Consider the following 53842-nt stretch of genomic DNA (forward strand, 5'->3'; position numbering starts at 1 on the left):
CTTAGAGACCCCTAGCACTTAGAGACCCCTAGCACTTAGAGACCCCTAGCACTTAGAGACCCCTAGCACTTAGAGACCCCTAGCACTTAGAGACCCCTAGCACTTAGAGACCCCTAGCACTTAGAGACCCCTAGCACTTAGAGACCCCTAGCACTTAGAGACCCCTAGCACTTAGAGACCCCTAGCACTTAGAGACCCCCTAGCACTTAGAGACCCCTAGCACTTAGAGACCCCTAGCACTTAGAGACCCCTAGCACTTAGAGACCCCTAGCAACTTAGAGGACCCCTAGCACTTAGAGACCCCTAGCACTTAGAGACCCCTAGCACTTAGAGACCCCTAGCACTTAGAGACCCCCTAGCACTTAGAGACCCCTAGCACTTAGAGACCCCTAGCACTTAGAGACCCCTAGCACTTAGAGACCCCTAGCACTTAGAGACCCCTAGCACTTAGAGACCCTAGCACTTAGAGACCTAGCACTTAGAGACCCCTAGCACTTAGAGACCCCTAGCACTTAGAGACCCCTAGCACTTAGAGACCCTAGCACTTAGAGCCCCTAGCACTTAGAGACCCCTAGCACTTAGAGACCCCTAGCACTTAGAGACCCCTAGCACTTAGAGACCCTAGCCTTAGAGACCCCTAGCACTTAGAGACCCCTAGCACTTAGAGACCCCCTAGCACTTAGAGGACCCCTAGCACTTAGAGACCCCTAGCACTTAGAGACCCCTAGCACTTAGAGACCCCTAGCACTTAGAGACCCCTAGCACTTAGAGACCCCCAACGCCTAACACTTACCCCAACCATAAACCTAACACTTACCCCCAACCATAAACCTAACACTACCCCAACCATAAACCTAACACTTACCCCAACCATAAACCTCAACACCTAACCCCCCTAAAGCACCCTAACCCCCCTAAAGCACCCTAACCCCCCTAAAGCACCCTAACCCCCCTAAAGCACCCTAACCCCCCTAAAGCACCCTAACCCCCTTACTTACCGTTTTTTACTTACCTTTTTGGGATCCCCCTTGGTAAATGTACCTGAAACCCCCCCCTCCCAAAGGCAATAATTAACAACAACCACCAGGGGGCATGATATTTTATTCAGTTGAACCATTATCACCAAGGTGACCTGCAAGAAAAAATTCTGAAACAAAAAACAGGAGATATGAACTTACCTTTAAAACCCATTGCCTGCCATATGCTTACTTCCCAGGGCTTACCACTACGGGGAACAGTCATTTATACTAGATGTATAGTTTCCTATTGTAATACTATAAAGTAATCTAATATTTTCAAAACCAGCACTACAGTAAAAAAAGCACTGCAGGTTTCTGACGATTAAATTAAATATTGTTATCAATCATTATATGAGTTTAAATCACTCACACACCATTACACACAAAAACCCAATATTACAATGCAGCAGAGGGCCATAAAAACATTACATAAGAATAAAGATATAATCATTAAACCGGCAGATAACGATCGCTGAGGCTTTATCTTGGATACACAGCAGTACAAATTAGAAGCACTAAGGCAATTGGAAGAAACTAATTATTACATCCCACTGACAAAATCAAAGCCAAAACATTAAGGGGACATCTATATACCAACCCAGTCTATAACAGAGCAATGTACAATAATTATATTTATCACTACCTACTCCTCGAAAGCTGTAACATTAAATAAGCTTAAAAATTACTTTGAGGACACAACAGTTGCAAAAATTCAGGTTCATCTCCGCCTATCGGTAAAACAAAAATCTTAAGGATATTTTAGTGCATTCCAAATTCAATACTTTTAAAGACAATACCTTAGCACAGGTATGCCCTTATTTTAAACCAATTAACAGCATAAGGCATTGGGATCTCACATTTGTTATTCAGGAAAACATCTCCCTCACTACCTGTAATGTGATCTTTCTGATCCAATGTAACCATTGTCAGGAAAAGTATGTGGGAGAGACGGGCAACAAATTAGTAAACCATTAGTCTTAAACAACACTTGTACACATTTTCCCAGAATACCAAGCTCATTATGGTAGCACAACACTTCCAATAACATGGCCTAAACAATGTAGTAATTTCAGGCTTACTAGCAAATAGTACATGGTCACGCACAAAGGGTCAGAATGGAATACAGGTGGATCCAGCGACTACAGACCTGGACACCTCAAGGGTTTAATATGAGGTACGTGGGGCACACTTGGCGGGGGGTGGCCTCAGGAACCCGCTGGCAACATCAGAAATGGATTCAGTTTGTAGGGGGGATAACTTGTGTAGCATTTATGTATGCAAAGCACGGGGACACTTACTATTATATTGAGGAACCAACACTAATATGTGTGCTGATATTAACATTTCTATCATACCACTAACATCATTTGAGCACTCACCTCTTTGGACCAAGGAAGGCATCCCTGCACCAGGATACAAATTATTATTATTTTTTTTAAATGCAGATACATGAATTGGCACTGCAAGGTTTTTTAGTTTAATGGGGGGATAATACAGCAGATAATCCTGTTAACATATTAGCATCAAAACCGGAAGTGGGAGTAACTCACCCTAGGAATGTCGTCGACACTAGAAACAAAGTTCCTCAGATCAGAGTTGAGTAGAGTAAAGACCACTTCCGGTTATCTCACTGCTGATTTCCTGGAGCTGCTAGATTCCCTCAACCTACAACAACATGTTGATGTCCCCACACATTCCAGGGGTCACACACTTGACTTGGTGTCAAGTGAGGCCAAGCACAGAGCCCTGTGGGACACCACAGGTGACGTTGTGGATGTGAGATTTTGCGCTGCCAAGGGTGACATGTTCGGTTCTGCCAGTTAGGTATGACGTGAACCAGTTATGAACAGTTCCTGAGAGTCCAAGGGTGCATTGCAGGCGGGGAAAGAGGATGTTATGGTCTACTGTGTCAAAAGCAGCTGTCAGGTCAAGGAGGATGAGTATAGAAGGGGAACCAGTATCTGCCGTCATCAAAAGATCATTGGTGACCCTGACCAGGGCTGTTTCTGTGCTATGGCCAGGGCGGAAACCGGACTGAAATTTTTCAAACAGGTTATTCAGTTTGAGGTGATCATGAAGTTGTGCTGCAACTGTTTTTTTCCAGAACTTTAGAGAGGCATGGAAGATTGGAGATGGGCCCATAGTTAGAGAGAACTTCAGAGTCCATGGTGGGTTTTTTCAATAGAGGTCCGATGACAGCAGTTTTTAAAGTAGAAGGAATATGGCCAGTCAGGAGGGATTGGTTTATGATCCTGGTGATGAGTGGAGAGACGGCAGAGATGTTGACCTTTAGCAGGGCTGAAGGGAAAGGGTCCAGGGAACTGGTAGATGGTTTCATTTTCCTGATGACGTTCTCCACCTCTTCCCGTGTGGTAGCAGAGAAGGAGCAAAGTGGCTGGACCTTCTCAGGTAGTAGGTCGACAGTTGGAGGAGGCAAGATATTCGTGATGGAGAGGTATGAACGGATATTAGCAACTTTTTGTCTGAAGAAATTGATGTGCATGTTGCACCTCTGCTGTTGCACTGCTGACAGGTTCAGAGGAGAGAAATTTAAGGTCCAGGGCCAGGGCATCTGCATTGATGGTCTTCAGATTTCTGAAATGGATCTGACGTTTTGGTTTGATATGGGGGGAGAGAAAGGGCAGCTCCATTGACACTACTTTATGGTCCGAGATACCAAGATCATATACCTGTAGATTACTGATGGGGGCGAAGTTTGAAATGACCAAGTCAAGTGTGTGACCCTGGAATGTGTGGGGACATCAACATGTTGTTATAGGTTGAGGGAATCTAGCCACTCTAGGAAATCAGCAGTGAGATAACCGGAAGTGGGCGTAACTCACCCTAGGAATGTCGTCGACACAAGAAACACAGTTACTCAGATCAAAGCTGATGAGTAGAGTAAAGACATAAAACTAGCGTCAAAACAGGCTATGTACAGAAAAAAACTACAATCATGTTAGCATCAAAACAGGAAGTGGGCGTAACACAGCCTAGGAATGTCGTCGACACTAGAAACAAAGTTCCTCAGATCAGAATTGATGAGTAAAGACATAAAACTAGCGTCAAAATAGGCAATGTACAAAAAACTACAATCATGTTGGCATGTTAGCATCAAAACAGGAAGTGGGCGTAACACAGCCTAGGAATGTCGTCGACACTAGAAACAAAGTTCCTCAGATCAGAGTTGATGAGTAAAGACATTAAACTCGCATCAAAACAGGCAATGCACAAAAAAACTACAATCATGTTGGCATATTAGCAACAAAACCGGAAGTGGGCGTAACTCACCCTAGGAATGTCGTCGACACAAGAAACAAAGTTACTCAGATCAAAGCTGATGAGTAGAGTAAAGACATAAAACTAGCGTCAAAACAGGCTATGTACAGAAAAAACTACAATCATGTTAGCATCAAAACAGGAAGTGGGCGTAACACAGCCTAGGAATGTCGTCGACACTAGAAACAAAGTTGCTCAGATCAGAGTTGATGAGTAAAGACATTAAACTAGCGTCAAAACAGGCAATGCACAAAAAAACTACAATCATGTTAGCATATTAGCAACAAAACCGGAAGTGGGCATAACTCACCCTAGGAATGTCGTCGACACTAGAAACAAAGTTCCTCAGATCAGAGTTGATGAGTAGAGTAAAGAAATAAAACTAGCGTCAAAACAGGCTATGTACAAAAAACTACAATCATGCTAGCATATTAGCATCAAAACCAGAAGTCGGCATCTCAGAGCCTAGGAATATCCTAGAGATTAGAAACAAAGTTGCTCAGATCAGAGTTGATGAGTAGAGTGAAGACATAAAACTAGCATCAAAACAGGCAATGTAAAAAAACTACAATCATGCTAGCATATTAGCATCAAAACCAGAAGTCGGCATCTCACAGCCAAGGAATACCGTAGAGATTAGAAACAAAGATCCTCAGATCCATCTTAATAAGTAGAGGCAAGTGAAGAAATTAGCATCAAAACAGGCAATGCACAAAAAAGCTACAATCATGTTAGCATATTAGCATCAAAACCGGAAGTGGGCGTAACTCACCCTAGGAATGTCGTCGACACTAGAAACAAAGTTGCTCAGATCAGAGTTGATGAGTAGAGTGAAGACATAAAACTAGCATCAAAACAGGCAATGTACAGAAAAAACTACAATCATGTTAGCATATTAGCATCAAAACCGGAAGTGGGCGTAACTCACCCTAGGAATGTCGTCGACACTAGAAACAAAGTTGCTCAGATCAGAGTTGATGAGTAGAGTGAAGACATAAAACTAGCATCAAAACAGGCAATGTAAAAAAACTACAATCATGCTAGCATATTAGCATCAAAACCAGAAGTCGGCATCTCACAGCCTAGGAATACCGTACAGATTAGAAACAAAGATCCTCAGATCCATCTTAATAAGTAGAGGCAAGTGAAGAAATTAGCATCAAAACAGGCAATGTACAGAAAAAACTACAATCATGTTAGCATCAAAACAGGAAGTGGGCGTAACACAGCCTAGGAATGTCGTCGACACTAGAAACAAAGTTGCTCAGATAAGAGTTGAGTAGAGTAAAGACCACTTCCGGTTATCTCACTGCTGATTTCCTGGAGCTGCTAGATTCCCTCAACCTACAACAACATGTTGATGTCCCCACACATTCCAGGGGTCACACACTTGACTTGGTGTCAAGTGAGGCCAAGCACAGAGCCCTGTGGGACACCACAGGTGACGTTGTGGATGTGAGATTTTGCGCTGCCAAGGGTGACATGTTCGGTTCTGCCAGTTAGGTATGACGTGAACCAGATATGAACAGTTCCTGAGAGTCCCATGGTGCATTGCAGGCGGTGAAAGAGGATGTTATGGTCTATTGTGTCAAAAGCAGCTGTCAGGTCAAGGAGGATGAGTATAGAAGGGGAACCAGTATCTGCCGTCATCAGAAGATCATTGGTGACCCTGGCCAGGGCGGAAACCGGACTGAAATTTTTCAAACAGGTTACTCAGTTTGAGGTGATCATGAAGTTGTGCTGCAACTGTTTTTTTCCAGAACTTTAGAGAGGCATGGAAGATTGGAGATGGGCCCATAGTTAGAGAGAACTTCAGAGTCCATGGTGGGTTTTTTCAATAGAGGTCCGATGACAGCAGTTTTTAAAGTAGAAGGAATATGGCCAGTCAGGAGGGATTGGTTTATGATCCGGGTGATGAGTGGAGAGACGGCAGAGATGTTGACCTTTAGCAGGGCTGAAGGGAAAGGGTCCAGGGAACTGGTAGATGGTTTCATTTTCCTGATGACGTTCTCCACCTCTTCCCGTGTGGTAGCAGAGAAGGAGCAAAGTGGCTGGACCTTCTCAGGTAGTAGGTCGACAGTTGGAGGAGGCAAGATATTCGTGATGGAGAGGTATGAACGGATATTAGCAACTTTTTGTCTGAAGAAATTGATGTGCATGTTGCACCTCTGCTGTTGCACTGCTGACAGGTTCAGAGGAGAGAAATTTAAGGTCCAGGGCCAGGGCATCTGCATTGATGGTCTTCAGATTTCTGAAATGGATCTGACGTTTTGGTTTGATATGGGGGGGAGAGAAAGGCCAGCTCCATTGACACTACTTTATGGTCCGAGATACCAAGATCATATACCTGTAGATTACTGATGGGGGCGAAGTTTGAAATGACCAAGTCAAGTGTGTGACCCCTGGAATGTGTGGGGACATCAACATGTTGTTGTAGGTTGAGGGAATCTAGCCGCTCCAGGAAATCAGCAGTGAGATAACCGGAAGTGGGCGTAACTCACCCTAGGAATGTCGTCGACACTAGAAACAAAGTTCCTCAGATCAGAGTTGATGAGTAAAGACATAAAACTAGCATCAAAACAGGCAATGTACAAAAAACTACAATCATGCTGGCATATTAGCATCAAAACCAGAAGTCGGCATCTCACAGCCTAGGAATACCCTAGAGATTAGAAACAAAGATCCTCAGATCCATCTTAATAAGTAGAGTAAAGAAATAAAACTAGCGTCAAAACAGGCAAAGTACAGAAAAAACTACAATCATGTTAGCATATTAGCAACAAAACCGGAAGTGGGCGTAACTCACCCTAGGAATGTCGTCGACACTAGAAACAAAGTTCCTCAGATCAGAGTTGATGAGTAGAATCAAGTGAAGAAATTAGCATCAAAATAGGCAATGTACAAAAAAAGCTACAAGCATTTTAGCTATTTCAAAAATTAGCATGCTAGCCTGTTAGTATGTGAAATGCCTTGGCATGCTCAGATCAGGCCGAAACGTTGGATCTAGGGGTATTGCGTATCCTAGATTCAGAATCGGCACGCATCTCAAAACTTAGCATGTTGGCGTCAAAATCGGAAGTGGGCGTATCTCCGCCTAGGAATGTAGTAGAGCCTTGAACCAAATTCCTCAGATCTGTCTTGATGATTGGAGGCAACCGATGAAACCAGCAAATCGCACTATATAGAAAGAGCTAAAACATTTTTTTTCTAATATCTTGGAAACAGAGCGAAATAGAGACTTCCTTCAGACACGTGTACGCATACTGAGAGACCATGCCTGCAATTGAAGAGGTCCCTGGTTTAAGAGTTAGGCAGAGTAGTATCTTTTTTTTGCATGACGTCACCGGCAGATCATTATCTTGAACCCTTAAGGGTGGCTGGTCGGAGGATGGATGGTGGCGCGACACACTGAGCGACCGTGCCTGCGATCAAGGTGGTCCCTGGTTTAAGCCTCAGGCAGAGTAGTATCTGTTATTCAGCCTTGGCAGAATAGTCACAGCACAGACCCTAGAACAACAGCCTTAATGCTAACACACAGAGATAAGTGCTACATGTGTGTGAATCCTTTATTTGGCAAAATAGGGAAAAAAACATATATACGATATACAGAACATACAAGCAGGGGTTGCGAGTGGTGCTGCAGGTTAAGCCTCTGTATCTGTGATCAGAAGGTTGCTGGTTCAAGCACAGCCTTGACAGAATAATCACAGTGCAGATCCTAGAGCAAGGGCCTTAACTCTAACACACAGAGACAGGTGCTACATGTGTGTGAATCGTTTATTTGCCATTTTTGGATAAAAAAGGGGTGGTGGGTGCCTAATCCTCTGTGCTTCTAATCAGGTCAGTGTGCTTGAGCCTGCCCTCAGCAGAATAGTTACAGGGCAGGCCCTCGAGCACACTGCCTGATCTTGCAGTGTGATTGCGCACACACACACACACACACACACACACACACACACACACACACACACCAGGGTCAGTCAGTGCATTCAAGGGCCTGCCCTATAACTATTCTGCTGAGGGCAGGCTTGAAGCACCACCCCCAACCTTCCAATCACAAGCACAGGGACTTCTGAGTGTCCACAGAGCCACTCACCAGTCCCATTAGGCCCTGATCCGAATTTAACTTTTGACTCTCAAACACGTACGGGTCAGATCAGTTTGTGGATCTGTGGCGATTTCTGAACAACTTTTTGCCCAAATCTGGTTCAGACTGGTCAAACTTGCTATGTAGCCCCTCAGAATCTTGGTGCATCAGCTCTGTAATGTCCGTAGTGGATTACTTCTCTGCCTGTCCCAATGTCTTAATTAAGCATTCGATCCACAAGTGCAAATTGCATAAATTATATTAACGGATTATGTACAGGCACATAAACCGTGATTCTTAAATCATTAAATAACTTCGTTATATGATTTTTCTAATTGCTGTAATTAGCACATTACTACACTACAATTAAATAATTACACTATATTAATCTCTAATGTTCTCTCTTTTCATTTTCAGTATTTTGGATCACGGTCACCAAACTGCTCTTTTGTTTTGCGACTGTGCATTGAGACTCCAGGAACTTTAAGAGTATATCTCTCTGGATTTCAGGACAATTGAGGAGACAAAATATTACCTTCTATGAAAGAGTGTTTTTTCCACGACATAAATCCAAACACAGTGTAGCCCATTCAAAACAAGAACCACAGCATAAATGCAATTACTCGCTCTGGTCTTATGTATAATATTTAACCTGGTAGATAGCCTACATATTTATTAACTATCAAAATATAATAAGTCCACCAACGCTGTGGAATACTTTGATAATGATCAATTTTTTTTCACAAAATAATCCAAATCACTTAACATGAATATATAAATATTTTTACAATACACACATTAAAATACTAACAATCATGTGTTGCTAACCCTCTATACTAGTAAATCACTTGAGGTCTTAACCATTTTATTCCATGCTCACCTGAAACACACAAACTTTTTCACATTTCCCTAATGTTTCGTATGCGTTTCATTTATATCTACATATCAATTTCAGCACAAGAATATTATCATTTATACGTTTATGCTTAATTTGGTGCAGAAATGGAGGCGAGCATCTTCTTGCATTAAACACTTATATTTTAACACTTTCAACTCACCTGAAGAAACACAGGTGCACAGATGACAATATAAATATACAAATTTGCCCCATTTTTCTGCTCGCAGTTTTACTGACAAGTTTCTCAAGGTTTTAGTAACAAGTCAGCTTGGCTAATCTCTCGAGCACAATGCCGTTTACCAAGTGTGCGCTCGCAGGTATCATGAAAAGTCATTAGCAGGTGGTGAGTTTAAACACACATTTAAAGGAAAATGACTTTTATGGTAGATGATTAACTTCGGTCTTTACTGCAGTACAGAAGGAGCGATAACTGGTCGATTCACCAAAAAAAGTGCTCATATTCAATGTCTTCGCTGGAAGCATTTTCCCTACAACAAACAATTTGAAACGTCCTCATCAATGCGGGTCAAAGACGCCAAATGTTCAATGCTTGTATGGACCTTGACTCAGCAATTTCCATGCTCAGCTTGCACACTCAAATCAGTTTACATTAGAAACCATACTTCAATATCAGGACATTTCCAATGCTTCAGTTCACATCAATGGGGAGGAAAATATATATAATAAACAGAGAGCCTGCCGCCTGGTGTCTATTAAGCAGTACTGCACTAGCAGGATGACCTCCGATTAGGTGCAGCACTGAATGTTCAAGGACACATATTTTTCAGAGTTGATGTTGTGGCACATGTAAATTCAGCATCCTTCTTCCGTAAAGCTGATCTAACCATCCTCTTGGTCACTGTCCCTCATGGAGATCCATGACTCTAACCCTAACCCCCTCTTCCCCTCATACTAAGGACACCCCTCTCCCCCTAACCCTAAGGGCTTCCCCTTAACCCCCTCTCTCCCTAACCCTAAGGATCCCCCCTCCCTTCCTAACCTTAAGAACCCCCTTAACCCCCTTTCCCACTAACCATAAGGGTCCCTCCCTTCCCCCAAGGGACTCCCCCTACCCCCTCCCCCTCTAACCCTAAAGACCCCCCCTTTATCCCCTCTCCCCCCCTAGTTCTTCCCCTTCTCCCCTAACCCATAGGGACTGAATTTTACCCCCGTCCCCCCTAATCCTAAAGACCCCCCACTTCAAAAGTTCAACTGTAGCCCTATATATAAACCCCCCCCTCAACTTCAACCCCAGACCTACACCTACCTACAGACACCATTCGAGACACCTAGAGTTCCTCACTCTCTCATTTTCATTTGATCTCATTTTAGGGTTTTATTTCATTTTAATTTGATTCCATTTTAATCCTACTCTTACTTATGTTTCTTTAATTTATTTTACTGGATCTATTTATTTATATATGTATTTATCCAGAAGATCTATTTATTGACCCACCTATTTATTTTATAAATTAAATATATCATTTTAATCTTTTTCACAATGGATTTTTATCTGGATACTGGATAAAATGGATTTGCCTGGATACCTTTAGGGTTCTTCATACTTATCACAAGGGTCTCATTGATGAACATTACTCCTACTTACCGCCAATGTCAGCCTCCATCAGACATGGTCTTCAGCTCTGCCGAGAACATCCATATTATATATGGAGGAGATCCTTTAGGGACGCCTCCACCGTTGTCTGGGGATTCCGCCGCTGTCGCAGGGGGTTTCTGGGAGGTACAAATAAATAAACATTTTTTTAAAAGAACACGGGGAGGGGAAACCAGATTGAAACACCATTTGGGTGCCCCACCTCTGCCGGTTTTTATTTTCTTATTTTCATCCATATTTTCTATTCTAGTTTATTTTAGCAGTTTCGGGACAGCACCCAATACATACGTCATTCTCCCCACGGGGCAATGCACCTGAAAAATTATAGATGCAATTTTAAAACCAAGCTTTCGCCGGGGGCAACTTCTCGTCGCCTTTGCCTGGGGGTATGGGCATCTCCGCCAAGGGAACCGAAAACAATAGAAAAGGGAAAAAGTTAAAGGTTTAATGCAGCCAGTGCACTCTGAAAAACAAAGCAATGATGGCTCTGAGGTTGGCTGGAGAGGTGTAGCACTTTATGTTGAAGATGGCAAATACACCAACAACCATTGCTATGCAAAAGGAATAATTTATCTGGGAAAAGTGGAGGGGAAAAACAGGGATTACTGAAGTCTCCGTCCAGTCCTGCGGTAGTGTGGAAGTCAAGATGTTCTCATTCATTTGCCATGTCCCAGACGAAGCTGGCCATCCAGTAGACCAGGGGGCTGACCCCACTGACAGACTGGAGACGCTTAGCCTTTGTGACTTGCTCCTGCATCAGGTGAAGCAGAAAGCTTGCCAGAATCAAAGACATAGCAAAAACCACGTACATAGCTACCACTGCATCCAACAATGTCTTCAGCCTGTGGAAAAGGAATAAAAACATCTAAAGCATCACAGCATAAAACCTCTTCCTATTTAGTGATGTATGAAAATGTTTCGATCTGGCTAGATAAGTAATTCTTCAGTGCAGTCACTCACACAGTGACCTTGGAGTGCTGCTCCATAATAATAATAATAATACATTTTATTTATAATGCCCTTTACATCCCAGGATCTCAAAGGGCTACAAGTTAAAATAAAGAGAGAGACAAAATAAATAGTTTAAAAGTAAACAAATTTAAAACTTCTAAGTGGAGGAACCAAAGGTTTTGTTAAAAAGAAAAGTCTTTAGATGCTTTTTAAAACAGTCAGTGGGTTGTGGTGCCCTCAGGAAGTCAGGGAGGGCATTCCATAGGCGTGGAGCAGCAGCACAGAAAGCCCTATCTCCCATAGTCTTCAGATTGGTTCTTGGTTTGTGGAGGAGGTTGGCCTGCGTAGAACGGAGGGAACGTGTTGCGCGTTGTGGGTTGATAAGTTCTTTGAGGTGGGGGGGGAGGCATGTCCATCGACGCATTGGTGTGTAAGAAGCAAAACCTTATACTCAATCCTGGCGGAGACGGGAAGCCAATGAAGTGAGTGAAGAATGGGAGTGATGTGCTCATGTTTTCGCACTCTCATCAGGATCCTTGCTGCAGAGTTTTGAATGTATTGGAGCCTCTGCAGGCTCTTGCTAGGTATCCCAAAGAGAAGTGCATTACAGTAGTCCAGTCTAGAGGAGATAAAGGCATGGACCAGCTTTTCGGCATCAGATAGGGAGAGAATGGGGCGGAGTTTGGAAACGTTCCGGAGATGGTAGAAGGAGGTCTTACAGAGATGGTTGATATGGGATTCAAAGGTGAGTTGGGGATCCATTTTTACGCCAAGATTTGTGACTGTTGATGAGAGAGAGATATTAGAGCCAGAGAAGATGATACTGGTTATGGGTGATGATTTTATCTGGTGAGGGGTGCCAACCAGAATGGCCTCGGTTTTGGAGCTGTTGAGTTGAAGGAAATTGTAATCCATCCAAACCTTTATCTCCTCCAGACAGACGGTGAGTTGAGATGGGGATGATGGGGATGATGAGAGTGGCGTTGCAGCTGTGGCATTTACATAAAGCTGTGTATCGTCGGCGTAACAGTGAAAGGAAAATCCATGGCGGCTGATGACCTGACCGAGCGGAGAAAGGTAAAGAATGAAGAGCATGGGGCCAAGAACTGACCCCTGGGGAACGCCACAGGAGACTGTGTGTGGCTTTGAGGTGGAGTCACCCATAGCAAGGTACTCTATCCGGTTTGCGAGGTATGATTGAATCCAGCTGAGGGCAATGTCAGTGAGTCCAAAGGTGGAATGTAGTCGATTTAATAAGATGTCATGGTCAACTGTATCAAATGCAGCAGATATGTCCAGGAGAATAAGCAAGGAGGAAGAGCCAGCATCGGATGACATCAGGAGATCATTTGTGACTCTTACAAGTGCCGTTTCTGTACTGTGGTTTGACCGGAAACCAGATTGGAATTTTTCATAGAGGTTGTTGAGTTTCAGGTGGTTATGCAGCTGGATGGCAACTACTTTCTCAATCACTTTGGATATGAATGGGAGATTGGAGATGGGCCTATAATTGGAAAGGACTTCTGGGTCCAGGTTGTGTTTTTTGAGAAGTGGTCTTATAATGGCTTTTTTTAAGACAGAGGGGATATGACCAGTTTGAAGAGAGTTATTTATAACAGAGGTGATAAGGGGACTTAAGATAGTGATATGGGTCTGCACCAGGGAAGTTGGGAAAGGGTCCAAGGCACAGGTGGAGGGTTTCATCTTCCTGATGATGTTTTGCATCTCTTCTGATGAAGCCAGAGAAAAGCAGTTTAAGCGCTGAGAAATAGCACATGTTGAGGAAATGGTTTGGATCTGAGGGCCGGAAAGGGCAGAGCGAATATGTGCAATTTTGGATGTGAAATAATCCATGAAATGGTTGCACTGCTCTGCTGTGGTGCCAGTAAGTGGGAGGAGGGGTTGCGGTTCGAGGAGATGGTTAACAGTGGAGAAAAGCTGTTTGGAATTTCCCGCACTATTTCTGATGGCATCAGAAAAAAAATTTCGACCTTGCCTCTATGAGAGATTTCGAATATTTTTGTTGGTGCTCCCGGTAGGCTTGCTTGTGAACGGTAAGGCCAGATGCTTTATAGCGCCGCTCAAGGACCCGACCTGCTGTCTTCATTTTCCGAAGCCCATCTGTGAACCAGGGCGCTGAGCGTGAGAAGGTCACAGCTCTGGTTTTAACAGGGGCATGGTGGTCCAGAAGGCTACTCAGATGGCTGTTATAGTAGTCCACTGCTTCATCAGCTGATGAAAAATTTGTGGAAAGATGCTGAAGGTCTGCTGCCAGGTGTTCTGGGTTGATGTTTTTGAGGTTCCTAAAGCAGATATTGCGTTCAGGCTTGGTGAGGCTAGAAGGAGATGGCAACTCCATAGAAATTACCTTGTGGTCGGAGACACCTAGGTCATACACCTGCAAGTTGGTGAGAGAAGCAGAGTTTGTGATGACCAGGTCCAAGGTGTGCCCCCTGTTGTGTGTAGGGACATCAACAAGTTGTTTTAAATTAAAGCAGTCGAGCAATTGAAGAAATTCAGCAGCAAGGCGACAAGTGGGGGAGTCAACATGGATGTTCAAATCACCTAAAATGATGACATTGACAGAGGATGTGCAAAAAGTTGTAAGGAGATTAAACATCTCAGAGATGAACGATGAGTTTGGTTTTGGTGGTCGGTAAGTCAGAAGAAATAGCAATAGTGAGGTTAAGAGGTTGGTTGATGGTGGTGATGCCATACTTGTCCAGGCCAGCATTTGAATGCAGATTACTTCTGAGGATGGCATCGTTTACGACATTCATGATGGACACCATGGAATGCCACCCTTTGTTATTGTACCATCCCTATAGTATCAGTGTTTGGGCAACAGTCGAACATCTTGCAATTTCCATTGGACAATATAATTTCTAACAATAATAGGTGATTCTGCAAAGTATGTTAAGGCAGCAGCAATGCTAGCTACTTGACTTAACGTTATATTCTCGTTCAAAGTATTTTAAGAATGGTCCTCTCTCTTGCATAGCAAACTGAGTATTTACACTTCAAAGAAAAGAAGGTAAGTAATTAAAACAAAAAGGGTTAGGGCTGTTGTACTGACTTTACCATAACTTTCATATAATTAAATATTTTAGATTTATGAAATTAGATGCGAGAAAATCCAATTTTTGCCTAATATGAGGCATAGTCAGACTCATAATTTTCAAAAAAAATTTCAATTTGTAAATTTTTTACCAGCTGTGCCCTTAGTTAACCCTCAATTTTAAACCATGACTTTGTATTAGAAATAGCAAAATTACCTGATATTTCTAAATTGTTTGAGATATACCATTTGGAGATTTAGTGCATGATACTATAATTATATAGACACAATTATTTTGTAAAAAAATTCAGTTAAAAAGGTGAATAAGGTTGACAAAAACACTATTTTGCATCTTCACACTGTACAGCTCATACAAGAACCAACCCTTGTGATATTCAGCATGTGCCCCATCTGGATCAAAACATCCTTCATGGTTTTAGGGTTCACATTAAGCACAGGAAGTTGCCCATCAACAGAGATTCCTCCATACCTAAGGAAAAAGACATTGACGGCTTAATAGCAGTTCACTCCTACACTGTGTTCACTGTGTCATTCAGTAGAGGGAGCGTCCGTTCTGCATATGCTCCAGTGTAAGAGTATATAGACTAGCTTACATTTCTAATGGATAGTACTTGAAAAATTACATTGAGATTCTACAGAAAATAATAATTTACCTTTGTTCATTCACCCAGAATTTTATTTTAAAACTGGAAAAAAACATAACAGTGTTAACAAAAAACTGATTACACTGATGGAAAAATACTGTGAATATAGGAATACTATACAATTCGGGGAAAAATGTGAAAAAAAAATCAATTAAAAAGCATTGGATAATAAAAATACCTGGTCCTGATGAGAGTAGGGTAGGTCTTAACTAGGTAATCTGAAATATTTTTGCTTGTGAAATCAAGCAGTACGTCACCAGTGGGTTGAATTCTCTAAAACATTCAGGAAAAAAATACCATAATGAATAAAGTTGCAGAGAGCACAGGACACGAGATGGGACACCCTGCATTGGATGGTAATTAGTCACGGGCAAATGAAGCTTCATAAGCCATTGTCTGTATTTTTGACCTCACTAGAAGGCAGTCTTAGTTAATTTTGAAGCTTGAATTCAGCACTTTTTAAAAATAGAGAGCAAAAACTAGTGGTGTCAGATAATACAGCAAGTGGTTCATGAAGCTTCATTTGGCCATCACTAATGGTGATGCATTACAAGTCATACATACCCATACTATGAGCAATTTAATCATGGCTACATATTTTTGGACATGCTATATGAAACTATGGTACCTAGAGGAACCCTACAGAAACATGCAAACTCTGCACACAGAGACACAATTCAAATCACAAACCCTGGGTATGTACAGCTGCAATGCTACCTACTGTGCTATTGTGCTACCAATAAAGTGAGAAGTAGTATATAATTATGGAGATGCACCAATACTAATGAACTAACTGGGAGTACAACAGCAGAGAGATAGTCGTAAGGAAGGGAAATGTGGATGGGAGTTTTCCTTTTGACTGTATGGTTGCTTGCATTTTTTGACCCCACTAGATGGCGCTCTTGGTTTGCTTTGTGTCATGCTTTGAGCCCTTTTCTGAACAGTGAGCATCATCTTGTGGGGCCAGAAAATACAGCAAATGGTTCATGAAGGTTAATTTGGCCATCACTAGAATACAGTGTATAAATATAGCCTTGTAGCTTATTTTTGTAGTCTTTAATTCGATTCAATTCAATTCAACTTTATGGTGATTACAGTATACAGAGGTACACCTAATGAGAAGTGTCTTGTTACTTCTAGAGCTGATGCAAGAAGTTTAAAAATAGAATAGTAGAACACAACACTGCTTACTGTGAAGTAGTAATTATTGATTGTTCTTATTCTGCCAATAAATTTGTAATGAATTAATGTGTTCCTTGACCAGTTTTCAGCCAAAAATGTATCTCATTAGCTTAAGCAGTGCTGAGGATGACACATAGATGCATCCATCAAAGGCTGCTTGATGATTCCACAGGTCTCCTATTTCAAAGATGTTATGATGGATAATGATTGTGGAGATGGAGGAGAATGTGGGGCTTTGAGGATAAATCCATCTGATATGGGAATCTAAAGCATTGAAACACTAAAAAAATTTGACACAGTTGTACTCCAGGAGAAAAGCACTGACTATAAATCCTTCAGCAATAAGAAACACAGGGAAAGCTACCTTGTCATTCTCTTTATGCGTTTGTATTTACTGCTTTTCTTAAAGGACACACCTGTTATTAATTTCATTGGTCCTCTCCACAGAGTCGATGTCCATGTGGATCTTAAACTTGATGCGAGCTGGCAACTCAGAAGTCCAAGGGGTCATGTCCAGGAAGACAAGTCCAGCCCAGAGCTTGTTCTCTCCCTGCAGGTCCAGGGTTTTGACCGTCATCTGACCCTCAACAGAGAGGCCGACAAACTTGTCCAGGTCCAAGCACTTGAAAAAAAGCATGTGGGGGGGGGGTCACATTTTCTAACCTGGGATGTGTGAGGAATGGGACCCAACACCACACATCAAGAAAGGTTCTTCTGCCAAAGAGTGGCAGTCCTCAAACCTCAGATTCATGCTCCCTGACACCTCAGCAGTGGCCCCCTATTACAGGCAAAGCGTATCTAACAACCCCATTCAAAATACTGTACAATACAGCCCAAAAAGGCCCAAGACCAGGCCTGAAAGCTGACGTGTCATTCCAACATCCGATAAAACACGCGACACGAAAAGCAAAGCATATAATAGATAAACAAGAATGGGCATCACTTGGGTGAATGCGACGATAGACATGTATTTGCATATGTGATCTACATTTTGAGGCAACTCCCGGAAAAACGATCTCTATGGACATAGACTGACAGGCCATACTGTCTGAAGCCTAAACTGTGGAGCTGGTGCAGACTGACAGCTGTGCCTAATTTGGCTCAATCAGATGGGCTTATCTGTCACACTGAAGTACTGTTTAGCCCGACCGGGGACAAAGGCTAAATGAGGAGCAGATCCTACTCGTGCTTTACAATGTTTCTCCATTTACATGCCCTGTGCATTTTCAGACCTTGGCCTCAAAACCAGGAGGCTAAAAAGATGAATTGAGCAGGTGACAGAGAGCTCTGTCTACTCAAAATACCCTAATGTGATGCAATTCAACTCAAAGAAAATGTACCGAGTTCTTTTACACATACACAGACACGCACGCTTACCCGGCCTTCTCAGCGTCACAGAAAATGTTATTCCTCTCCCAACGAAATTGGGATCCTTTAAAATGTTACATTCCCACAACTTATTACTCAAGGGGAAAGTAGAAGGATAATATAAATCCACTAACATTATGTGATTTAATTAGTTACAGCATGGCTATAATGTTTTCCTCCGTTAACTTACAGTAATCTATTGATAGTACAGCTATTGTGTTATTACACAATAGCTGTACTAACGCAATATTACTACAGGCTCCACCTCCAGAACTTTCTCTTGCATCTTCTACTTGATCAACTACTTGATCGCTTTTTTTTTTTTAGAAGAAACCACAATGGGACTAGGGTGACATTTCACCACTCTAATTCAGAAAGGTCAAGCTAAAATCCTTTTGGCAATAGTGCAAGATAAAGACATTTCCTGATCTTTCCACTTCTATCCTGTGCAAAAAGTCATAGTTCATCCATACATTTTCTGATGATTTCTCCTAATCAAAATATAGTAACTAGAAGTCAATCCTGCAAAGCACAAAGCAGAAGGCAAAGCAATGTTCAAGAGGGAATGTCACTGTAAATACAATTACAGTTACAGATGTGCTTTACTTTTAACTATTATTAAACTGCAATTATGATGACTTGTTCAATTAGTAACATTTTCTATGAATGCAATGTCTAAAAGATTCTATAAACATTAGTACACTTTATATACCTCCCTTCTTGGCATAGTTGGCCCAAATAACTTAAAAATTCAGTAAAGATGTAAGACATTGCAGATTAGATTATCATAGACAGACTTAATAGCAGTTGGTAATAAACAATTTGAACATCTAGGTAAGGAAAGCCAGGATTATTCATTCATTCATTTTCTATACCATTTGTCCTGGTATAGAAAAAGTATTGGGTCATGGAGGTCCAGAACCTATCCTGAGACAATGGGCACAAGGCAAGGAATAACCGAGCATGGTCCACCAACCTATTGCAAGGCACATGATTATACACCATAAGTATTATAAGTAAATAATGGATGGGTTCAAGGACAACTGTTGGTCAGTTCCTCCTCGTCCCATATATATGTGAGAAATAAGTATGTAGGTTTTATTAGACCTGTCGTTAAGAAGGATATGCAATGCTTCCATGCAGCACTCACGGTAGACTGTGCAGCAGTAGATGAGCCCATAACAAGACAGAAATGGACCACACAGTCTCAAAAAATACCTACGACAGGACAGCACAATAGACATTTTAGCGTCTCTCTTGATACCTTTTAAATTGTGTGAAAGCGGACTGCATTTCAAGCATTTTTAAAGGGATTAACATAATAGAATTTCAGTCAAAGATCAATTTTGGTAGAAAATTTGTGAAAAGATATCTGATAATCTCTTCTTTCAATCCGGAATGCACTCACAGTATTACAATTGGGTCAACGACAATGGGGTCACCTACTTCCCCTTTTCATCTGTAAGCTCACGACAGCTTACCCTGGATGATGTCACATTCAATACCTTCTACCTGAACTGAACAGCCACAAGCAAAAGTTCAACAATTAAACAGGGCTGATGTTGAGTGCTACTCATATGTGTAACTCAACACCCTGACGTTATCCACTATCTAGCACTCTAATATCAAGGTGTTGAAGCTTTTTTGAAGAGTAACATTACCTGGTGCAACTTCTTGGAGGTGCCCAAGAGCACTTTGCCCCACAATCGCAGATCGGGGCCAGCAGTGTGGTGGTCAAGCACCCTGGGAAGCTGAGTAGGGAAAGAGTTTATGGGTAAGTAAACACATTAACTGCAGGATAAGCCTGAATAAGCCAAATGTCTATTGTTTTAATGCAATCATACAATATGTAACACTTACAGGTAGGTGTACACTACTGGGAGAAATACTATATTGGGGCAATTCCTGTTTGCTTTAAATATTGGAGGCAGGTGTGGAGAGGTGGGGGGGGGCTCCTTAGCCTTTGATACCCATGCATAGGCAGCTCATGGCATCTTTAGACCATGGCATGCTGCATTTATACTGCATAGTCTCACCACCTCACTGGGATTTACATGCTATATTTAATACATAGTATAATAATAACTGTCTTATTTAAAAGAGAAATGAATTAATATGTGGCCTTGGGGGGGCGCTTGCTTAATTATGTAACAATTTTGCAAACATATTAGTTTCATGACAAAAGTCTATTGACAAGCAAATTTTACATTTACAGCATTTGGCAGACGCCCTTAGCCAGAGCGACTTACATGCTTTAAGATTCTACAATGAATTTGTTCGGATACTAACTCAATAAAGACCCAGACTATGAATACTATCTATCTGAATACTCTGTTGGGAAATTTTTTAACCCTAACCCTAATTTTTTTAATAAGGAAAAGAGCCCAGAGTAAGATGCCAGAAGTAATACATCTCCACACATACATTTCCTTTTTAGTATGCGTTATATTTTTTCTGACGGGCTCATTTAGTTCTGTTCTTGCCATTTTCCTTTTAATTGTAATTGTAGTCACTGGCTCCCAAAGGGATACTAAACAAAAATGTCTGGTGTTTCTTGTTACTGTATTGTAAAGGTGTTACTAATTAAAAGTCACCCAATGAGACTGCTTGTAAATTAACTTTTTAACTCAGAAAACTGATACCATCTCCTAAGGCTTTCTGTGCACTGTATACTTCATTAGACTTAAGATGCATTTTAGATTTTAAATAGCTGGAAATCACAGTATCTTCCTTAATAAAAAAAACCTGCATTTATTCCAAATAATAGCTAGTCTTCCACCAGAGAAAAACAAACAAAAATATATACTATTTAAAAAATAAAAAATAAATCAGGAAACATTCTGCGATAGAGAACTCCAAAAATCCACATCCTTCCACTTACATTCGCCCTCCCTTATCACTTCAGATAAAGAGGTAGCAGTACTGAAAACGCAAATTCCCATGCAGGGGCTGTGATTGAAACTGTCCCCCACAGCTGTTTACAACAGGAAAGACCCATGCAGAAAAACATGGGCCTTGACTATGGGGGTGGAGTAAAACTGCTTATCTGTATGGGGCGGAAAAGGCAGAGCTGGCAATCTCTCCAGCCTGATTGGACGTTGACTTATTTTGCTGTTCCGCAGGTCAGCTAATCACACCACTACCCTCCCCACCGCCTCAACAGAAATGACCGTAACGACCACTCGTTAGCAGCGAATTTCAATTAAACCAAAATTAAACATGTGCTCTCCACACACAAGCACAACGTGGTACTGTCCATTTAGTATCAGGGAATGCAAACATATTCTCTTTCCTATTAGCTTTGCATAGGATAAACCACCATTTGCCTATGAACTTATTCCTTGATTTTATTTTTAAATATTACAATTTTTCATGACACTGACAGAATTTCAAACCTCATGACTTCACCCACAAAACAGGGAGAACAAATCCATTTTTAGATGACAATATGTCCTTACATGAAAAAAATATCCCAGTAAACCACATTTTATTATCGACCGTGCCTGCTCTACAGATCGGTAGCTTTGGTTACTGAAACCTTGCATCACTTCCCCGCCCGTCCTCAATATAAAAAACATGGGTGAAAGACCCCAAATCACCCAATGTCCCACTAAAGCATCCATGTTTATTCTGTTAAAATGTAAGCCCTGTAGCTAAGAACTGCTCTTACCGTCATGGTTGTGAGGGCTGGGATTCAAAAGCATCCCCACTGCTCACATTTAGTCAAACATTGAGAAATAAACAGCGCATAATTTCCCTTAAGCATTGAACTTCATGTAAAATAACAAAATATTAAGTTACACCATAAGGCTTATAAAAAAATCTGAGTTTTTTTCTCTGTCATTGTTCTCTCTTGCATGTGTAGCGCCCCCGTCAGCCCTCTATGGGGTTGTACACTGTATTAACACTAACCGGGGGGCCCAGGTTTCGTTTGTCCTCTCCCTTTCTAATGCGCTGCGATCCAATCAGGACCTGTGCTAAACTAGCATATGCATCTATGGGCTCTATGTTCGGTGCAATCTTCTCCGCAATACACAATGACACAGTTAACTTTAAAACATTTACTAAATGACACTAATCGGCACCAAACATAATACATTCAAAAATATTCAAAAAGAACAACAAATATACAAGAACCCTCAGTCCCTCAGGTACCGGTGGCCCTCAAAACACGCGTCAACTCTGCACCCTGTGCTCCCTGACACAAAGAAGTGAGCCTCTGAAACAAACTGGCGTTAGTCCCTAAGATTACTGGAGTCTGATCTGGGGTAATTGGGCCCGGGCAAATCAGTGCCAGAACAGACAATGTCTCTGGAGCACCTGTAAACTCTTTTGGGAACTGAACCTCCACCACCACATAGCCTTTGTATGGATAACTGGCTTCACTAAGGCCCCATATGGCTAAACCAGATACAGGTGGATGGGGACATTAGACAAGTACTGTGCATACCACTTCTCAAAGATAATAGTTACCTGTGACCCACTATCCAACAGTGCTGTACACGGGTGACCATTGATCCTAAGCTGCACTGTAGATATGGGCCCTACTAAACCTTTCCGCACAGAATTTACTGACTTGAACTGTATGGCTTGTTTTTTTACAGAACAATGCAATGCCTCGTTCCCAGATTCTCAGTCACTATTACTATGTTTCTCCCTGGCTCTACGCAGTGAAGCTATCAGTTTAATGACTTCCTTATTTTCTGGATACGTGCACTTCCTAGCTATATGCCCGTTTCCTCCACAACGGTAACAGAAACGGTCAGCCTCTCTCATGCCATATGTCTTGTAAGAAGATGGTGAACTGCCTTCGTTTGAAATCGGTTTGACAGCACTAGCCAAAACTGATTGTCCCCTGACCTCTACTAATGTCCTTACCTTCTGTTTAAGCCTACTAACTCTTCTGCAGTGCAACAACATCTGACCTGTCCTTATCCACAGATAATGGTTCCAAAGGTAAAATTTGTGTCTCCATAGCATCCCTAGTAGCATTAGGATTGCTGCTCATTGCTATTACTTTAGATCAGCCTTTAACTCCTACATCTCAAATCCTGACAACAGAATCCTCTTGAGCTCCAACATTATGAACCCTAACACTTACTCGCTGCCGTGACTTTTCATACTCTCTCTCTTCCAGAATCTCGGTAAGTCAATAAAAGCAGGGGGGTTATTCCTCCTCTCTTTGAGGCACAATTGTAATAACAGCAAATCAGCGCCCACTGCTCCTCTGAGTAACTGCTCTACCCTTACCCTATCCATATCCCTTACCAATATTCCTCCTTTCTTTACCACTTTTGCCAGGAAAGGTTCCAGTCTCCTAAAATAATCTGATAATTTCTCACCAGATTTTTGTTGCATAAAACGGAACGCAAAATACAAATCCTCGCCAGATTCTGGTGACCCAAAAGCATTGTTTATAGCTTTCAGGTATTCTTTGGGCTTGGCTTCAGGTTTACTGAATCTCAGAACCCTGATAATCTCTAAAGCAGGGCCCCTCAAACTTTCCAGTACTCTACGCCTCTTTTCTCTATCAGGACAATCACTCTCCTCTACCATCAAAGTTGCCTGCTCCAGCCAATACTCCAAGGGTTCCTCCCCTGCAGGAGTGGGAGCGATGCCTGAAAAAACCCTGGGGCGGCGGTAACCCTGACCCTCAGACTGACCCTTATAAACCTGTTTTAACAACTCTCCCATTACTTCAAAAAGTGACTCCTCACTGTCCCTTTTATAACTACTGGCCGCACAATAGCTCCGTAAATCAGCCACCGTTTTCCCTTCAGTCATTAAAAGGTCCTTCAATTTTTCTGTGAACCCACTTGAAACCATAGGAGCCAGGTTAGCCACGACAATTTTCCACACTTGGGCTCCATCAACATATTTAATTTCCCTGGGGGCAGTCGAGAGGTCTATCTCCTCCGAGCATTCGCACAGGACTATCAGGCAAACGGCCTCTTTACTGTACGTCTTACCTCTCACTCTCATGCGTCCGCAACCCTGAACGCCTTGAAGTACTTCCTCAATTTGCCGACCGGTAACTTCCTCGTCTACTCCAACCACTAAGAAGGCATGGTAAGCCTCAAGACCTTCCCCCTGACACCAACGAACAAACCCTAACCCTAACCCTAACATAGGCTATGTTCGGTGCAATCTTCTCCGCAATACACAATGACGCAGTTAACTTTAAAACATTTACTAAATGACACTAATCGACACCAAACATAATACATTCAAACATATTCAAAAAGAACAACAAATATACAATAACCCTCAGTCCGGTAGTCCATCAAACACTTAAATATGAAGAAAATTAAAGCAAAGGACCGTGGCAGGCCTGGTTGATGCTTGCGTCCGTAGTGACTACAAACGAAAAAAATGGACGCTTCACTCTGAAGAGCAAAAACAAAATAAATAAAAAATAATACGCCTACCAGTCCACCCAATTCCAGGCGTGCTCCAAATATCTTTCCTTCATTCCACGGTCTTTCCCTCCCGTAGGGCGAATTTACTCTCCCTCTCCGAAGCGCTGTGCTGGTGATTCTCCGCTGTCCGCAGCTTGTGGCGAGCCCCTCGCAAGACGAGCAGTCCTGCGACTCCAGCTCCAGCCGGCTTCTCTCTTGACCGGGTACGCTGGCATTTCTCACCGCTTCACGGCTTGAAACAGTCGCTCACAAGACGAGCAGTCTTGTCCGCTTCTCCTTCCCCGCCAGTCTTCCTTTTTCCCCCAGAGTCTCTCGTTCCCGCCAGAGTCTCTTGCTCCCGCCCCTTTTCCCGATTGGCGGACATAACAGAACCCAATTAAAGTAAACGGATACAGGAATGTAAAACAACCATGTTCTATTCATACTCCGCAGAATAAAATTAAAAAAAGAATCGAACACTGGATTACACATGCGTATGCCTGTTGGGTAAGAGCCTTCCATTAAAAAATTGTCTTAACTGAGAAGGTGTGTCATTCCATCCAGACCGTAACTCTGTCTCGTGCCCTTTGCATGAGATTGTCTCCGGGTCTCCTGCAACCCCGGCTACTTGGACGATTAATGCATGAATGGATCTAAGGTGCCTTACATCAGTCACAAATATAGCAATAACTACCCACACATAAAAGATTACTGAGCTCTACAGGAAAGGTGTTAATACAATGATTGGTTCAGAGAGATAACCAATCCGATTATACAGAAGGTGGGTCCAAGCAGCTAGGGGAGGCGGGACCAAACAATCAGATGTTCCATAACCAAGGGAACCATAACATTAAGGATGGCTAAACACAGGAGCACTGCAACTAACTAACATGGAATAATAAAGAATATCACTAACACACACAGAGCAACACTAAGAAACAGTGACAGAACAAAAGAAGGAACAGAACAAAAGCAGGCACTTAAATAAACCATGAACAGGACATTGTGTTGGACAGGTGAAAACCCTGACTCAATTAACCAATCAGTAAGGCACAGGACAACAAGAAACAAGTGGAATACATACAATTAACAAGCACAGGAAACTAAGGAACATTACTAAACTCACAGGCTCACAACACTAGGAAAAGACTAGGGACAAAAGTATAAGCAGAACAGATTTGAACCAGGCAAGGACAGGGTAGGCCAAAAACAAGGGCAAAAAGCAAAGACAAAAAAAAAAAACGCAAAACACAAGGAATAAACTAATATAAAATACACAATAGGTGAAGCTGGCCTCAAAATCATGACTAGAGGTGTAAAGCCACAGAACCACACGCTCAACCCATAGAGCTATGAGGCAGCCCCGGGAGCAGGGAAACACACTAAGGACTAAGGGCTACAAGATAAAGGAAACAGGATGACCATCGACACCTACTGGCAAAACAGGAAGGAAACAAAAGGGATGGGGCCAGACAGGCACCGACCCTGACAACAATCATGAAGAAAATATCCCCTGAGGGAAATAAGAGAAAGGATGGAAACTCGATAATCTGATTTAAAATTTCTAAAGAACTTATTTCCCAATATGACATGTGGCTTAATATTTATAGTGTGGTCTGACATCCACAAGTCACTAAGATAGATGGTATCACAAATGCAAGAGCATAGGTCTGGTTTCAATATTGTTAGGGGCAAAATCAGCCCTGAACCCCCTGACCCATAAACACACACAGTATTTCCACAGTATTGGTAAGGACGTGTCCATACTGTCCATTTCCAATTCTATGGCATTGAACAAATGACAGTTCTTATCCAAAATTCTTGTTTGCTCTGGCTGGGCTTAGACTTTGCCAAAAACAGGACATCCACTTCCACAGTAAGTATGATCTTAAACACATGCTAAAATCAACCAAGAAGTCGTCAAATGTCGGGATTGAAAATCACATTCTAAAGTGAATCCAGTTGGTAGTGAGAACAACAACAACAACAACAACAAATTTATTTTTATATAGCGCATTATCACAACATTACATTGTCTCAAAGCGCTTTACAGTATCCTCACCCAAAGCCCCCAGTGAGTAAGCCATAGGCGACAGTGGCAAGGAAAAACTCCCTAGAAGGAAGAAACCTTGAGAGGGACCAGACTCAAAGGGGAAGCCCATCCTCCAGGGGCCAGCAGGGATAGTCAAATAGAGAGAGGAGAGCAAGGAAGATAAGCCAATGCCGAAGCCGAGTCTTCTTCCAATTGCCAGGCAACCAGAGGTAAGGCAGCGGGTCATACATGGAAGATCAGAACGGCGAGCTGGATGCAGGGACGTCACTGGTGGTGGTCGGGTGTGCTGGATATCTTGATAGATTGAGGTCTCCAGGCATCACCCCCAGGAGGAGTAGGGGAAATAAAATGTACAATTAGGCATAGTAGAGGAGGCTATTGGCAGTGCTAAAAGCTAGGTGAGTACAATATGAAGTGCAATCTGCAAGCTCCGGCAGATATGGCTATGGCAGCATCAGTAGGAGGGAGAGGCAAGTGGGAATGCCGGCATGGGGAGTCCCTGAAATGTCAGCACTCCAGTTCCACAAGAGATTGCAAAGCTAGAGTGACAGCACTGACAATCCAGTTCATCCAAAGCCAATGGCACCGATCCCCACCCAGCTCTACACCTCACACTACAGGTCTGACTGGGAGTGAAGAGTTAGCTAGGGCTAGAACTAGTGTCCCTATACGCTAAACTAAACAGGTGTGTTTTTAGTCTGGACTTGAATATTGAGAGTGAACCTGAAACCCGCACATCCGGTGGAAGACCATTCCACAGCAGAGGAGCTTTATAGGAGAAAGCTCTGCAGCCTGCCGTAGCTCTTTCTACCCTAGGCACTAACAGATATCCCATGGCTTGAGAGCGAAGCAAGCGTGGAGGGTTGTATGTGGTCAGCAGTTCACTAAGGTATTCTGGTGCAAGGCCATTTAGTGCTTTATAAGTTAATAGCAGTATTTTATAGTCAATTCGAGACTTAACTGGCAGCCAATGAAGAGAGGATAAGACCGGTGTAATATGATCAAATTTTTTAGTGTTTGTTAGAACTCTGGCTGCAGCATTCTGTACCATCTGAAGTTTATGCAAGGATCCAGACGGGCAACCCGATAGGAGGGCATTACAGTAATCCAGTCTGGAACTTACGAAGGCATGTATTAGTTTTTCTGCATCATTAAGTGAGAGCATCTTACGAAGCTTGGCTATGTTCCGTAGATGATAAAATGCAGTTCTAGTAATACTTCTTATGTGAGCATCAAAGCATAGATCTGAATCGACAAGAACGCCAAGATTTCTAACTACCATGTTAGGTTGTGTAGGAAGGTTACCAACGTTGAGGTGGTGGAACTTATTTCTAGCAGCCTTGGGACCAATTACCAGAACTTCTGTTTTTTCTGTGTTTAACATAAGGAAATTTTTTGCAATCCAGCACTGGATATCTAATAGACAGTCTTCTAACCGAGATAGCAGTGATATATCATCAGGGTTAACAGATATGTACAACTGTGTATCAACAAACACTACAAACCACAGAAAAATCTGACTGCTTTACAAAAGGACTTATTAGTGCAATCAGTACTAAGAGAAGACACACATAATACTGTTAACAAGGGTGCAAATCGTTTTTTCCTACTAAAATATTATTGGTGTACGGATGCATTTTTACTGAAGCATATAATTTTTTTCAGTATAAGGTTTAGCATGCTGACTCGTACTGTTTATTTTCTCTGGCATTTCCATCTCTCCAAGCGATGTGAATAAAAACAAAACCGCACTGTGTCAACAAAAACTCCAGAGCCTTGTTGTTGGACCTTAAGATCACATTTCTCTGTGACCATATCTCACAAGCCATTGTGCCGGACGCCCAGTAGGAATTACACGCATCTGCCCTCACAAGAACTTCGGGAATGCCAGTCACGTCAGAGTCGCTGCCTCCTCTAGCCCCAGGAACAGAAATCAGGCCTGAGAACTGGTTGGGTCCTAAGGTCTGGCTCATGTCCAATCTCCAGCGTAGAAGTACAATAATTAAATGGAGGACAGCGCTGGGGCTGGCCAGCGGCACCTCAGGGTCCTGCTGATACCGCACACATTCCTGGGCACCTGCTGGGAATTAATTGTCCCACATGTTCCTTTTCCTTGGGATCTTACATCTGACTTCAACGCCCATTTGTCCACTCTCTAGAAATTTGCATGCGTCTGGGCCTTGTGAGCGTGTTTAGCGCAAGTGCTCCAGTTTGCGTGCGTGCAGAAGTCCACAAATTTCTACATTGTGTTTTTGTGTGCTTGGGCCCAGTGCCAACCTGGCCAAAACCTGAAGTGACTTGATCACAAAGATGGCTGGAAGATTTCATCAGATTAGTTGCTAAGTGAGGACCCAGCCAGTGTGTACTCCCTTCAAACAGCTACGGGGTGAATTGACAAGTCTTGAGAAAGGCCAAGTCAGTGAAAGGTTTGCATTTTTGGGATAAAATTTGCATATGAAAGCTGATTGAAAACCATTGAAGTGTTTCCTGGAGCTGCTAGATTCCCTCAACCTACAACAACATGTTGATGTCCCCACACATTCCAGGGGTCACACACTTGACTTGGTGTCAAGTGAGGCCAAACACAGAGCCCTGTGGGACACCACAGGTGACGTTGTGGATGTGAGATTTTGCGCTGCCAAGGGTGACATGTTCGGTTCTGCCAGTTAGGTATGACGTGAACCAGTTATGAACAGTTCCTGAGAGTCCAATGGTGCATTACAGGTGGTGAAAGAGGATGTTATGGTCTATTGTGTCAAAAGCAGCTGTCAGGTCAAGGAGGATGAGTATAGAAGGGGAACCAGAATCTGCTGTCATCAGAAGGTCATTGGTGACCCTGACCAGGGCTGTTTCAGTGCTATGGCCAGGGCGGAAACCGGACTGAAATTTTTCAAACAGGTTATTCAGTTTGAGGTGATCATGAAGTTGTGCTGCAACTGTTTTTTCCAGAACTTTAGAGAGGCATGGAAGATTGGAGATGGGCCTATAGTTAGAGAGAACTTCAGAGTCCATGGTGGGTTTTTTCAAGAGGTCTGATGACAGCAGTTTTTAAAATAGAAGGAATATGGCCAGTCAGGAGAGATTGGTTTATGATCCTGGTGATGAGTGGAGAGACGGCAGAGATGTTGACCTTTAGCAGGGCTGAAGGGAAAGGGTCCAGGGAACTGGTAGATGGTTTCATTTTCCTGATGACGTTCTCCACCTCTTCCCGCGTGGTAGCAGAGAAGGAGCAAAGTGGCTGGACCGTCTCAGGTAGTAGGTCGACAGTTGGAGGAGGCAAGATATTCGTGATGGAGAGGTATGAACGGATATTATCAACTTTTTGTCTGAAGAAATTGATGTGCATGTTGCACCTCTCCACGGTAGCCTGAGAGTGGGCAGGTGAAGGAGGTTTGAGAAGGTGATTTATAGTTGAAAATAGTATCTTGGAGTTCCTGGAACTGTTGCTGATGATGGTGGAATAGAACCTTGACCGTGCAGCCTTCAGAGCTTATGCATACGCCCTCTTGTGTTCCCTGCAAGCCTGTTTGTGGACAGTCAACCTGGAGGGCTTGAGCCGCCGCTCAAGGACACGCCCAGCTGCCTTCATTTTTCGTAGCTCGCAGGTGTACCAAGGTGCTGAGCACGAGAATGAGACAGATCTAGATGTTAAGGGGACGTGGAAGTCCAGGAGACTGCTCAGGGACTGGTTGTAGAAATCTACGAGGTCAGCAACAGAGGGGGAGCTGACAGGTTCAGAGGAGAGAAATTTAAGGTCCAGGGCCAGGGCATCTGCATTGATGGTCTTCAGATTTCTGAAATGGATCTGACGTTTTGGTTTGATATGGGGGGAGAGAAAGGGCAGCTCCATTGACACTACTTTATGGTCCGAGATACCAAGATCATATACCTGTAGATTACTGATGGGGGCGAAGTTTGAAATGACCAAGTCACGTGTGTGACCCCTGGAATGTGTGGGGACATCAACATGTTGTTATAGGTTCAGAGAATCTAGCAGCTCTAGGAAATCAGCAGTGAGATAACCGGAAGTGGGCATATCTCCGCCTAGGAAATGAATATTAGCACGTTAGCATATTAGCACGTTAGCATATTAGCACGTTAGCATATTAGCACGTTAGCACATTAGCACGTTAGCATATTAGCACATTAGCACGTCTCTTTAAAGCAGGTTGTCATCAGCATGAACAAAAATTCAATTAAAAAAAGACATATTCAACCCTGCATATAAATGCCACTAAAGAAAAAAACTACATATGCAAATCTTGCATAAAATGTTGCCAGAGACAAGGTTTAAATTAACCAGTAGAACCTGCAACAAAAAAATAGTCTCACTCATCTGTAGTGCTTTTATTACATTTATAAAAAAAAAAGCTCAGATAAGGATCAGTGAACTCACCATTCACTATGTAAAGTTCCTGACAAAAATGATAAAATAATGAAACTATGTATTTATATTGTAGATTTTTTTGTCGCTGGCAGTGTTGCTGACTTGTTCATTCTAGAAGCCTGTTTTTCCAAAGCAAGTGCTTTGTTGGAAAGTGTGTTTCCATCCAGTTCCATGAAAATGTTCTGGATTACCTCAAAGGTGTAGCGGAGCTCAGCAGGGTAGCTTAGGTTCAGGGCATACATCAGCCCAAACAGCATAGCGACAGCTAATGCTACATTATCAAGATCCTTCAAAACCTTGATCCCCTCAAGGATAATGCCAATATCATCTGTTTCCTCATTTGAAACATGTTCTTTTACAACATAAATACCAATAGTAGTGTCCTCAATGGCCTCGTCCATGGCTCCTCCCATCCATGCACTTTAAAAGAGACAAAATATGTGATTAAGACCTAGTATCAAATCCTTGGTGAGTAATGAGCAGTGATTTATTTAACATTTCTTGTATTGAGAAATTCCCACCAGACAAGTTAGAATTTTGAGCATTTCATTACAAGCAAAAACCAAGGAACATTTTAATAAGAAAATTGTGTAAAATGAGAAAAAAAAAGTCCCCTTGTACATACCACATATTCTCACACAAGGCTTTCAGGATCTTCGCCCATATAGATACAGACCCCTTTAATGATGCACTCTCGTCCAGCATCTACATCATCACACTGAAAGGAAAGATTTTGCTTTTAAGTAGAATCATATAACAAAGACAGTTGACAACAGTCACACATATACAGTGTTTCCGCTTTTAAGTGTTTGTGTTGTCACTGATTTATTAGCTCAAATCATGTTAAAGTAGAAGCACAAACCTTTGGGTTTGAAGAATTATATTTTGAGAAGCATGTCATATGACCAAGCTTAATTTTTCATTTGTGTTTTTGTATTTGTCAATTTTGTACTTGAAATGTCTAATCTGACTGAATTGGTTCATTTACATGCACTTCTAAAGGTATTCACAAGCAGTTTTAATGTAACGGTTGAGTTCTATAAACAAAACTAGACTAAACCTGAAACAAAAAGACGCTAATAATATCCAATTGAAGGTCAAAATATAGATTTCTTTTCCCAGTATTCTCAACAATTTACCTTAGCCATTTGTTCAACAACCGTTTTGAGCTGTACACCTAGCTTGCCACCTCTCCTTTGGAAGAGCCTCGTCAGCTTCTCGGAATACATGTCAAGCTGGGACAGAAATTTTGACTGAAGTGGGACAGTAGTAATTCGCCTGAATTCTGCATTGACCTGAAAACAAAAACAAAAGTACACATAATTTAAAATGAATAGAAAATGTAGTAAATAAAAGTGAAGTTTGAAGTTTATTGACAGTTGTAAAACTGTATTTAAAATTTTAACTTGTCAAAACATTCTAAAAAACATAAATTGATAGGTATGACATTAATCTGATCTCACTGACTTCAGACAGAGCAGGCCACCTTTCCATGAAATCTCCCACCATTGGTGCATCGCGAACAACTTCGTGTCTTCTGTGAGCGAATGTCTTTTCCATCTTGACTTTCACAACCTCTCGGTTATTCTTCTTAACATCCAAGAGAAGAGCTTTTTGCATGGCCTCCAGACTCTCCACAGTTTCTGTCCATGGGTATGCAGGACAAAAATTCACCTCTGCTCTCTTGGCCTTTTTCACACCAAAGGCTGCACTGCGATTTCCTGCAGGTTTGTTTTTTTAAAGGGTTAACTGTGACCTTTGGGCAGCCCAGCTTTCTCAGGTGTGTGCGGTAGTTTGAGAGTTTATATTTCAAACTAGTTTTCCATCCCCCATATCCAGTGCAAGACTCCTTCTCAGTTAAACAGGGGCGTTTCTGGATAAGACTCTGAGCTACCTGTTCCATTTCCTTATCTCTTACATAGACTTTATACTGTACAATTTCCTGCAACAAAGAATCAAGGATGGCTGATTTCAACTTGGGGTCTGGAATAAGTGTTGTGCCGTTTTTAATGTAAGTCCCATTTGCCTGCTGAAGTTTAATTTCAGCATCAAAGGAGAATTTCGGTACATAAAAAAACATCGGGCCAAGAGGATCGAGAGAGAAAACTTGGGGTGTTTGGCCTAGATTGAAAACAACAAGTATCTCTTCCTGCTGTGTGGAAGTGGGCCTTGACATATCAATGACTTTAAGAGTATCTCTGTCTTCAACTTCTGAAACAGATGTAAGATTAAGGAACTCATTTCCAAACAAGTTATCCATGAACTGAAGACTGAAAGAGCCCTCAAGTCCACACTGTGTCTTCACTTCAACTATAAGGTCATCAATAGATGCAGGGAGTCCACATGGAAGAGTCCACCTCTGAGAGCTGCCATCAGACAAGACGATCTTGAGTATCAAGGGGGTCCCCATCTTCAGAGCAGTTTACTTTGCACACAGACATGAAAAGGAGCAAATAGGAAGACACCCAGTGATTTGACACATTTAAATGATTTATGGATAAGCATTTCTAAAAACAATTGTATTATCTATTATGAAACCAAAAGTTAATCAAGATGTTCATACAATGCTTGCACTACAATTACAAAGGCTATTCCAAATAACCAATGTGAGTGAAAATCAAAAGATGAATGAATTCTGAGTAAACACTGCGTAGCAGGTGAGGTTCATCATGCTGCTTCCTCCTATAATCATTTTTTTTAAATGAGCAAAATCAAAAGCAAAATACAACATCACCAAATTGTTCACTACCATCCCACCTTTTATAATAATATGCCTTTTCAAAGTCACCATGCGGGATGATCCGATCTTGTAGTCATTTAGTGGATAAATGTCCTTAAGTTCAGTCAGTGTCACAAGGCTGAATGTTCTTGTGGGTGCTGGGCTGAGATCAAAGGCTCTATAATGCTCTCGATACCAACCACATAACTTTTTCACAATGTAGAACATATTGTCATGTACAATGCAGATTTGATAAATTTCACTAAATTCAGTCAATCCACACATTGCTCCATGAGCCAGTATCATTACCTTCCTATAGGTAATGCCCTTGTATGTCACACACTGTGTTTGGTTTGTCAGAGAACTTTTGCCTGATGATCTGTGCAATCTCCTCTTTTAGCAAGTCTACAGGTAAAGTGGATACAGCTGAGACCTCTAGATTAGACTTGTTCAGACATGGTGCACTCAGATGGTAAGCAATCATCATCTGATGCTTTGTGGCTAATGAGAGGGGCACATTCTTAAAGCAACTTGTGTGTTTGACAACTTCCTTGAAAAAGCTGTTTGCCCTCAAATCGCATTGTTCACTGACTGACAAGTGGACCAAACAGCCTTATCATTTGTGGATAGTGCTCCAAAAAATGGTGTTTCGGGAGCAGCTTGATGTCTGGGAACAGCTCTTGGTATCGCATCCTATGCTCTGTGATTTTACATTCTAAAAATGCCAAAGAGTCATCATCATCATGTACAGGGGACACAATATGCTCTGTGATGTCCTTCAGATCCGTAAGAACAAGCCAAGCAGGCTCACCATCAGGTACATGTGATCCAACCAAAAAGGGCAAGAATCGGAGCAAGCTCCAGTTTTCATGAGCATTCCCTCCCACTGTTTTTGTACTAGAGAAACTTTGCGAGATGACATGAGGTTTATTTGTCTTATCAGCCCATTTGTATGGAAACTTCAGTAAGGCATTATTCAGATCAGCTAGTGTGAAAAGCTTTTTAGATATCAACACTGTTAAGCAGTGAGCGAGCTCTACTGGGATAATACCCTCAAAAACATCATGAGCAAGATCAGGTGGATAGCCAAAAATGGCATGAAAATGAGAGAGTTTTTTTGTGAACACACATTCCTTTTTCACTCCACAAAAACTTGTACCTGACTCTTGGGCTTGAGCAAGATGGGTTTGATAAAGTTCCTTTGTCCTTAGACTGAAAGTACCGGATGCAACAGAATATAACTGAATATCAGATCTGTTGCCCATGCAAAATCTGCAGTAATATTCTACAGAAAAACTCTGCAAAAACCCTGCAACACTATGTGCTCCCAGGTTGTCAGCCACAACACTGAATGCTGTCCCTTGGACTGACTCACCCAACAGTGGGACAAAAATACCTTGCTCCTCCAGAGTTTTTAGATCATGAAGAAGAGGCTCAAATACTTTTTCATAACCATAAGTTTTAACATCATCACTTTTGCACAAAACTGCCAAATAGATAGATGATAGTGAAGAGTGAGACCCTGGAGGCAAGTTAGCCAATACCCAATAAACAGCACGCTTATGTTTTTTTCTCGAGGTACCAAGGGGATTGTAGGTTTCAAAGTCATCTACATACAAATTTACAATGATCCATGGTTTTTCACAGGCAAGAAAATCATTTTCTTTAAATATGGAACCATCTCTTGAGGACTGAAAAACTCCAGAATGTTTTTCCTGCTGCTTTTGATAATTCTTAACATTATCAACAATTTCCCTTTTGCTTAAAAGCTGCTCCAGGGTTTTCAAAATTGGGACATACTGAAAATTATGTTTGTTTTTTGCATTAAGACAATATTCGACAGGCTCTACAATGCTGAAGTTCTACTTGTAATACTGCTTACGCAGGTAGGCCGTACTTAAAGGACCTCCTTTCTGAATAGAGCATTGTAGAGGGCCGTCAGTAGAAATTGCCTTTACAATCTCATTAATAATACTTTCGTTAACAGGGAGGTCTCTCTCATCAAAGATGCGACTCACTTTGTCAGAAGATAAAGGAGCAGTTGCAAAACAAATCAAATGATGAAGTTCCCCCAAGAATTCATCAACAGCTTTGCTTGGAACATGAACCAAATGCTCTAACTTTAGTAAAGCAGCAGCAAATGTCTGCTCTATGATCTTCTGCAAATCTTCGGTGGGACAGTGGTGGACTGAATTAGCAGCAATACCTGGCTCTGGACCTACACTCTTTACTATAATCTTCCAATGCAGGAGGACATTCTACAGTTGCAACTACTTTAGCTGATTTTAAACCTAAAGTGTGGTGGCAGTGTTTACTGTTTTTGTGCGATTTAAATGTACAATAGATATTTGTTTTAAAGTCACAGCCTAAAAACATGCAGGTGACGGTCTCATTTCTTTTAAGATGTGCATTAATATGAGAAAAATAATCTCTCTCCGATGTTAAATTGCTACAAGCACAAAGGTGGCAACTAAATATTCCCTTCTCTTTGTGAGTGACCCCCGTAGATTGGATTTTACTTTGGTGGACAATAAGGGCATTCCAAGACTTAAATGTGCATGGACAGTTCTGATATGTACATGGAAAACGAGAACTACGTCCAAAATGTGGATGTTTCAACTTGTAGTGACTCAAAAGCTCTAATCTACTTAACACAGTTTGTGTGCACCCCTTATATCTCCACACAGGAGGTGCCAAAATCTGTAAGAGATAAAGTTCTGATGCGAGATGAAGATATTCATTAAGCATACTAGATTAGTACAAATTAAACCAAAAAGAATCGATACTTACCATTACTGAGCCTTTGAATATGATGAAAAATATAATGGAGCCAAGGGAAAAAATAAAAATAAAAAATTGGACATAAATTAATTCTGAGACCACATACAAATAAAGGCAGTGCAGTTGTAACACATTCTGAGTGACAATGCGTTTAATAAATGCAAATGGGATATTTATTACGTAGATGAAGAAACTCAATGTGGCGCCGACCTTCTGGCATTCATACATTTCATTCAAAATAGTCAAAGCAAGCATTCTCCAAATTCTATTGCATGTAATCAACCTGAAGCATACAAACACACAACAAACACCATTTACGCTTCCTCCAGCTGTTTTTTTCTGGCTAAGTACAGTTATTTATGCTACTACTTACCTACTATTCTCACAAAATCGACTTCAACTCAGCTGTTTTAGAGCATTACAAACATTGTCACTTTACTCCAGCCATACAGAAGCATTATTGTTATTCTGTTCAGATATAGAATATTCTACTCATTTGTTAATCTGTGACTGCTCATCATTAGACATTACCGTCAATTTAAGATCTGATAAATTTTAACAAAAATGGCTTTATCATTATTTGCAGGTCAGAATATAGGTCTCTTAGTGATAGCGATCTTTTTTATCATGAAAATGTAGTAAATAATTGCGTCATCGTGAATCAGTCATTGTAGATTTACCACATAGTCACTCTGAATAAACACTATATTTTGAGGCTGAATTATAAACCTCTTGGACTGGATATGAATTAGGGCTACACGATATATCGTTTTAGCATCGTCATCGCGATGTACACACGTTCAATAGTCATATCGCAGGAGGCGCGATGTCAAGTAAAGCAAATTAAATTAAGCAAAAATTTGATATTTTTGCTAAACTAGCAAAACAGGGGTCACCAACCTTTTTGAAACTGACAGCTACATCACGGGTACAGAGCCATACCAAGGGCGACCGCGAGCGGGGGCTGGGGAGGGGAGAGTGTTAGCGGTATTTCGACTAGCACGAGAAGGGGGAAGGGGTATTTAAACTTGCGCGAGTGGGCAGAAAACCTAAGATCTATGGTGATTTGTACTATTTTTAGAAATGCCTTGCTGGTGACCCACTTCCGGGTTCACGTCATTCGCGGGCGACCCCTGGTCTAATATAATTTAGACTAATATAATATAATGACATGTGTGACGTTTGTATCTCAGGAAGTTCCGCTGCGTTCTGGTATTTTTCCAGAAAAGAATGCGAAGCAGTGAGAACTGGTTTTCAGTTAATTTACTTGGTAAATAAAAAGCGAATAATAAAATACTACGAAAAACGCCAACGCTGCGAGATCGGCCACCGCAGGCAGATCTCGCGAACTACAAGAAGTAAAAGTTGTCCGATTTGACTGCAATCTGGAGTTTATTCTCCTCCCCTGCAGCCGCTCTGTTTTAATCCCTAATTTTAGATACAAGTATAATTTTAAAAAGGGCAATGATTAAGTTATTACAATTGCCATTGATTTGGAGCAAAATCAGCTTAATCTTTGTAAAATGATTAATTATTCAAATACAGCTATTCAACTAATTAGATTTTTTTTAGAAATCATGTATTTTAATATCGCGATATATATTGCAGAAAGAATAAACATCGCGATGTGATTTATACCAATATCGTGCAGCCCTAAGATGAATGCTTGGAAAACTTAGCTAGATCATCTAAAGGGTAAGCTATCCATCTCAACTGGCTCATTACACTCTACCATTCACGAGAAGCAATAGCAGGAGGGGCGCCAGTCTAAGTATTTCCTCGTCTTGTCACTCCCAACCAGCTCATGTGAAAAGCCAGCACTTCGTCTCCCAACATCTTATTCACAAAGAAAACTTAATTAAATATCTGTTTATTGACAGCTGGCGGCTACTTTACAAACATACAGAAAACAGGGTTCTCACTAGCTAGCTCGGTACAGCACATGAATAAAATGTTGAAAATGTAAAATAAATGTACAGAACAGCTTAATTCTGAACATATCACCGACCTAGCAAACAAGAGATTAGTTTGGTTTACTTACTTGTTTCATAAAATAACCTCGAAGGACTTTTTCGTAATTGAACGTCCTGAGATTTTGGCGGCTTCTAGCTCAAAGAAGGCACAATATTTCTTCTTTTTTTGTGTTTTTGAATGGCGAAAACAGGTCTAGGTCCGCCAGCTGCATCATCGCCACCTGTCGTTAACCAAGTAGTAGGGCTTTCTGGTGCCTTTTTACAAACATTCAACTTCCGGTGGTGAACAAACTCAATTACATCGCGTTCAGTTTTTCCATTAAGACATTTTCAGTCAACGTAATGAAATCTAGCACCAGCATTATTCGTTCTAAACATGTAAAATAAACTTGATTAATTTATGTTCACAGAGAGGACATGAACTTATTGGGCAGAATGAATTAAATTTATTATAGTAAATCCAAAGACCCCTGATTTCCCTTTTTTCAGTGTGGGCGTATCTCCGCCTAGGAATGTCCTAGAGATTAGAAACAAAGTTCCTCAGATCCGGGTTGATGAGGAGAATCAAGTCATGAAACTAGCGTCAAAATAGGCAATGTACAAAAAAGCTACAAGCTTGTTAGCATGTTAGCATCAAAACCGGAAGTGGGCGTATCTCATCCTTCGCAAGCGTCTATGCAAAGGTCATCGGCCACACCCCCAGCCACACGCCAAACACACCCCCGGCACACCCTCAGCCACACCACGGTCAGGCCACAAAATCGTATGGTCCAGAGGTATTATAGGCAGTTTTGTCTAACCCTAACCCTAAACTCCGCACACATGTAACCCTGGTGGAGACTCGAACCCAAGTCCCAGAGGTGTGACACAACAGTGCTAACCACTGCACCATCATGCTGCCACGTGTTTTTTTTTCTCATTATGTCAGAGGCCGAATGCGTCTAATGTGCGGTTTCATTTCTTCGTTAACAATACAGACACATCCAGGGCATTATGAATGATTCAAAATGAACAAAAGTAATTGTGACTTTTTCACCATGTATGTTATGAAATTTTATTTCTGTGTAGTAGGAAACACCACTGCCCACTCAGTTTTCATGGCTGTTCATGTAGTGTTAAGTTGCAGTGAGGCTAGAGCATATTCCAGGAAGCAGACAGCATGTGAAACACTGAAATAGACGTCAGTCAGTCACTGGGGACACTGCAGACCCCAGCACATCTAAACCGCTGTGGGACAAGACAGGAAGAAGATGCGACGACCACTACCATCCCCCATCCACATACACACACACACCTAGGACAGTAATCTAAACACAACCCTGTAGAACATAAAAATATTTTCTGAATTTCTTTGTGTGAGTTTGACACAAAAAAAGAAGCATGTTTAAACTGTGTGTTTGCCATCCAAGTCCATGCAAACATGTATATGACGTGGTTTCATGTCCACATAACACGCCAGGGTGTGGGCACTTTCAAACAATGTCCACCCATGGGGTGACAGCAGCCGCTTTTGCAGTTACCGTTTGTATTTCTCTCTTGCAACATGAAAGGGAAAATGCTTCTAGTTTAGCATGAAGAGGAAGCAGCACATGCACAGAATAAAAAAAACTAAAGACCTGTGTGTATATTTGCCACCCACCCCGGCAGCACTTTGACACCCCCTGCGCTCTCAGAGGTGGCTTCCCAGACAAAAGTCTCACATCCTTCTCCTTCTCTTTATTTGTAAGCATGGACTCCATAAAAGACCCTCACATTACTTTATACCATAAGCCTACATAATTCCACATGATGTCTGTGTGGCTGATAATTCTGCACTGTAGATAATAGAGACAGAATACAAAGCACAGAATTCATTTAAGTCACATCTGAATTTTGCCCATCATCTTTGGATATAATTGTCCGATAGTGAACCAAACAGTATGAGAACATTCAAGGCTGGTACATTTACTTGCAACATAACATCTGTAACTAATTCCCAACTTTCCCCGACACAGTAGAGTAGATGACATAACGCTCCTTCTCTTGCGCAAATGGCCTGTCCCTCCAGTTCTGATGACCGAGAGAGGCGTAATGGATTTCAGGGGCCTCCTCATGGGGAACCTCTTGGCCATCCCTTTCATTTTCCAGAAAGTGACGCTGAAGTACAGGGGAAAAAGCCAGGAAATGATGCAGGTAACAGGAAGTACACGCAGGAAATACAACATGACCTACAGCCAGGGAAATATTTCATTTCATTGCATTTCATTGGCACTGTACTTGTACTTTGCATGATGGCAATAAACTTGAATCTGATCTGAAATATATTACAGAGTACTCTGATGATATGTGTGAATATGTCCCATTTCAGAAGCCAGTCAGAAAACATTTGTAATTAACTAATTAACCTGTCTATAATTAAACACACCCCACACTGGTGAAATTATTTAGATTTAGTTTGTGTTTGGGGATTTGAAGCTCACCTCTGCTCTGTGTCTGTTGAGCTTACATGTGCTCTCTGTGTGGACTACTCCGGATGCCTTCTGGGGGCCAAAGACGTGCAGTGAGCCTAAGTCCCTAAATCCCTAAATCGCCCATAGCATGTGCTCTTTGACAGACTGCTTGGGGGGGGGGGCAATGTGCCACTCTCTGGTGAGCTCCAGCAGGTCCCCCTTGACTACGATGACCAGTTTGAAGATGGGAGGACTAGGCACCTACAATTTTTTATTCTGAGAACTTTCCAAGGATTGTTAAATTACTTGCTTTTAATCACTATAATTAAGTCATGCTCATCAAACTTACTTTCTTTTGGTTTCTCTGTTCTCCTGAAAAACAGAATATGAAGTATATTTTAATGTATTATAACAGGTTTACAGTCGTCCCTCGCTACTTCGTGCTTCAACTTTCGCGGCTTCACTGTATCGTGGTTTTTTTGTATATTGATTAAAAAGTTGATTGATACAGTGTGTCACGATCAAGCACGAGCAAAGTGGCGATCGTGAGGTTAGGCGAGCAAGGAACAGGCAAACCGGTCAAAGTCGGGGCAAAACTCAGGGTTTTAATGGGATCAGGGAGCAGGAAACACTAGACGGGAGATACAGACACCTAGCCACAATGACGGACAAGGGGAACAGGTCAGACCAGGACTTAAATACACGAAGACTAAGCATGGAAATCAGACAACGCTGGAGACAATCAGGGTAGTACACGTGGGTAATCGGAATATGGAAGTCTGTAGAGGACATGCATAAACTTTTTTTTTCTTTTCGTTATCTCGAGATCACGATTTATTTTTCTCGTGATCTCAACATAACCAAAGTCATTATCTCGAGATCACATTATTTTCTTATTTTTTTAAGCCAACATTTTTCAAACATCACCCGGTAACCATGGAGACATCCCAGACTCTCCAGTTAGTTGGTAATGAAACTAACTACTCATTCAAGCTCACTATAATTTCTCAGATGGTATAACAGCACATTTCTGATCGTCCTTCTCAAATGATGAACACTAATATGACAATTTTCTAGCACCGACAGACAGTGTTATTTCCTTGTATCCATGATTCGGTGCATTATACCTCGATATTTCCCACAGTTTAAAGTCTAAGTTGGTTTTCAAACAAGGGCAACATAACCACTTATGATATTGGTGCAATATACTTTTACTTTACTATGCAATATACACTTTTACTTTTCCTGTAACTTTTGGACAAAGGTACTTTAGATTCCCGTACAGAGATTTTCTATTTTATTTCATTTTTAAAATAAATAATTTATTTATTAGAATGTTTAACAGTGCCGTAATTTGTTTTACACTTCATTCATATTTTTGTACTTATATTGTATTGTTCTTGTCTTCGTGTTTATATGTGATTGTGGGGTCGCAATATGAGTAATTCCCTCCAGGATTAATAAAGTCTTCTGATTATGATTCTGATTCTGATTCTGATTGGGACAGTCCACGATCAAAGTAAAATCTGATGCATTTGTCCATGAGGATAATTCTAAACCACGAGATCATGGGAAAGTGACATGGGTTATGCCGAGATCACGAGAAAAATAAGTTGTGATCTCGAGATAACAAAAAGAAAAAAAAAAGTTTATGCATGTCCTCTACAGACTTCCGTATTGGAAGCATCTTTGTTCTTCGTAATTAAATGTACAATAATAATAATATGATATTTGTAACGTCTAATACATCTTTTCTCTTATTATATGTAATATATTGGATAATACGAGTGTAATTGTGATGACCTGCCTGTAGGATCCTCTTGTGCACTACGCCCCCTATTAACCACACCTCCGTATCTGTAGTGTTGCCAGAAATGTAGTAAGGCGCTCGAATAAGCAGGCCGGAGCATATACGAATGCGTTAGAACAAAATGCTGTTTACTTAACAAAACATTACATCGAAATAATCAAGGTAGCACAGGAGCAAGCATGTTCGTATACGTCTCACTCTTATTCACACTTCTTCTTCTCTCTTCTCTCATCCTACGGTCTCTGCCTTTTAACACTGCCACCTAATGTTCTGAGGTTGTAATAACAGTCAGTGAACACAACAGTATCCATGCTCCCTTATTAACCACGTGTGCAGCCCCGATCGCGACCAGCTGTTTTCTGTCAGTTTGATTCCTCCGGTGTATTTAAGTTCATGTCAGAGTCTGTAACCCCAGATCTGTCAGTGATGTTTTGATGTTACATGTTCCTGTGTCGGGCGGCATGATGGTGCAGTGGTTAGCACTGTTGCCTCACACCTCTGGGATCCGGGTTTGAGTCTCCGCCTGGGTCACATGTGTATGGAGTTTGCATGTTCTCCCCATGTCGTCGTGGGGTTTCCTCTGGGTACTCCGGTTTTCCCCCCACAGTCCATTAGCTGAGGCTAACTGGAGTTGCTACAATTGCCCATAGGTGTGCATGTGCGTGTGAATGGTGTGTGAATGTGCCCTGCGATGGACTGGCTGAAAATGGATGGATGGATGTTCCTGTGTCCTGCATTTGGAGTGATTCCAAATAAACCCTTCGATTCTGATTCCTCGTCTCCCTTTTCCTGCTTCCGTGTCCAGCAATCATAACAGTAATGGTAACTAAAGGGTGTTATTTCATGTATAATTAATGTTATTATGGCAATTGGAAGAAGACTCGGCTTCGGCATTGGCTTATCATCTTCCTTGCTCTCCTCTCTCTATTTGACTATCCCTGCCGGCCCCTGGAGGATGGGCTCCCCCTTTGAGTCTGGTCCCTCTCAAGGTTTCTTCCTTCTAGGGAGTTTTTCCTTGCCACTGTCGCCTATGGCTTACTCAGTGGGGGCTTTGGGTGAGGATACTGTAAAGCGCTTTGAGACAATGTAATGTTGTGATAATGCGCTATATAAAAATAAATTTGTTGTTGTTGTTGTAATGTTTTCTATGCTCCAACTACAAAAATGTTTGATTTATAATGAATCCGATATTAGTGTATTTGTCGGTTTTGATTTTATGTGAATTATACTAATAATTTGCATAAATATTATTGCCTTTGTGTAATAGAAACTTACCTAAATCAGACTCTTCTTGAGACTTGAGTTCAGTGTTTTCCTGAAGGTTTCCTAAACAGATATGATTTTTGTTACAAAAGCTAGACCTGGTCAAAATCCTGGTAGGCAGTCGAGATTCAGCATGATGCATCTAGGCAGATTCTGTGCAATGGGTGACTGACTGGCCCTTTTAACATGCAATGGAATTCATAAAAGATACATTATGAGGTGTGCAGGCTTGGAATCCGAGGATCCCATTCTACGGGGGAGTAGACCTGTCATAAAAACACATGTTGATGCCTGAAAATGCCATACTTTTTGTAACCCTAACCCTAGCCTCAATTTGCTAATCCTAATTTGGGGACTTAGGGTGAAACCAGAGGTTGTTGGAAAGTAAGAAATATGCTACTAAAGCATGCTAGTGGGGAAGATACGGTACTACATTTAATGTTTCTTACATAATTGTTTTTTAATTTTTAATTCATTATTTATTTCAGTTCATATAACTCACTTTTTTTACTGCAGTAATTCACATTAAGAACCTAGCTGAGGGGGGGTACAGCAGACCTATTTAATGTAAATAGTTTTTTTCCTGATACTAAATCTTTTTATGCTCTTTTTCTGAGATTTACCTTTCTTATTGTTTTTCACTCTGATCCATACGATTAGTCCAGCAGAAACAACTAGTAGAACCAGCATCCCCAGTACAATCAGAACCATTGTAAATGCTGTGAGAAAATAATAAGTACATTGTGTAAATAGCTTGGCTAAATTAAAATGCAAAAAACTCACTTGAACAGCAAAGAAATGAAGAGCAGCGCTATTACATTTTGATATGACTAAATAAAAACAGTCAGAGAGTAGAGATGCTGGGGAAATCCTCTTTTTGGCTACCTCATCTTGCTCTCCATGAGACACACAGATAGATGAGAGAAGGTTGGGGGTGACAGTGCAGGCTCGGCTAGCAGGCCTTGCCCCTGGAGCTGGGGGTTAAGGGTCTTCCTCAGGGCCCAAAGGCAGCATCATACGGGATTCAAACCAGCGATGCTCCAGTCACATCCTAACCTGATGAGCCACACTCCTTATCCTATCTGTATTTTCAGGCTATAGCAGTCATGTGAAGACATTCATGAGACCAAAACCTTCTATGTGACCATAGAGAATAGCAGGCAAAGCAAGATCAGGGCTGCACTTCTATTTAGATTACTGACATTTCCTAGTGGACCGATGGGTGTGTGGGGGACCCCCCCCCCCGATTGGAAAAATGTGTCATGGCACTGCCACCCTCATTCTTAGTAAAATTTGCAGTGAGGGATCCCAAAATCCTGGGCTGATCTTTAATCCCAGTCCTCAGTCCTGTTGTACCTTGTCAACTAAACCTTTTTTACTGTCTGTCTAATACACAAGACATGAAACCAGACTTCAGCTCTCTTCTTGCCTGAATGTAAATATGTAACTTAATCATTCACATTTAATTAGAGTACATGTAATTCATATGCTGTATACAGTATCACCAGAAACACAACATTTTTACACGTTATTGTTTAAAATAATTGAAGTAATGTGCTAATTTTTTAAGCATTAAAAAATATTACCAGATATGGATTTTGATATTTCACCATCGTTTGGTTCTGAATCCTTGTCCTCAGTCTCTGGAAAAGACAAGTGGGGTCTAATTATTTGATAATGTGTTGATTCCTTAATTCCAGTACAGTATGCAGTACAGTATGCAGTACAGGGTTCAGAGGGGCCTAGGAGCTAATCCCAGACAACGTACTGGAGAAGGGAGGGGAAGACCCTGCGCAGGATGCCAGTTCATAGCATCAGACGGCAAGAGAATAGGAGATAAAATCACAAGGCCAAAACCAATACACATATACAGAGTATATAGATACAGTTATGCCTGACTGAGTCATGTCCGATCTCATTTACCTCCAAGGTCCATAGTAAATAATAAACACTGATCAAGAGATGCCTGAAAGCAGATGTAGTAGGACGTCATAAAGGGAAGAATACTGTAAATTATGGACATGCTTGACTACTTTCTGAACATTTAAATTATGCAAAATTGCAGAAAGAGACTGCAGGCTTGGCATTGCATAGAAGAAAGACGTTACCTGTTGTCACCATTAAGCTGGCCACCTTGACATTATTACAGAAGTACTCCCCAGCATCGGCAAGCTGAAGGTTAAATATCTTCAGCTCGAAATTGGTCTGGAGGAATCGATTCTGCGGGTCGTCTATCTCTTTCAACACTGTTCCGTTCTTGAATTTCAGCGAGACAGACTTTCGCTTGGAATTTTTGTCCTTCTTCATCATCCATTTTTGTTTTTGTTTGTCTGAGGTTTTACAGGGAAGAAACACTGTTCTCCCAGTAGACACATTGTAGACTAGACCTGCAGAAGGTGCATTTTTTAATGATTATGATACTCCACCATTAGATAGAATAAAATGCCTTTTAAAAGGTGAGCTCATTAAAAGTTGAGGATCGTTTTCTATCTCTTTTTGGGATTTAAACCAGCAACCTGTTGTTCACAAGTTTCATAATCTCTAGAACCATGAGCAACCACCTCTAAACCTTCTGTAAGTAGTCATTGATATTTAAGACTAATTGGATTATTATGGTACACAGCCCATATTTTGCAGGGAAATCTGACTTTCCTCTGCATAGTTGGCCCTGTCAATGTAAACATATTCTTCCGCTGAGATAAAATCACCCCAAAGAACCATCTGGTTTATGAGGTTTCACTTAGAACCATATTCCTGCTCTCATACCTGTCAACACCTCAACGTTTGCCACGGCGCGCTTGTTGCAATGGTACACCCCAGAGTCGGAGGACTGCAGTCTGCTCACTAGGAGCGATCCATTTGTCAGGAGGGAGTGTTTATTTCTGTCAATATCAGAGGTGACTGTCCCGTCGCTCTTTGCAATGATGCGGTCACCCCCATGTGTCCACACCAGGTGAGAGGTGGTGCTCCAGGGCTGGATGCTGCAGTTCAATATAATGTGATGTTCCTCTGGCACTGAAACTCTGAAGAACACTGAAGGACAGGATTGGAGCAGGTGGAAGGGATGTCATAGATCACATGACCTTTTAGAGCATTAGCCATACACACTTTACTTATATAGATTATACATAATATTAGAATTTAGTGATTAATTGTCATTGTTGACACACCACAGCACACAACAACTAAATGTGTTCTCTGCATTTAACCCATATGTGATAATGTGACACAGCAGGGTCAGCTAATTCAGTGCTTGGGGGCAGTATCTTGCTCAGGGTACCTCAGTGGTGTCTTGCTGGTCTGGGATTTAAACCTGCAATCTTTCAATTACAAGTGCCCTTCCCTAACCATTAATTAAGTCACCACTGCCCTGGTATCCACCTGGTTTTCCATCCTACCTGGTCTCTGATGAACCACACCTTATCTCAGACACAGTAGCTCATCAGTTAGGATAGAAAACCTGATTGATTCTGGCACTCCAGGATCAGGACTGATCAGTTCTTACTGACCAATTTTCTCCTTCATATCTTCTCTAATTATGCCAATCAGGCTGATAATTTCCAATCCCATTGTGGTCCGGTAATCCTACAGTCCAGCCCCTATATTCCGTGCTTCTATTGGAATATGATCTGTTATGGTCCTCCAGGTAAAGTCCAGTGTGTGTGTGTGTGCTCGTTTTTTGATCACATTCCAGTGATACGGTAGCTTTGATCTGTAGCTGCTGAGTAGTGTGACGGCACATCGTATGAATGGCAAGCGGAGATGCCAGTCAGCTGACCATGAGTTTCTGTCTTCACTCATTAGCCACCTTTCCCATAACAAGAAGACTTTTTTTTTGTTTTACTGTCCAATTCCTATTCTTTCTTAAAAGAAACCAACTTCCCCAATAAACCCCGGTGTTTGCTACCCAGTTTACTACATTAACATGGTTCTGTTCACTATTGAGACAACATGACACGTCTCTGGCACTGAGCTGTACTATCGCAGTACTGTCACTGACATACTGTCACCAGCATCCTGTCCCTGAGTATTTATAGCTGACAGCTTAAGTCTGTTTCCTTTGGTAAAGTGCCGCTGTTTGGTTATCAGGTTGGACAGAAATGACTCCTCAAACGGAGCAAACACCAGGCTTCCAGAGCAAACCATCTGAAGGGCTTATTATCAAAGATATAAGCTTTTCCATGTTACTGTATTAATGCATCTTTGTGGATAGTAAAGGGCTGGATGCCAGTCCATCCCAGGGAACATGCATGCTCTCTGTTGCCAGATACACAACACAACTGCACCAATACTGAAACTTAGAAAAAGGATTTTGCAGTTACTATCATTTTCACATTCCATTTTCTTCAAAACCTGCACATAGTTCAACTAAGACATTTTGTCACGATATAAAACAGCCCAATTCTGGGTCATAACTCAGCTTTAATAAAATATCCAGTTATGGTGTTTTGCCTTTGTATGGCAGCATGGGCAATTCAGAAACACCAATTCACCTATGACTGTGTGTCTTTGAACAGTGAGGGTAAATCTGAGTGTTGGTGGCAAAAGTCAAACTTTGGATGTGTGGAGCAACTGTACTGGCAGCGGCTCCACTTTCCTACCCAGATTCAAACAGACTATTTAAAAAAAAACCTGAGGGTCAGATGCCACCTAACAATCAATATCTTTTCTCTAAAACTTGCTGACAGCCAACTAGGAACAGAAGAGAAAACATACCCATTGAGGTCCTTACTGAAGCAGAGAAGAACATCTGAAGAAGTATCTCAGCCCTCATGGTGCTTCTCCTCTTTCTACTTCAAGTTTTCCTGTCCTGCAACTTCTGCTTTTATCTGCCAGGACCAAACAGCTACCTGTCAATCAAGTTCTTATTATGAAAATAATAAATCCTATTCCAGCATCACAAGAAGCAGCAATGAGGGTCTATCATAATAATTCCATGTTTCACTATAGTGATGAAAACAAAGTACATTATTAATCATGTATATAGTGCACATATGTTAAACGCTTTGATTTTGCTGGCTTTCAAAAATATACGTAATATATCTTTGCAAAATGACATTCTCACAATAAATGTTAAATAATAAAAAGCTGATTATATATTTCTATACTGATGTCATTCTTCCACAAACAGAATGGGATGTATGTGTTGTTAACTGCATATTCGAGTGTGATGCGAGATGCCCTATTAATAAAAGTAGGTTGTTGAGTAACAGTGGAAAATGGTCAAAATATCCAAAGAGGAAGTAAATCATCACAAGAAAGACACAGAAATAATCTAGTGAATGAAACTCATTGAATACAGCAGTGTTTTCATACAGAAATCCATACCTGTCAGGATTATCCTCATTATGAACAACAAATACTCCAGGCACCTTAAAAAACATTACATTTAATATTTGTTTTATTTAGCAATTGCTTTATGCAAAATGACATACAAGTGAGGAACTAGGGGTAACCAGTGTCTGCAGCAATTCGGGCTTAAGGGCCTTGCTGAGCCCAATGCTGAAATTACTCTGCTGACCAACCACAGGATTTAACCTGGGGCCTTCTGGTCACAGGCACTCTGACCCTATCCCTAACCTAACCCTAACCCTAACCTAACCCTAACCCTAAGCCTGACCCGGCAGAGCCACATGCCACCCCCACAGAGCAGTTCACCTTTATTGTTCCTTAAAAATGTGTCATCTTTGTGGGGACTTTCCGTTTATGTCTATGGGGAAAATTCTAATCCCAACATGATGACCTTAACCCCTACGCAGCCCTAACCTTAATCTCAAGTAGCCAAACTATATACAAGATTTTTGGCATTTTTTGCTTTTTGACTACATTCACAGATCTTTGTGGAGAACATTTGGTCACCACAATGTAATATAAACATAATATACACACACACATACACACAGACACACACATGCACACACGCACACACAAATACACACACAGTATTTTGATCTGCTTCTATTGTGTTAAAGATTTCTGTGAACTTTCTGTGAACTTTTTTTCAAACATTAACTTTGGGCTTCTACCTACATAGTTTAGACCATTGGATCTTTGTCATTACGGAAGCTTTTTCATTACTCGGCAGATTTTTGCAAATTATTAATAAAGTCTAGAAGACTTTCATGTACCATACTGAGTTAAGTTTTCCAGTGAATTTAATCCAATATTTCAGAAACATAAAAACTGGATCCATCTATGTTAGAGGAATATACTGTAAATAAACCAAGTCGAGAATGTTCTTCACAAGAATATGGTGGTCAGTTACTGCTAGTTGTAAAGCCGATTTTAACATTCCAAGCACATTTCATTTTTCAGAAAAAAAGGACCTGGGTATGAGGAAACTTCACATTGAGATCAGGCGGCAAGATCAAGGCACAAAAAAACAGAATGACTGATCCAATACAAGAATGAAATGTTTGATTACATTGAACAGAATGATAAATGACTATTGACCAAGGGATTAACTCGGTGTTTTGTGGAAGCTTTAACTTTCAATTCTGTGTTATCAGTTGATACTGTTCTCATTTGGCTTCAGTGAACCTGTGGAAACAAAAAAGTATAATTTGCTAAATTAGACAAGGAGCAATTGGTACCGTAATCCTCAAATTCATATTCAAAGTGCAGTTAGACCGGTGTGGTATCAGCAAAGGCTCTGAAACAAATATAAAGAAAACCTAAATACATGGATCTAACCAGCAACCAAATGGAATGATTTTTAAAACATTTTAAAGATCACTTTTTAAAACCTTTGAGTGATACAGGGATCACTCACCTTATAGTTAAAGTAGGATGTTGTATGGCTCAGAAAAAAAACACTGTACAATATATACACAGTATATAGACTACATGGACAACAATTTTGGGACACCTGGCCATTACACCTACAGGAACTTTTATGACGTCCCATTCTAAATCCATAGACATCAATGTGAAGTTGCCCCCCCCTTACATCAATAACAGCTGTCACTCTTCTGGGAAGATTTATAAGTATGTCTGGGATTTTTTTGCCCATTCATCCAGAAGAGCATTTGTATAGTGAAGCACTGATGTTGGATATGAAGGCTTGGCTCACAATCTCTGATCTAGTTCATCCCAAAAGTGTTCTATGGGGTTGGGGTCAGGGTTCTGTGCGGCCAGTCAAGTTTTTCCACACCAAACTCACCAAACCATGTTTTTATGGACCTTGCTTTGTGTACTAGGACAGCTAAAACAGAAAAGGGCATTCCCCAAACTGTTTTCACTCAAGTTGTAAATATAGAATTGTCCCAAAAGGCTTGATATGCTTGAGCATGAAGTGTTCCCTTCACTGGAACTAAGGGGCCAAGCCCAACCCCTGAAAAACAGCCCCATACCATTATCCCTCCTCCACCAAACTTTGCAGTTGACTCAATGCAATCAGGCAGATAACGTTCTCGTGGCATCTATTCAACTAAGACTCATCCATCAGACTTCCAGACAGGGAAGCATGATTCATCACTACACAGAACACGTTTCCACTGCTCCAGAGTCCAGTGACAGTGTGCTTTGCACCACTCCATCCGACACTTGGCGTTGCACTTAGTGATGTGAGGCTTGTAGGCAGCTGCTTGGCCATGGAAGCCCATTCCATGAAGCTCCCAGCACAGTATTTGTGCAGGGGTTAATGCCAGAGAAAGTTTGGAACTCTGTAGTTACTGAGTCAACAGGGCATTGGCAACTTTTGTGTACTATGCACCTCAGCACTCTGCAAGCCTGATCTGTTATTTTACGTGGTCTGCCACTTTGTGGCTGAGTTTTGGTTGTTCCTAAACACTTCCACTTTGCAAAATTTCACTTACACTTCACCATGGAATATCTATCAGGGAAGAACTTTAACAAACTTTCTTATTGCAAAGGTGACATCCTATAACAATACCATGCTTGAATTTTCTGAATTCTTCAGAATGACCCATTCCTTCACAAATCTTTGTAAACCTGCCTGCATGGCTAGGTGCTGGATTTTATACACTGTGGCAATGAGTCTGAATGAAACACCAAAATTCAGTGGTTAAGAAATGTGTATCAATACTTTTGTCCATACAGTGTATGTCCTGTAAGGTGGATAGAAAGACATTTTCAAAAGTCATTGTTCTGAATGCATATACAACAGGTTAGCTAGATGATTGCCACTACAAAGTGTAGCAAACTGTAAATTGCCTACTATATGTTAAAGATACAGCCATATTTTTAACATGCATAACAGTGTCACTAAAGCAGTTATTAGTTCATGCTTTCATCCGTATGACTAGAACACATCCTTTTTTACGCTTTCTTGAGTGCTTAAGTGCTCAAACTACACTAACCGTAAGGTGTGTCTGTTTCTGTGTCCTCTATAGATTCGTAAACATGGTCATCCTCTGACTCCTGCTCTGTAGCTGCTAAAATATTGGAGAGAAATTTGCAAACATTTAAGTCAGACATATCTGAATTAAAAAATAACAATACTTTTTTAAAAATAAAAATTAATCTTAAGGAAAAGAATGGAATTAAAAAACAAGAAATTTACAAATAATCCATACTAGAGGAACAGTATTTCCCATACAGGGAGGTCCTGTAGTCCCTGAGTTAATGTTTAAACCATGTGGTTTGAGAGGGGGGATTCAAATTCCTTACTTTACTATCTGCTATATGTCTGGTTGAGAGCAAACAAATAATAATTTTACTATGTAGCTATCCGCCTGGTGTAGACCAGACAATTTATCATCTTATAATAATAAACTCAGAAGTGTATATGTATCATGTAACAAGATATATTAATTTAATACATTGGCCTTAGCCAATGAGAGACGTGACCCAGGAGAACCTGCATCCTACCGTTTCTCTTGGAATGGCATTTCCACACATTGACACAGAGCCCTGTAACCATGCCAACAGAAAGCACAGAAGCTCCTGCTATCCACCAAGCTGAAATGGAAAAAATATGAGCCAGTGAAATCGCTGAGTTGTGCACAGTATCACAGTGGAATCACTTCGGTTACTCCAGACCATTTGGAACCCAGATATATTTCCTTCTGAACATTTATATTGCAGAATATAGCTGAAACTTTCAGATAAACAAACATCCATCCATCCATTTTCCAAACCGCTTATCCCAGGAGCTTATCCCGGAAGCAATGGGCACGAGGCAGGGAATAACCCAGGATGGGGGGCCAGCCCATCGCAGGGCAAACACACACACCATTCACTCACACACGCACTCCTACGGGCAATTTAGCAACTCCAATCAGCCTCACCACGTTTTTGGACTGTGGGGGGAAACCGGAGTACCCGGAGGAAACATAAACAAGCATGTACTAATTAATTATAATATTAATTATAATATTAACAATTAATACTTATATATAGTTACTGCTTTCTTACATATATGACATAATTCAAGTAAAGAATGTTTACCACCATCAGATCTCCAGGTCTGTCCTGTTTCATCGTTATGTTTTGTGGTTTCTGTTGCTTTGCAGATGGTAGATGTACCTAAAATGGTAACAAAAATGCAATACTGCATGCAATACTGCATGCATAGACAAAGCATTATATGCTTTGTTTACTGGTGGTTGGAGAAATGGGACTCTGCAAGCCGCAGGGAGTGGCTTTATTGTTAGTCACTGACAGCTGATTGGTAACTTTAATTATCGATAGACAATGGTCCCATTGTTTTACAACACAAAATGGAGAAGTTGGCACAGTTGCTGCTTCTGTATTCCTGTTCATTTATTTTTGTGTGTGTTTTATAGTATAGTAATATCTGTTGCAGAGGCAGATGGCAAAAAAAAATAAGGAAAATATGTAAATTATAAGAATGTGCTCTGCAGAAAGGACAAAAAGTAACCAGTTATGGTTAGACAAGGAGCAACACTGTTACAGTATACAGCAATACAGTTTATAGTACTGT

The 53842-nt window shown here is 41.3% G+C and overlaps 2 protein-coding genes across 6 annotated transcripts; both read right to left on the bottom strand.

Annotated features, from left to right (window-relative positions):
- Nucleotides 1-24877: 24877 nt before the first annotated feature.
- LOC125719295 (uncharacterized) lies at nt 24878-31361 on the bottom strand. Its single transcript, XM_048993948.1, has 3 exons — nt 31331-31361; nt 30116-30272; nt 24878-28096 (listed from the first exon to the last, which is right to left on the bottom strand). The coding sequence occupies exons 1-3, from the start codon at nt 31359-31361 to the stop codon at nt 27214-27216; spliced, it is 1071 nt and encodes a 356-aa protein (XP_048849905.1). The 3' UTR covers nt 24878-27213.
- Nucleotides 31362-40134: 8773 nt separating this feature from the next.
- Nucleotides 40135-53500, bottom strand: LOC125719345 (uncharacterized). 5 transcript variants are annotated; one of them, XM_048994026.1, is made up of 13 exons: nt 53347-53500; nt 52768-52857; nt 52257-52331; nt 49264-50475; nt 48652-48764; nt 46702-46968; nt 46044-46322; nt 45522-45578; nt 44559-44654; nt 43948-43998; nt 41212-41234; nt 40893-40952; nt 40135-40569 (listed from the first exon to the last, which is right to left on the bottom strand). In XM_048994026.1, the coding sequence occupies exons 5-13, from the start codon at nt 48707-48709 to the stop codon at nt 40402-40404; spliced, it is 1059 nt and encodes a 352-aa protein (XP_048849983.1). In that variant the 5' UTR covers nt 48710-48764; nt 49264-50475; nt 52257-52331; nt 52768-52857; nt 53347-53500; the 3' UTR covers nt 40135-40401. The 5 variants fall into 5 exon arrangements, with proteins under 5 accessions (XP_048849983.1, XP_048849982.1, XP_048849981.1 ...); XM_048994025.1 differs by having other exon boundaries at nt 48652-50475; nt 53350-53500; XM_048994024.1 differs by having other exon boundaries at nt 48652-50475.
- Between the last annotated feature and the right edge of the window lie 342 nt (nt 53501-53842).

Source organism: Brienomyrus brachyistius, chromosome 23, assembly GCF_023856365.1.
Source record: "Brienomyrus brachyistius isolate T26 chromosome 23, BBRACH_0.4, whole genome shotgun sequence".
In the NCBI taxonomy this organism is placed as follows: Eukaryota; Metazoa; Chordata; class Actinopteri; order Osteoglossiformes; family Mormyridae; genus Brienomyrus; species Brienomyrus brachyistius.

Bases quoted from the DNA above. Each gene is read 5' to 3' on its own strand.
- LOC125719345 (XM_048994025.1), bottom strand. From the start codon at position 48,709: ATGAGGGCTGAGATACTTCTTCAGATGTTCTTCTCTGCTTCAGTAAGG. The intron at 46,323-46,701 runs GTATGAGAGCAG...CACCTTCTGCAG, and splicing joins AAACGTTGAGGTGTTGACAG to GTCTAGTCTACAATGTGTCT. The intron at 44,655-45,521 runs GTAATATTTTTT...ATTTTCTCACAG, and splicing joins AATATCAAAATCCATATCTG to CATTTACAATGGTTCTGATT.
- LOC125719295 (XM_048993948.1), bottom strand. From the start codon at position 31,361: ATGGACGAGGCCATTGAGGACACTACTATTG. The intron at 30,273-31,330 runs GTATTTATGTTG...CTGACCTCGTAG, and splicing joins CATTGAGGACACTACTATTG to ATTTCTACAACCAGTCCCTG. The intron at 28,097-30,115 runs GTTGACTGTCCA...CCTTTTGTAAAG, and splicing joins CGGCGGCTCAAGCCCTCCAG to CAGTCAGATTTTTCTGTGGT.